The sequence below is a fragment of the Cornus florida genome, unplaced genomic scaffold, assembly GCF_030987335.1.
Source record: "Cornus florida cultivar Cherokee Brave unplaced genomic scaffold, ASM3098733v1 CherokeeBrave_3.0.0_Hap2_Chr02, whole genome shotgun sequence".
Classification (NCBI taxonomy): domain Eukaryota; kingdom Viridiplantae; phylum Streptophyta; class Magnoliopsida; order Cornales; family Cornaceae; genus Cornus; species Cornus florida.
The window spans coordinates 49,089,264-49,161,352 of record NW_026775572.1 but is presented as its reverse complement, the minus strand read 5'-3'; the positions used below and the strand labels follow the sequence as shown (position 1 = coordinate 49,161,352).

General features: G+C 36.8%; 2 protein-coding genes and 1 pseudogene across 2 annotated transcripts; all 3 read right to left on the bottom strand.

Moving 5' to 3' along the window:
- Window positions 1–21,013: 21,013 nt before the first annotated feature.
- On the bottom strand, window positions 21,014–21,703 carry LOC132296210 (zinc finger BED domain-containing protein RICESLEEPER 3-like). The gene has a single exon (XM_059794426.1). The coding sequence runs from the start codon at window positions 21,701–21,703 to the stop codon at window positions 21,014–21,016; it is 690 nt and encodes a 229-aa protein (XP_059650409.1).
- Window positions 21,704–45,502: 23,799 nt separating this feature from the next.
- LOC132297753 (small nucleolar RNA R71) lies at window positions 45,503–45,601 on the bottom strand (annotated as a pseudogene).
- Window positions 45,602–56,874: 11,273 nt separating this feature from the next.
- On the bottom strand, window positions 56,875–57,267 carry LOC132296209 (uncharacterized). The gene has a single exon (XM_059794425.1). It carries the CDS (start codon window positions 57,265–57,267, stop codon window positions 56,875–56,877), a length of 393 nt encoding a protein of 130 aa, XP_059650408.1.
- Between the last annotated feature and the right edge of the window lie 14,822 nt (window positions 57,268–72,089).

The following is a 72,089-nucleotide window of genomic DNA, read 5'->3' as shown; positions in this document are numbered from 1 at the left end:
CATGTCATCTCAAGGAGGGGAATTGAGGTAGATAAGGCAAAAGTTGAGCTTATTTCTGAATTGTCTCCACTTTCAACGGTGAGAGAAGTTCGCTTATTTCTAGGTCATGCCGGCTTCTATCACCGTTTCATCAAAGACTTTAGCAAAATTGCTCGACCCTTGTGCAATTTTCTTGCCAAGGAAACTCCTTTTGTCTTTGATCAAGCATGTTTAGACGCCTTTCATAAATTGCGTGCTTTATTGTCATTTGCCCCTATCATGCAACCTCCCAATTGGACATTACCATTTGAAATTATGTGTGATGCTTCAGATTATGCCATGGGAGCAGTTTTGGGACAAAGAGTAGGAAAGCTTCCATGTTCCATATACTATGCCAGTAAAACTTTCTCGGGAGCACAATTGAACTACTCCACTACTGAGAAAGAGTTACTAGCCGTAGTATATGCCCTTGATAAATTTTGAGGTTATTATCTATTCTGATCATGCTGCCTTGAGACATCTTTTGGCAAAGAAAGAAACAAAACCTAGATTGATTAGATGGATTTTGCTTCTTCAGGAATTCGATTTTGAAATCAAAGACAAAAAAGGCACCGAAAATGTGGTTGCCGATCATCTTTCAAGGTTATTGATAGAACCTTCCCTTAGCCCACCTATTCATAATTCTTTTCTGGATGAACATCACTTTCAAATTTCCAATGGACAAATGCCTTGGTTTGCCGACATTGTGAATTATTTGGCAATTGGCAAGCTTCCAACTTCTTGGTCAAAGAACGAGAAGAATCTGTTGCCTAAGTATAGACTCTAGAGGGGGGTGAATAGAGTCTTTGGCAAACAATGGCCAATTTTTAGTTTTGCAATTCTACTAAGCCCTTCTAACAATTATGTAATGATTAAGATATAAACATGAATAATTACTAGCATAAATGTAAAGGAGATAAGGGAAGAGAGATTGCAAACATTCACACGACGATTTTAGCGAGGTTCGGAAACTCCTACTCCTCGGCTCAAGACCCCTCTTGAGACTTCCCAATCCAATATGGCACCTCCTTATGGGTGGAGAGTAAACCTTGATTAGAAGCAACTCCTTGCTTCTACTTACTAAGAGACAACCTCTCTTAGTCTTCCTTTGGGTCACACCAACCCTTACAAATATGAAACTAGCTTGCTTTTTCTTCCTTGGTCTACACCAGCCCTTACAAATTGAAGATTAAATTTATTACATACAAATATATCTCTCAAAGATTGATATGCAAATATTAGCTCACAACTTTCAGCTCACTCTAAAGTATATATATGAATATATTGAAGCTCAATACTCTATGAATGATATGGGATGAGAGAGTAAGATATAAAAAGAAGAACAAAAGCTCTGTGGATGCTATATAATGTTTCTCAATGGTAGCAATACTAAATCTCGAAGTCCCCAACTCTATTTATAGAGTTTAGATGAGCCAATTCGAAAATATAGTTGTTGTGCACGGGGTTTAAGGCAAAATAGCCGTTCAGATCTAGGAAGGTTCGGTCCTCCGAAACAAAACACATCTGAGGTTCGGTTGACTGAAATGGTTTGAGGTTGACCATTAGCCTTGGTTCAGTAGACCGATGAAAAATTCCCTTAGTTTCGGTCGACTAAAACTCCTTCCTCCTTTGTTCCAAACCATTCTGTGTAAATCGGCTCTGCTGATTCATTTAACTCTTTAGTTTCGGTCGTCTAAAACTCGAGTGGGTTCTTTAATATGCTAGGTTCGATAGACCGAACTAGAATGGCCCTAAATTTTAGTAGACCGAAATGAACCTGTTGCCTCATGAATTGTTCTAAGTTAACAGGTGAGACAATCTGTGTACAAGACATCTGCACATACCTTATTTTCATTGAAAACATTAAAGTAAATGTCTTTACTTTAATTTATATGTCCTTTTACTTTAAGTTTACAATGTAAATAAAGACGTACCCCCCATTTGGATTCAATAAAAAATACTAGAAAATTGAAATCCAACTAAAACAAAATGTAGAAATTCAGTTTTAGTACAAATATGGATTTCCGACAGTTTTGGTAAAAATGAATCCGTATGAAGACCGATGTAGTCTTGGTCAAAAATTCTGATAAAATCAATTTAGGCTAGTTGAAGTATAAAGAGTTATTACCGGGAAAAATTATTTTGAAATAACCATTATTTTAAAAATTCATTTTTCACACTTAGCCAAAAACACAGTTTTTGATGATACGCATTCTAGGGTCCTAATGTCCATTATCTACTCATGGTAATGAAGGCTTCTCATGCCTTAATTGTTTACCAATATGAATTATATGATTGATGTGCATGGTCTTAGAATTTCTAGCACAAGTGATGAGTTCTTTTAAAGCTTATACAAGCTTGAACTAACTCACTCTTTAGCAGTGACTCCATATGTCAATTGTATATGAATGAAGTGCATAGTCTATTGCTAATGGATATAGGAGCATATGAATGATGATATGATATGCATGGTCCTATAGAGATGAAGCTTCAAATGGATTCATAAATAGGATGGTTGACAAGTGTAAGTGTGGGATTAAGCCTAGGAAGGAGCCATGGATTGGTGACAAGTGTAGGTTCACAATTTAGTCTTGCAAATATCTTTGGGCCACTTTGGGATTATGGTTTTAAAGGAGGGTTTTTGTGCAATTGACCATAGATATGTGTGTTAACCATGGTGTAGGATCACATAATGAGTGGAGGATTTCTATTTCCTCCACAAACACATTTTCACATTTCATTTCTTTCTTCCTCACCACAAAACTCTAGCCTCCATGGATGAAGCTTGAAGCTTTTGGCATTGACCTTGATCTTTGAGGCCCTTCCACTTACTTTAGACCATAAAGCTTGGAATACTTTTTGTTCCCCTCATCCTCCTCTTTAAAACCCTTGAAGGATCTAGCCTAACTCCTACTTTTGCTTTGGTATATAGGGACTCAATTCTCTAGTGAGGTATTGATCTATTATTTTGAAGTATTTTTATGTCATTATTGAGTGTTTTACATGCATAGAAGGGAAGGACTTGTATTTTGCCATTAAACTGTTTTAACTTGAAACAAATCTTGTCAAATTAAATATATAACATGAATATATAATCAATTAGCTTCCATTTAGTTTTGGTTTCATGTAATTTCGATTTAAAATGAATTAGTTATGAATTTTTGAAGTTGCAAGCTAGTTGCTGGAAATTTAAACCTTTTCTTATACAATCCGGAAACGAATTTTTATATGGAGCTGTGGTACTTCAATTACCTTGAAATTTTTACTGGAACTTTCCCCATGGATTTTACACTACTCAGAATTTTTTAACAATTTTAAAGCATTTCTAAATTTTTTTAAAAATCCGAGACTATCTGCTGTCCATGTTTTTATTGCAGTTGGAAAATATATTTTTAGATGATTTATTTCACTAACCTTTTGACATTGGATCATGGATTAAATTTCTAGTTTTACACTCTCATATGTTTACTTCCAAAATAAATTAGGTTTGCCCAATTTGGATATCAAATGAATTTTTCATGAATTTTCAAAGTTGGAAGCTACAGGCAGAAAATGTGTTTTCTAAGCAGAATTTGTTTCAAAGTTGTGGGTCAAAACTGTTTCAATTGGGAAAATATTTTGTTAAACTAAATTGATATTATCAAATTACAGTGTTTAAGCTTTCACTGGGCTTTGAATTCATTCAATTTGGATTAGAATTGAATTTTTTATGAATTTCCCAAGTTGAAGGTAACAAGCTGAAATTTCTGTCTTGTGGACCAAAAATTTAGGGCGATTTCATTGCGGTGGTAATTGGGATTTTCATTCCAATTGAGGTAGGAAATGTTTTAGGATTTATATGTGTTGTATTGAGTGTTTCTCATGATTATACAACTTATATGTATGCCTTGTATCAAATTTAGAAAGTTAGTAATTTTTATTTCTTTGTAAAAGATTTAAAATTCTTGATGATTTATAACTTTGATTTGAATTGTGGCATGCTAGAAAATCATTTTTTAATATATTTGTTAACATATATTAAATTGGTATTGATTGAATAAAAATTGCATATTTTATTTAATATTTATCTTTTGTGAAAGATTAAATCCCATGGCTGTACCTTGCATGAAATTGACTTGTGATATGCTTTTAAATTGTGTCTTGGCATGTTGTTTAACATACTTTAATTTGAGAGCATTTGGACAAGTATGAAAATCTAGAGATTTTAATTAAAATGATTAATTAAAATCTAATTAAGGGTTCCATTGGCCTAATTAAGTGTTTAACTTGATATTTGTGATAACTATGACTTATGTTCTAGCATATGTTAATTTGGAACCATTTGATGTTGTTTTAGAACTTAGGGATTTGATTATCATGATTTAATTAAATTCCACTTTATTGTTCTTATGGCCTAATCGAGTTTTGATGTGGTGTATGTAATGACCATGCTATATTATTTATCATGTATTAATTGGAGGCCATTTGATTGAGATTTGAAACCTAAGGAATTTAATTAGTTTATCGATTAAATTTCGTTTCTATGGTATTATTGATTAACTCATGTATTTGACGTTGATAGTATGTTTAAAGCAAGACTTTTGACTTATAATGAATTTATGAGTTTATGTTTTCAATATTGGATTATATTGTTATAGCGTGTAACGAATTGCACTTTGAAGATTCGACATTGTCATCCTATAGTAGTTGTGGATTTACAGCATGTGTTGTGTGGATACAATCTACTTGTGCATGGAAGGTGATTTAGTGCATTATATAAATTACGTGTAAGTTGTGAACTTATTTGATTATTTTGGAGTCTTGGGACATTGTTACTGTGATATGGCTAAAGTTCGGCTTTAGTGCGGGAGGTATAAGTTCTCCCCAATTGAGATAGTGCGCACTAGGGTGGTCTTCCCAGGGGTTAATGCCCGGAATAACCAATTTGTTTTTGGTTTAGTCCGAGACGTGATGTCCAAGTCTTCCACTATTTGTTTTCGCATTCAATTCTAAGTTATCAATCATGTTTATATTGTGACTGTGGTTTTGGCTATTGGCGATTTGATGTTATTAAGTACATCCATACTAAATTGCTATATTTAGTTGATTTAGCATTTAGTTTTTAAGTTGATAACTTTGAGAATCTATATCTAGTTGTTTTGTGTAAGCATGTTTCTATCTGGTTGCTTTGTGTAAGCATGTTTCTAACTAGTTGCTTTGTGTAATATCTTGTTGCTATGTGTAGCATGCTCTTGTGTTGTTGAAATTGCATAAAGGATGTGTTTTATGCTAGAAATGATCTTAGGTAACTAGGATGCTCTCTGAGTCTCACCTTTGACATAGACGTTAGGTGGAATGAACCACAATGATTATATCATGTACACTTGTAAAACGTAGGTCAATGCATGCTCATTTCCTACAAGTAGCTTTATGTTACTCACCCCTATGATACTGGGGCATATTTCAGGTACAGGATACAAGATTGGAGATTGCAATTGCTTGGATGATTTGCTGAGTTGAGCTTCTTTTGAAACATTCTTGTTCACATGCAAGTGTTAGCATGTTCATGATTTGTCTATAAAATGTAATTTTTTTAACTTGGAGGGCTGACATGTCAAATGTTGTAAATGAGTTGTAATAAGGCCATGGGCCATTGTAACATGTTTAAAATACTATTTTACACTTGCGTGTATGTTCACATCATCACACAATAGCATATAATGCAATTTAATCATGCCATAGGGAGTCATTTTGATGCCTTAGGGATGACGTACATCTCTAGTGGTCACTTAGTTTCCTTCGTTTCCGCATTTCGGATCCGTTATCGGGTCATTCTTTTGGCTCATCACAGGACACACTGGGTTGAAAAATCTAGGGTCGTCACAATTGATCTTGCAATGATATTAAAACTTTAGGGTATATGCATACGCTTCTTCCTACGAGTTACTTGATTACTCACCCTAGTGGTTTAGGTTGTTTTTCAGGTAAGGAGACTATGTTCTTGGATGCTCATCATCCTTAAAGGCTTATGAGCAATTTGGAATGTTTTTGTATATTGACATGCAAGTATTTAGTATGCTTTACTTTTGATGCAATATTTTGTATACCATGGGTGTATGGTATTTTAGAAGCCAATGTAGCTTCCTTGATGTGTAATGATACCTAAGTACTTACTTTTGATATTACAAGCATGTATGTAAAGAGGCCAAGGGCCAAGCATGTTTACTTTAGCACTTGTGTTCATTTGGTACCAACTTTTGCTATAAAAATGTACTTTTACCAATTTTGTAGGTTTGGTGTATGAAAATCTTGTAATGAACATGTATGAGGCTAGAAGCCATTGTTTTACATTCAAATATGCATATGAAGTTTATTGACATGTTCACATACTCAAATCTCATTGAAAACTATATTTAAACTTTCATTTTTGATCCATTACATGAGGGGATTCGAAGCATGGGTTGAACCTTTACACACTTGGCACATAGCAGGTTTTATAGTAGGTTTTCAAGGTGTTTCGGTCGATCGACACTTCATTTTGGTCGACCGATGGCTTTTGGTAACATCAATGCATAGTAAACCTTCAATTTCAGTAGCCATTTTTACTATTCAGGATCATTTTGGTCGACCGATGGCCCATTTCAGTCGACCGATGGTTCATTTCGGTCTACCGAACCAACCTCACCTTAAAAATGGGATTTCAGCAAGGTTTTAGTCCAATTCGATCGACCAAAACTCTATTTCGGTTGACCGAAATAGCTTGTTAGCATACAGCTCATTTGTTGTGTTTCAGCACTGAAGTTCCAACTTCAAAAGGTCATAACTCCTTCATTACTAATCCAAATAGGGTGATTCTTAAGCCTAAACTCAAGGATTTTGAGTCATATTTCCAATGGTACCTATGCCATTCTTAAATTCCAATCATAGTGGGAGTTATTCATATTTTAGTGAGGTAGTGTTAGTTTTCGCTTAAACCGGGAAAGGGCATTTTGTGGGATTGTTGTCCAAAGTTCTTAGAACCTCTTGAAATGTAGTGAAATGATTAGATTAGGTTATATTCACCTTGTTTGACTTTTTTAGAGTCAATTTTCTCTTCTCAATTGTGAATTGACCATTTTGCCCTCCATTAACAGATTTTGCCCGTTTGAACTCTAGTTTCCTCTTTCGCTCTCCTTAAGTTTCGTGACATTATGGAATGTCACATTGGTGCCTTAGAGATGATTTATATCTCAAAGGAATATGGTTTTATCTTTTGCTTCCGCATTTTGAATCCGTTATCGGGTTAACTTTCGGGTCATCACTGATGCACCGGGTTGAAAAACATGGGTCACGACAAGTGGTATCAGAGCTCTTAGGTTTGAATACCTTAGGATGACGGGTTTTGGGTGCATATCATGCTTTTGTTGATTTACTTTGATATGTTCACATGCTTTTGATAACATGTTTTGGCTTTATAACATGTTTATGTGTTTCTTGATTATACGTTTGGTAGTATGACATGTCTTTATGCTTATATGCCTATGTGGTTAAGAGCATCTTGTTTGACATGTATGCTTATTTGCTTAAGTGCTTAACTGTTTACACAGCTTTCTTTAATTGCTTTAGTATGACTGTATGTTGCATACATAATGTGAGTTGCACTCGGCCATAATAACTTATGTTCTTGTTGACCTCTTTCCTTATGTTCATTTAGCACTATGGTTGTCACACGTGGAGAGTCCTCGTGTCAGGGCACTAAAGAGTAGGTGGCTGACACCGAGTTCATGAGGGGTCCGGGGAGGCTCAGGATTCCAGTTTGTGGCGTGGATGCTAATCCACCACGGGCACCGACTTACGAAGAGTGGGTTGCTTAGGGAATCAATCAGGGGATCGCTAAATCCTTACAGGAGTTAATACGCAGGCAGGTGGTAGGGATATAGTTTCCTGCACCGGCACCGGCACCGACACCGATAGTCAATGAGGCACTAGAGTACTTTATATGGCTACAAAGGGTTAAGATTGATGCATTTGCAAGGAGTTCAGATCCGCTAGTCTCAGAAGCTTGGTTGGACCTTATAGTTCCCAAGTTGGATAGTATGGCGGTACCTACAGACAAGTTGAGGATTTCTTTGACAGCCTCTATGTTCATGGGAGATGACAGATATTTGGTGGAGGTCTATGACCAATGTCCACAATGTTGAGTTGATGACTTGGAATGAGTTCAGAGATTTGTTCTTCGAGTGCTTCTTTCTTAGGGCTATGAGGCAAGAGATGAGGACATAGTTCGCAGTTCTTTATCAGGGCACTATGAGTGTCATTGAGTATGAGACACGATTTACTTCTCTCTCTCATTATGCCGAGGATATGGTAGCAACAGACGAGTTCAGGGCAATGAAGTTTCAGGATGGACTACATCTTGACATCAGGCCACGGGTCTCAATTCTTGATTTGAGGACTTACAGAGAAGTGGTCCAGATGGCTATGCTAGCTGAAGCAAAGGAACGGGATTAGTTACGAATCAGGGGTTCACATAAGCAGCCTCGCGGAGATAATCCATCATCTTCTGGGAGTCAGTGGAAGAAGGCCAGGGTAGGGAACAATACTCACTCACAGGGGGTATCGCAGTAGAATCGTTCTGCACCCACAGTTCCTGTATCTTTGGGATCAGCCCAGGGAGTGGTTTGTTACCATTGTCAACAGCCGGGGCACATCAAGCCTCGTTGCCCACAACTTCGGGCACAGGCCAGTCAGACTTTAGTTTTTACAAAAACAGGGCAGGGAGCTTGCTTCTATTGCAAGCGACCAGGTCATCTTAAGAAGGATTGTCCAAGGTTGTTGAATAAGTCACGCAGTGGCACAGATTCACAGATGGTACCGACACAGTCTGCCATGGTTCAGTTTAGTTTTAGAGTTCCTTAGGCACCACAGCCAGTGCGCCAGTTAGCACTTATCCAGCCAGGGGTTCTATACCTACTGCTTCTACACATGATTCAGGTTATCAGGGCAGTTCGCAGCAGGGCTCAGGGACTCAGGGATGAGCCTACGCTCTTCCATAGGCGGATACTTTCGCAGGCACCTCTTCAGTTTGAGGAATCTTTTCAGTTTTTAGTTCTTGGGCATGGGTTCTTGTTGACATAGGTGCATCACATTTTTTTATTTCTGCATCATTTGCACATTCATTGGGTCTGGAGGTCACACTTCGGGATAGTCTTCTTTGTGTTGACACACTAGTTGGGGGTCCAGTGTCTTTGGATCGTGTTTGTCGGGGTTGTGCTATTAAGATAGCTGGGCAAACCTTAGAGTTCGATTTCATTGTTCTCGACATGATAGGCTTTGATATCATTCTCGGGATGGATTGGTTGTCATTCTTTCGGGCTACGATCGATTGTTTCCACAGGAGGGTGTCCGTTTGCACTCCCAAGGGAGATTGTTTCCATTTTGTGGGAGATCGGAGTGATTCCCACCCGGCAATGGTTTTCAGTAATGGTGACTGGAGTCGCCACAGATCCTACTTGGCTAGTTTGCTAGTTGATGAAGATAGCAGTTTGGGCCGTGTCCTTCCGGCAGTTGTTGAGGAGTTTGTTGATGTCTTTCTAGAGGAACTGACAAAGTTACCTCCTTTAAGGGAAGTTTTTTTTGCCATTGATGTCATTCCTGGTACAGCACCCATCTCTATGGCACCGTACCTTATGGCACCGACAAAGCTTGATAAGCTGAAAGGTCAGTTGGATGATTTAAAAGCTAAGAGCTTTATTCCTCCTAGTGCTTCACCATGGGGAGCACCGGCTCTTTTGCGAAGAAAAAGGTTGGGTCTTTGAGACTTTGCATCAATTATCCAAGTTGAATCATGCTACGATCAAGAATAGGTATCATTTGCCTAAGATTGATGACTTGTTTGATTAGTTAAAAGGAGCGATAAGCTTTTCGAAGATTGATTTGAGATCAGGTTACTATCAGTTAAGGGTTAAGGATGAGGATATATCCAAGACCACTTTTCGCACACGGTATAGCCATTATAAGTTTCTAGTGATGCCATTTGGTTTGACCAATGCTCCAACAGTTTTTATGGATTTGATGAACCGTGTATTTTGTGAATATCTTGATAGATTTGTGGTGGTGTTCGTTGATGACATTCTGGTATACTCGGCTTTAGTAGAGGAGCATGAGTATCATTTGAGGACAGTGTTGTAAATCCTTAGGGATAATCAGTTGTATGCTAAGTTCGAGAAATGTGAATTTTAGCTACCGGAAGTGAAGTTCCTTGGACACGTCGTGTCAAGGAGCGGTGTTGCAGTGGATCCGTTGAAGATTGAGTTTGTGATGGATTGGGAGCGTCTAAAGACAGTGTTTGAGGTTCGGAGCTTTCTTAGCCTAGCCGGCTATTACAGGAGGTTTGTTTGGGATTTCTCTCATTTAGCGGTACCTATGACTCGACTTACTCGCAAGGGAGTCAAGGTCATATGGAATGAGGCTTGTGATTTTGCTTTTTAGGAGTTGAAGTTCAGATTGACATCGGCTCCGATTTTGATCATACCTGAACATGGTTTGGGTTACGTAATCTATTGTGATACTTCGTGAGAAAGATTGGGCTGCGTCTTGATACAGACAGAGCGGGTGGTTGCTTATGGGTCTCGACAGTTGAAGACTCATGAGTTAAACTATCCGACACATGATTTGGAGTTAGCAGCAGTTATCTTTGCCCTGAAAGGGTGGAGACATTATTTGTATAGGGAGAAGTTCAAGGTTTTCTCCGATCACAAGAGTCTCAAGTATTTCTTCTCTGAGAAGGATTTAAACTTGAGACAGTGCAGATGGGTTAATTTTATAGAGGACTACGACTTTGAGTTACAGTATCATCTAGGAAAGGCCAATGTGGTGGCCGATACATTGAGTAGGAAGTCACGAGGTACTCTTGCAAGTATTTCCATTCACAGGTGGAAGATGCTAGAAGAGCTTGCAAATCTTGGTTTACAGTTGTATGAGGATGTTTCACCTGCTATTTTGTTTAGCCTTGTGGCTCAACCGGCTCTTATTAGCAAAGTTATTGAGGCACAATAGGAGGATGGGGAGATGAAGTCCATCCACGATCGAATTACAGGTGGCGAGAATGTAGAGGGTTGGACCTTACATTCAGATGTGGTCTTAGGTATAAGGGGATGATGTTTGTTCCCTTGTCTTGTCGTGAAGACGTTCTTTAGGATTTTCACCATTCTCTACTCGCAGTTCATCCAGGTGGTACGAAGATGTATCACAATCGGTGATGACAGTTTTGGTGGAAAGGCATGAAACAGGATGTTTCTCTGTTCGTGGCTAAATGCCTTACTTATCAGCAAGTGATGGTAGAGCATCAGAGACCGGCAGGGTTATTGCAACTACTACCAGTGGAAGAGTGGAAGTGGGAGCACATCACTATAGATTTTGTGACGGGACTTCCGAGGTCTCAAGTAAAGAATGATGCCGTTTGGGTCATACTTGACAGGTTGACTAAGATGGCTCACTTCTTGCCCATGGCAGTGACAGACAGTGCAGAGAGACTAAGTGGACTGAATATGAGGCATATTGTCAGGCCACGGGGTTCCTGTATCTATTATTTCGAATAGGGATCCGCGGTTCATGTCTCACTTTTGGTAGAGTTTTCAGGAGGCTTTTGACACGGGGCTTCATTTTAACACAGCATTCCATCCTCAGACTGATGGTCAGTCGGAACGCACCTTATAGATATTAGAGGATATGCTACGGGCTTGTATTTTAGATTTTGGATTTTGGAGGTAGTTGGGGGGACCACTTACCTTTGGTTGAGTTTGCCTACAACAATAGTTACCAGACCATTATTGGTATGGCACCTTTTGAGGCGTTGTATGGCAGACCTTGCAAATCTCCAGTTTGTTGGACCAAGGTCGGTGATACAGTTGCCTTGGGTCCCGACATTGTCATCGAGACTACAGAGAAAATTAAGTTGATTCGACAGGGGTTGGCTACAGGTCAGAGCAGGCAGAAGAGTTACGCTGACAAGAGGAGGAGATCCTTGTCTTTTGAGGTAGGGGACCACGTCTTTCTCAAGATTTCTCTATGGAAGGGACTTCTGAGATTTCGACAGACGGGCAAGTTGTCTCCTAGGTTCATTGGACCATTTCAGATTTTGGAACTTGTCGGTGAAGTTGCTTATCGTTTGGCATTGCCGCCAGACCTGGATAGGGTTTATGACGTCTTTTATGTATCTTTGTTGAAGAAGTATGAGCCGAATCCATCGCATATTTTACAGTGGACAGATGTTGTTGTTGATGAGGATGTGACCTACGAGGAGGGTCCAATCTAGATTCATGATTCACGGGAGTAGGTTTTGCAGACCAAGACTATTCCATTGGTTTAGGTCTTGTGGAGACATCTTGGCGTTGAGGAAGCAACCTAGGAGCTCGAACAGGAGGTTCGCTCTCGGTATCCCCATTTCTTTTCTCTTTCAGGTACGACTTGATTTCAGGGACGAAATCCTTTTTAAGGAGGGTAGGTTGTAATGACCCGGTCTTTTTCCTCCTTTTCCTTTTTCGGCGATTTTCTTTTTTCGTCTTTTTCCTATTTTGTCTTTTCCCCGTTTATCATTTTTCCTTGTATAACCTCACTTTTTGTGCTCGAATTTGATTCTGGTTTTGTACGCATTCATGATATTTGATTTCCATGACATTTGTATTTTTACTTTTGTAGAAAATACATTCTAGTTGCTTACTTTTTCATAAAAGGCATGGATGCATACTTTATTGTAATTATTCCTTATTTTGGGGTTTTTATGCAATTACATAAAGTAATTATTTTTCGTCTTGGGGACCATTTTGTAATTTATTTTAGAAAATATTTTCAAAAAGGACCTTTTTGCAATTTTTAGAAAATGTGACAAGTGTCACATTCTCATGGTGCCACTTGTTGGCAAAGGGGTGGAGTGACTTGGATGTATAATCTCTTGAAAAATGGAGGGTAGAGATTCACCCACTTGTTGGCCTAGGATTGGAGCACTTGTTGGCTTAGATGGTTGACAAGTGTAGGCTTAAGATTAAGCCTAAGAAGGAGCCTTGGATTTGTAACAAGTGTAGGATCACAATTAAGTCTTGCATTGTGTGTGTGTGAGAGGTAGTGTAAGAACACATAGTGAGTGGAGGAATACTAGACCCTCCACTTACCATTTTCACTTTATCCTCTTCATTTTTACTTGTTTGCTAAGAACCCTAACCTAGCCACCATTGGAGAAAAGCTTGGTTAATAGCTTTGACTCCATTTTTGGCTTCCTTTCATTCACCCTAGACTTAAAATCTTAGAACACAAAAGTTTCCTCTTGCTCTCCTCTTCATTAACCCTAAACTTGTTTTTCATTTTGAGCTTGGTTGCTTGGATTATAGAGATTCAATTCTCTATTGAGATAGGGGTGGTAGTATATTTATATTTTAAGTATTTTATAATCCTTGGGGTTTAATATATATTGTGTACATGCTTTTAATATCATAGATTTGCATATTATAGGAGACCCTTACTTCTTGACTTAGGGTTTATTGATTTAAGCATGTATGATATGTATAAAACATGTGTAGAAGGATTATATAATTTAGTAGTATGCTAAATTCTAGTATTTTCACATGTGTAGTGATATAGAACTCTTGTAAAATTATTAATGTTATATACAATTCTTATTGACTTGAATTGCTATATTTATGGTGGTGATAATTCTATGATCTTGTTGATGACAATTGTGATTATTTTAGAAGCTTAATACTATAATGTTGTAATCTAATATATATAGATTATTGTTGAGACATGATTTAAATTGATAGGTTGGTGGTATTGTATTGTACAAAATATCATAATGAGGACTTGTCATTTGGAATGTCATTTTAGACTTGGAACCCTAAGACATGGTTTGTGTGGTTTCAAAATATTTGTGCATGGAAGGTGGTTTATATGCCTTAATTATAGTGTTTGAGTTTTGAACTTGATTGTGATTTTAGATTATCTTGGGACATTATTACAAGTGATATGGCTAGAGTTTGGCTCTAATGCGGGAGGTATGAGTTCTCCCCAATTGAGATAGTGTGCACTAGGGTGGTCTTCCCAGCGGGTTAATGCCCGGAATAACCATTTTGATCTTGGTTTAGTCCAAGACGTGATGTCCAAGTATTCCACTAATTGATTTCGCATTAAATTCCAGGTTGACAACCAATGCTTAATTGTAACTTGTGATTTTTGTTATTGGCGAATTGATGTTGTTAAGTACATTGATATTGATATATGTTGCTAAGAGACATTTAAGTTAGCTTAAGATAATCCCTTAGAACACCTTGAATATAGACGTTAAGTGGAATGCTCCCTTGTATTCGTCTATATTGATCTTGCAATGATATTGAAACTTTAAGGTATACACATATGCTTCTTTCTACGAGTGACTTGATTACTCATTCTAGTGGTTTGCGTTGTTTTTCAGGTAAGGAGACTATGTTCTTGAATGCTCATCATCCTTAGAGGCTTATGAGCAATTTGAAACATTTTTGTATATTGACATGCAAGTGTTTAGCATGCTTTACTTTTGATGCCATATTTTGTATACCATGGGTGTATGGTATTTTAGAAGCCAATGTAGCTTCCTTGATGTGTAATGATACCTAAGTACTTACTTTTGATATTACAAGTATGTATGTAAAGAGGCCAAGGGCCAAGCATGTTTACTTTAGCACTTGTGTTCATTTGGTACCAACTTTTGCTATAAAAATGTACTTTTACTAATTTTGGAGGTTTGGTATATGAAAATCTTGTAATGAACATGTATGAGGCTAGGAGCCATTGTTTTACATTCAAATATGCATATAAAGTTTGTTGACATGTTCACATACTCAAATCTCATTGAAAACCATATTTAAACTTTCATTTTTGATCCATTACATAAGGGGATTTGAAGCATGGGTTGAACCTTTACATACTTGGCACATAGCAGGTCTTATAGTAGGTTTTTGAGGTGTTTCGGTCAACCGACACTTCATTTCGGTCGACCGATGGCTTTTGGTAACATCAATGCACAGTAAATCTTCACTTCCAGTAGCCATTTTTACTGTTCAGGACCATTTCGGTCGACCGATGGTTCATTTCAATCTACCGAACCAACCTCACCTTAAAAATGGGATTTCAGCAAGGTTTCAGTCCAGTTCGGCTGACCGAAACTCTATTTCGGTCGACCGAAATAGCTTGTTAGCATACAGCTCATTTGTTGTGTTTCAACACTAAAGTTCCAACTTCAAAAGGTCATAACTCCTTTATTACTAATCCAAATAGGGTGATTCTTGCGTCTAAACTGAAGGATTTTGAGTCTGCTTTCCAATAGTACCTATGCCATTCTCAGATTCCAATCACAGTGGGAGGTATTCATGTTTTAGTGAGGTAGTATCAGTTTTCGCTTAAACCGGGAAAGGGCATTTTGTGGGTTTCTTGTCCAAAGTTCTTAGAACCTCTTGGAATGTTGTGAAATGATTCGATTAAGTTGTATTCACCTTGTTTAGAGTCAATTTTCTCTTCTCAATTGTGAATTGACCATTTTGCCCTCCATTTTATCTTTTGCCCGTTTTAACTCTAGTTTCCTCTTTCGCTCTCCTTAAGTTCCGTGACATCATGGAATGTCACATTGGTGCCTTAGAGATGATTTATATATCAAAGGATTATGGTTTTATCTTTTGCTTCCGCATTTCAAATCCGTTATCGGATTAACTTTCGGGTCCTCAATGACGCACCGGGTTGAAAAACATGGGTCACGACACAATCTCAGCCGTGCTGGCCTCGTTCGCTTGACGAAGCATTTCAAATTGGTGCAAGAAATCTTCTCGCATCTTTTGCATCAGATCCATCTGCTGATCAGCTGCTGCTGCGGATCCCCCAATTGACATTCCAGATCGTAGTAGCATAAAAGATTTGAATCAATTGTGGGAGTATATTTCTATACATTTCCCATAGACAGCGCCAAGGTGTAGGTGCAAGATTTCTCCTAGTAAAAAAAAAAATAAAGAAATAATACAACTCACTCAAGAAAAATAAACATTAACAAGAACTATTGAGAGAAAAACGTATATTGCTTGATGATCTTTATTGGAGGTCTAGGCCTCTATTTATATACAAAAAGATGGTGGAATTATGTTAGGACTCGCCTTACTTGTCCTCCAATTCATTCCATATACATCATTATTTACAAATAAAGTTATTTCCTTTTCATAATTCCTTCCATGCTAGACTTTCCTTTCATAAAGTTTTCCTTCTATGATGAATCCTTTGATTAGCAGGACTTATTCATTCTCAAATAATTTAGACCGGATACATCTTGGGCCAGCTGAGTTTGAGTAATGGGCTGGACGACTAGTACCATCGATCTTGGTCTAAAGGTCGACTCAATTTGGGTTGGACCCAGATTGGGCTTCTGTAACTGGGGCTCGACCCGGATTGGGCTCTCGCAATATATCACATGATTGAAAATATAAATTCGTAATGTGATGACGTGGAAGACTCTCACTGAAGGGGGATTTTTCCCTCCACAAGTTGCATTGTAATCCATGAAAATATTAATTTAAAGTTTTATTTTTTTGGGTCTAATGATAGTTAATTCTTTTTATTATTGTTCAAGGCGGGATCTCCTTATTTATTTATTATGGTTCAAAATTTTGTAATCAAGTTGCATTTAAATCTAATCAAGTTTCATACAATGAAATTGCATATACTCAATGAAAATATTATTTTATTTTTGTGTGTATTGTAAGGCTAAATTTTTATTTAATAATTATTCAAGGCCTCACATTTCTAAAATATTTTCTAACTCCGCCACTGATTAATAGAATAATCATGTGACAACCTTTAATTAAAGAATCTTCAAGGTTATACCCTTCAAAAATAAAATAAAAAATATTTTATATTATAGCTGACCATGGTCAAACTATTAGTAACTCTATGCAAGATAATTTATCAATTTTTAATGAAAATCATATATGCATGACATATATATATATATATATATATATATATATATATATATATATATATATATGTTGATAAAATATATGTTTTATGTGACATTTAAGATATAGCCATCCTTATACTAATATGCTATGAGATAATTAACAATATGTTAAGAAATGATTAATTAAATACACAACTATATATTTAATTAAATATGCAAAATAAAGCAATAAATTAATAAATAAAGAATATGGACCGAGGCTAGTATTAAATACTATGTCCTTAAGACAGATTTACCCTGCTATAGTGCTAACGGACTCAGTGCCATCTATCTTCCAGGATACAACGGTCTATATCCACCAATAGTAGCACTACAAACTCTTGGATACGGCGAACCTCCTCCGTGTAATACTCTCTCTAACTCAAAAATACCTCTAAATATATATAAATGTTAAATTTGATGCATTCCGAACCAAATGGTTCGGACCAATCTTAATATGGTTCGATAAAATTGAATTAAGGTCTAAGTGACTCGGACCATTTGACCTATGGTTTAAACCCACTTGGGTTGGGTTCAAGTCTAGAGAGGAAGAGAGAATAAAATAAACTGAATTATGGTAGCTTAGTGGGATAGTTATAGACTTAGAGATATCTTTTGGTGTATGAGTATGTCTGTTTGGGATACCTCTTGGAGTATGGGTGTCTGTTTGGAAAGAACATATCCTTTCATAGTTTAGTCACCAACAATTCAACCAATTCTTAACTGTCAACAACGTTACGTTCGTTGAATGTTTTGTAACCCAAAACTCACAAATATGATCATGATTCAATGTGACTATTAATTCTCAACCATGCTACCCTGACTTTCCAACCCATCCTTAACCATGTTGAATCACGTGTAAAGGATTTGTTGTAATTTGAAAACTCTGTGTGTTACAGAAACACTCTACATCAATAACTATATTCATGGGTTATTAATATCGCAAAAGATACGGTGGCACCACTCCAGACTCCTTGATTAACAGCGTCCCTTCACACCAATATATATATCTCCAATAAAATTCTTAGGTTGATTGTCAATTTTATTGGATTTTGTGGTTCATTACGACCCGCTTGTAAGCCATAGTGAACTGAAAATCAAATTGACAACTTCCAAAAAAAAAAAAAATCCAATAAAATTGACAATCAACCTAGGATCTTGATGTTAAGTCGTTTGACTGCTTATTATTGAGTCGATTAAGGAAAATGGGTTGCCGAAAATATAGTTACGCCACTTGAATTAAAATATCATTGTGGTAATTTATTAAGGCACAAGTTATATATATATATAAAGAATAATAATAATATAGCTATCAATTAGTCAAGGGCAGAAAATAAAAATGTTTATTTTATGAGAGAAAACTACAACAGAAGATAACTCTTCTAGATTTGTAAGAAAATAACTCTTCTGGAAACTATTATATAAATTGAAGAAAATTAATTAATGAAGAAGCTAATAAGCTATATATCCTACGCGCACAAAGTTCTTCAAGGAAATTTTAGTTTTCGATCTTCACATTTCTTTGCACATCACGTTTTGTAATAACTTAATTTCATGCACTTTAGGTGCCAAGAGTTTTTTTTTTTCCTTTGCTTTGAGAGTCTAATTTAAATATATATATTTTTGAATGGTAATGACATAATTTTCTTAGCCTACTACTTAAGTTCAAGTATTACTCTCGTGCATTACCACTTTTATGGGTAAATGTACTATTCTTTGTCGCGGACGTACAATTTTTTGTGCAAATCGTGTATAGAAAGTGGCATCTAATGACATGGTTCGCACAAAAAATGGTACCTACTTATATAAGAGTGGTACCTTCGTGCACAAAACTAATACTTATATGCATAAAATTGATACATAAAAATATTAAGGGCAATTTGAACAAATAGTAATGATAGTTACATCGAAGCCATGCACCGATTTGTTGGACAGAATAATGTGACAGTCCAGCTGGAAGAGAACGTGATTTAACATGGATTTTTACTAATCTAATTATTCACTTTTAACTGTTCACCATCCCATCACTAATTTCATAAACCTCTCCGTTGTCTCTAATTTCTCACGAAGATAGTGTCCTTTTTTCTTTTTCTTTTTTTTTTTTTCGTTCGTTGCAATCTGCAACAACTCCAACTGTTTTGATGACCTACAACAAGCTTTTGACGATTTATAGAGTACCTCTGGTAAATCAAATATATATATATATATATATATATATATATATATCAATCTCCTTGTATATGTATATGTTGCTGTAAATTTTTTATTTACCAGAGGTACTCAATAGTTCCAAATCATTAAAAAGCTGCAAATCGTCAAAAACTTGTTGTAAATTGTCAAAACATTTGGAGTTGTTGCAAATCATGTCGAATCGGAAGGAAAAAAAAAAAAAATTTAGGATGATGAGAGAAACTTCGTCTAAGAAATTGGGATGAGAAAGAAAACATAATGCTGATGTGTATGGGTTGCAAATAAAAATGTGGACAATATACACGTGGCAATATATTAGTGGCCGGTATCATAAATGAGTTGGTGGGTACTGAACCACCGAATAATTTCTCCATATATGCAGAGAAAGCCACACACATGAACGCTACTTTTCTCTCTCTCTATATATTATATATATATATATATATAGACACAAATATATGTTCTGTAAACCGATTAATTCCTTTCTTCATCTCTAAGAGAAAGAAATTAAAAGGGTTATAATCATTGTCGATTTTAATTGATAAACTCAAAAGTACTTGTTGCTTTCCAAGTCAACAATAATAAAATCTTAAAAGATCTCACTTTGGTTCGTGATTATTTTTAATTTATAAACTCAAAAGTACTTTTTGGTTCGGGATTATTTTTAATTTATAATTAGGTAAAAGTCGAATAGACAATAGGTTCATTGCATCGAAAAGTTATTGATAGAACTTCTTGGTTTTTAAATTTATTGATGTAATTTCTTGCTTCATGGATTTAATTTTTCTTGGGAGTACTTACAATTGTTAGGAAAAACACCAAGATGATTAACGACAAATAAAATAAGTGTAAGAAAAATGAAAAGATTAGTGGCACCAAGATTTAACCTATAGAAACTCAAGAACAAAAATAGTAATCAAGGTTTATTTCAATAAATGTCAATTACATTTTCTTTTGGACAATAATTTTAAGAGGAAATAGTTTAACGGATAAATAAAAAATTTATCTATTGACATTGAATAAGATCAAAATTTTGACATTATTTTATGCATTAAAAATAAAAAAAATTTAACTAGAATTCTTCATTAGATTGACTATTAAATTGATAATAAATCATTGTCTTATTTTTTTCTTTTATCTATGCAAAAATAAGGAGTCAGTTCTTTATTTAAAGACAAACGTTTGCGCATGAAAGTCACTTCCTTCGAGTTTCATGTTTACAATATATATATATATATATATATATATATATATATATACACATTTACTTCATGCACCGAGTCAATGACACAACAGATCACATATATTTATGTACATGTACGTCAACTTAGGACAAATCACGGGGGTCAACAATGCCTTGCAAACTTATGTATGTATATATATTTGTATAATGTACACAAATGACAGTTGCAAATAGGATGGAGCCGGGGCCCCACCCCGTGCCGCCCCGCCCCGTTTATATGTATATATATTTAAGATGTGTGCACATCTCATGCGAAGAACCTTCCCCTCAAATAAGAGTGTACTTGAATCAATCTTGTCTAAGAGACTACCAATCATGCCATCATTTGTGGTGCAATTATCTAAGGTAATGGTACTCAACTTTCTCTCAATGTTCCAATCTAACATGGTATTAATAAACACTTCAGTAAGAATTTCCTTATTATGTGGAGCATGCACATATGTAAACCTAAACATAGTAAAATAAAAAAATATGCATAATTAATAAACAAATAATACATACTCGCATTTGTTTGCACATAAACTAAGTATACAATATATTTCTAATAGATAGAAATAATGCATATAATAAATTTGCCTCAAAATTCTTTGTTGCAATTTTCATGAATCATCAATAAAGTGAGATGTTACCGCCATAAAATCTTTCTTTGAGTGATTACAAGTCCACATATCTGAAGTAATGGCAACTCTACCATTAAGCTCCTCCATAAATTTGCTTGTTTTAACCTTCTCAGAATCATATATCTTTAAAATATCACCCTTAATTGTGTTTCGGAAAACCATATTAAAAAAAGGTTGAAGACTACTATTAACAAACTTTCGAAAACGAGAATGGTTAATCATGGAGAGTGGATACTCATGTACTATGATCATGCAAGCAAGCTCATGTCGTGAGACATTTTGATCAAATACAAAATTACGGTATTCCACTTGTGCTTCACTAGTGCCTTGATTCTTTGTAATATTGGATTGCAAAACAAATTGTCTCAAGTCACCATTTTTCTTTCGTTTCTTGCAAATTTTTATATGGTCATGCAAGCTCATGGTTCCATAATTACTTGGTGCTTTTAACCTTGCCTTACAATGGTTGCAAATACCATATTGCACACCATTAATTGTTTTCGTTGAAAAATCATTCCAAACTACTGATGTCACTTTTCTTTTTCTCTCTGAAGAAATAATTGTCTTATCGAGGGTTCCTAGTGAAGTAGGAACCATAGCTGATGATGAAATAACATTTGTTAAAGGATCTACAACATTATTTTGAGGTTGGAATTCTCCATCTGACATCTTTAAAGTTACTATGCTAAAGATAAAAATAAAAAGCAACAATCAATCAAACTTTTTTATTCCAAAGATGAAGCTAACAAATACTTTTGAAAGAGCAAATGACCCAAGTTTTTAAGTAATGAAAATCATGAGAAAATACTTGCAAAAGACAACAATTTTGCTAGGTTGGGTTCACTTAAGTGATCAAAACAATTAAATCTGACACAAAAATTTTGCTAAGTTTTTGTTTTGTTTTTTTTTTTTTTTTTTTTCCAGAAAATAAACAGTAATAGATGTTGACCCTTAAAAGTTTCCTTTTACTTTTTCCTTCCTTTATTTTTCTCAGCAACCAAACAGAGGGTACAAGAAAACTTTCAGTAATATTGCAGAACAACAGTCAACACAAGTAATCACCAACTGAAAACAAAGAAGAAAACCCCACAAAATTGAGGTCTAAAAGGTTCAAAACAAACAAAAGTTAACAAATTGCAAGGACTAACAGCGAAAATCCATGAAGAAGAATCAGAAGATCCCGCAGAGAGTAGATCGTTGATGTGAGTCACGCGATGAATCCAATATTAGGAACACAGAAAAGAAAGCTTATGGTTTAAAGAGGAAGTAGGAGATAAATAGTTAAATATAGATTACCAATAGCAAAAGCACATAAGACCCAGTAAATCCGAGAAACAAAGAGATCTCAACACTTAACAGAGTAACTGAAATAACTTACTGGACGTCGGTGAGTCGGTGACTTAAGTGATGATCTGATGACGCCGGTGTTTGAGGGAGGATGACAAATTGATAGAGTGGGTGTCAGGCTGTGGTGGCCTGAGGCTGTGCCGCTGTGATCGCTTGCTCAGTTTCTCTCTCTAAGACTAGAGAGAATGAAACGAAGTGACTAGAGTTAGGGTTAGACAAAATGTTCATATACATACTAAATCTAATTTAGTAATAATATATTATATGTAAGGGTATATTAGTAATTTCACATTTAATCGGGGCGGGGCGGAGCGGGGCAGGTTTACCACATCCCCGCCCCCGGTGGGTTTTCATTATTTATCCTCATCCCCATCCCCGTTTACCTAAAAGGATCCCCATCCCCGCTATAAGGGGGCGGGGCGTGTAATGACTCGGTCATTTCCTTCCTTTCCTTTTCCCTCAGAATTTTTTTCGTTGAAATTTCTTTTTTGAGTTCAGTTTTTCGTTACTTAGTGTCGTCTCGAGTGCTCGAAAATGGTTTCTGAGACTCTTTCCTTTGGATTGACAACTTCCTTTGAGTACCGAGTCATTTCCACAATTTTCGTTTTTCGACACTATTCACTTTTTTGTCCTTATTCCTATTTCATCCTTTTCCCTATTTCGTCTTTTTCCCGTTTGTCACTTTGTTGACAAAACCTCACTTCTTGTACTGGGAGTTGGTTTTTGACTTCACGTATCTTTATTGTGAGTGGTTTCCACGAAATATGTATCTTTACTTTTACAGGAAAGTACTTTGTTTGCTCCTGGTGTCCATAGGGGCATGGATGCATAATTTTTTGAAATTAATTTCTTTTCTTGGGGTGTTTTTCATAAATATCTTTTAAAGATATTTTATTTTAGGGGTATCTAAGAAAACATCTTTTGGAAGATATTTTCATTCTGGGGTAGTTTTGCAGTTAACCCTTTTTGTGGGGGCTATTGTGGAATTAATGAAAGTTGTTGCAAATTATCTTGTTTTGAGCCTGGATCCTCGTACGGGATTCATTTTCACTTTTCATTGGGTCGTAAACTCTTAGAAGTCCCTTCTGGTCGATGTTTTTCAGTTTCAGGGTTTTTGGCTCCGGTTTGCGCCAAACTTGTTTGGGGCATAACTTTCAGCTTGGGACTCGGTTTTTGACGCCGTTTATTCCGTTTTTCTTATTTCTCATTTTGAATCTTTTTCGTTCACAAAGTTTCATCATTTCCGTTCGGGGCACTTTTTGAGATTTCTATAAAAGGGGGATGAGATATTTTATTTTTTCATCTTCCCCATTCTCTTACACAACCTGAAGCTTCCATGGCAGCCCAAGGGAGGTTGCCACCTTCTCTCTCCTCATTTGAACTTCATTTCTTTATCAGAACATAGTATGGCCTTTGCGTTTTGTGTTCGTATTGACTACGCGCTTCTTTCACCCTTATTAGAACCCGTTTTTGACCAAATTTTGAGTTCGGGTTTGAAGTCAAGTTGTGATTTTGAAGGGGCTTCTTGTGGGTTCATGTAGATCGTGTTGTCCTCGACAAAACCCTTCGGTATCGTCGGATTCGGAGAACTTTTTTTTTTTGTGGGCTTTTGAGATTTTCATCTCAAATTGAGGTAGGGGATATCTTAGGTTTATGTTATTGTTGTATTAATTGTTTTATAAGCATATACAACTTGTGAGCATTCCTTATTCAAGTTTTTAGAATTTAATTTATTTATTTTCTTTGTTTAGGATTTAATTCTAATGATGATATATAATTTAGAATTAAATTGTGGCATGCTAGTAAATTAGGCCTTGGTGAGTTGTGTAACATATATTAAATTTGGAGCATTTGAGTAAGAATTGAAAAACTTATTTAATATTTATCTTTTGTGAAAGATTAATTCACATAGTTGTATCAAGTGTGAAACCAACTTGTAATATGATATTAAAGTAGGCCTTAGTGAGTTCTTTAACATATATTAAATTGAGGACATTTAGATATGTTTGAAAATCTAGAGAAAAATTAATTAATGAGCTTAATTAATTTTATTTTAAGTGTGTTGGTCACTCAAATTGATATTAGAGGAAATAGGTTGATAATTCCTCGAAATGTAGTCTGTTTAATCACCTTGTGAGCATGTTACTAATTTGATATAGAATTAGTACTTGAGACCTTTTGAAATGGTAATTGGACTTAGCATAATATAGAATATCATTGACTTGCATAACTTGTTTAGATATATCTTGTGTAGGTGTATAGCTTGTTAGAATATTACAATTGTTTACCTTGGAAGCTAGTTATTAAATTGGGACTTATTTAGTACTTGTGGCTTAGTGTGGTAATGTGGTTCAATTGTTGTAAAATATTCTTGTTTTGGTGTATAAATTGCATATTGGAGGCTTGACATGTCATATGCTATATAGACTTGAATTATAGGACATGGTTTGTGTGGATTCAACCTTATTTGTGCATGGAAGATGGTTTTATGCATTAGTGGATTTGGTATAAGTTTACCCTAACTTATTGATTTTTGTACAAGTTTTGGACTTATTGAATTTGGAAAGCTTGTAAGGACATATTTCACGTGATGGCTAAGGTTTGGCTCTAGTACGGAGACAAGAGTCTTCTAAGTCATAAGTGTGCACTAGGTAGTACCTTGTGGGTCGTAATTGCCCAGAATAACTTATGCATGTGCGCACTAGGCAGTGCCTTATGGGTCCCAGAAACACTTGCTTGGTCTAGTGACCACATGTCCTAGTCTTTCTACTTTGATTTCGCATTCAATTTCAAGTTGTTAATCATGGATTACTTGTAACTTGAGAATTGGTGCTTGCCTATGTATTTTGATCTCATTTAGTATACTTAAAACTGTATACTTGAACTAGTATCCTTGTTGGCGTATCTAAACTCTATCTAGTGTATTTACGCTTAGTATGCTTGTCTTGTGTGTGCGGATTTCATTTTTGTATACTTGTGCTATGTATACTTGTCTTGTGCGTATGTGTTTAGCTTAGTATACTTGTGTTTGTATACTTGATTTATGAGTACTCTATACATATATCTTATACCTGTGTATGCATGCTAGATATTGCTTATCCTGTTTAACATGATTTAGTATACTTGGGAGCATGTGTACTTGAATGTCGTGTATCATGTTTGAATACGGTTTAGTGTACTTTGGCATGTATACTTGTATGCCGTAGTTTATTTCAATTACATGAGTAGTTTAGGATGCTTCCTGAGTCTCATTTTGATATAGACGTTAGGTGGCATGAGCCCTTTTAACATGTTTCACCATAAGGTGATCTTATTGTAAAATGCTAGGTCGATGCATGCTCATCTCCTACAAGTAGCTTTATGTTACTCACCCGCGTAGTGGGGACATTTTTCAGGTACAGGAATCAAGATTCGAGATTCTCATATTGCTTGGATGATTTGTAGCTTTGAAGGTTTCAATTCTTGTAAAAGTTGGCTTGAAATGCCACTTGTAGCCTTATATGTCAAAATGTGTATATTTGATTTCAATTATATAATGTGTACATAAATACACTATATGCAATGTATTTAACATGTATGAGAAGAGGCCAGAGGCCAATGACATGTATCTTGTATTCTATGCAACTTTAACTTTATGAAATATTATGAAAATATTAAAAAATGCTACGTCATTGCTTCATAACTTTTGCATTGGGTGTGGGAATTCCATTCTTATTCTTTCATAGGGTCTTATAAATCATGTTTGAAGTGTGGCCAAGGGCCAAACGGTAATTTGAAATCATTTGATAATTTTGGTTTTCAAATTTCTCTTTTCTTGTTCATTTTTGCCTTTTTGCCCGTTGGGTGGTCGAATTTTGTATTGGTGGTATTTTTAAGCCATGGACCATTGTAGCGCATCCAAATAGGTAAGTTACGTTTGCGTGCATGGTCGTTTCCAGGCAAACCTTCTTCTTTGGTGAAATGAGCCTCCTATGGACTCATTTTGAAATTTTGTTGCATAATCTGATCTAAGGGCATTCTAGACCTTTCACATCAGTTTCAATTTCTTCTTTAAACATGGTTGAATAGAAAATGTGATTTTAGGGGGGGTTTCTTCTTCATGTTTTTCCAGAAAATGTCATCTTGGTACCGGAAATCCCTCGTGAAGTTTCAGCTTCCAGTTTGCATTTTAACAACTTTTTGGCCTTCATGACTAGATTTCATGGAGGGGCATTTTGGGCATTTTATAGTGAGTTTTTTTTTTTGAATTCTTGCGAGTCACGTAGAAAACTCAATTTTAGGGGGTGTTTCTTCTTCGTGTTTTTCCAGAAAAACTCGTCTTGACCTCCGTTTCAAGCCTCAGTTCTGGAAAACCTGCTTTGGACCCTTACTGTTAGCATGGGCATGCCATTGGGCGCCGGGTGCCCATGGGGCATGTCATGGCCTTCGTTGGGCCGCCGCAACATCAAAACTTCAAACACTCGTTTCTGCCTCGTCCAGAATCCAAATTGAGTGAACTTCTTTTTGAACTTGATTAATTTTTTGTTGTCTTTCCAACGGTGTGCCCGGTTACACCCGGATCTTCTTGGATAATTACCAGTTTACCCTTTTAGCCTTAAATGCTCGTTTTTCTTCGTCATTCCGTTTCTCCTTCATCCGGACTCCGAATCATGCGATTCTTGAGTTCATCTTGATTAGTTTTTCGTTATCTTTCCAGCATTGTGCTCGGTGGCACCCGAGTCCACAGTTTTCATAAATGACTATTTTGCCCTTGAGGGCTTATTTGTCATATTTTTGATCTTTTGTTTCCGCATCAATTCTCATTGAGTTCCATGACCTCATAGGTCACTTTGACTTCTTAAAGTCTTGTTTTCTATTTTCGCTTCCACAATTCGAATCCGTTATCAGGTCAATCTTCGGTTCAGCACAGGACGCACTGGCTTGAAAAACCAGGGCCGTCACAGGTGGTATCAGAGCTCCTAGGTTTGAAAACCTTAGGATGACGGGTTTTGGGTGCATATCATACTTGTGTTGCCATGATCTATGTGTTTAGTGGCTTCTTGGTATCATGTTTACGTGCTTATGTGGACGTATGTTTAGAAGTTTACTTAACTGTCTTAGCATGATATATATATACTTGTTGCTTTAGCATATAGTATATATTCGTGGGTCTTAGCATGTTATATGTGCTTGTTGTCAGGGTACATTGTATATGCTTATTTGTTTCAGCATGTTGATTTACGTTTGTCTGCTCAGTATGTGGGTTATGCTTTTTTGCCTTAGCGTGTTAAATGTGCTTGTTATTCTTAGCATGATTGTATGATGCTTACATTGATATGCCTTATGTGATTATATTCTACTTATGTGAGTACGTAGTCTATTGTTATATTACGTGGCAACTACTTATTTTATGTCTTGTTTAGGCATTGTGGGTTGTCCTAGCTTGGTTGGTTGAGATTGATGCTAGAGCATCATCTCTTGGAGTTTCGTGGTGACCTTGATGACGTCATTAGGGTCTTGTTTCTAAAGCCACGGGAAGACGAGTCGGATTGACTCGAGTCCTTCCTTGGGGATTGGGAGATTCGTTTTTGTGAGCCTCAATGGTGAGGTCCTCGCGTTTCTTCTTCTTAGAGTGATGGTTAGAGATTTGATAGGTGCGTTAACCTAGGATTCTTCTTGTCTTGCCTTGGATAGCTCTTACGAGCTAAGGTTGGGGTGTGAGTGGTTACGCGTAATTAATTGCATTGGTGCAATTAATTATTCTCCCTCGTCCTTCGAGACTTGGGATTTTGTATGGATAGGATCCTGTAGAGTTCTCATCGAACTCATTGGCACCTTGAGTTGAGTTCTCTTGTTGGTGTCTCGTAATGGTTAGTATTGGGACTATCTATTACACCGTTGTTTGTTTTGTGTGGCGTTAGGATTCCACCTTGTGTTTGGGCTAGTCTTGGGAAAGACTTATAGACTCTTTGTTTCGGGAACCTTAGTGTTCATTCTAGGAGATGATTCATTTCCTCACGGGGAGAGATCAGACTCATCCGGGTTTTTGGGATTCACTTTCCGTGAGTTTGTCCTTCTGAGAGGCATTTTATCCCTTCTTGCTTGTGATTTTGTAGGATTGTTATTTGCATAGTGATTCCTACATGTTTATATGCCTTGTTGTTTTGAACATGCCTTAGAAACATAGATATAGATGATGTGTAGCGTGTCTATTAGCGTTAGGGGATGTGACTATTTGGTGGTTATGTGATGATATAGATGATGTGTTTTTCATTTACTATATCTGCTTGTCATGCTAGCGTCATAGGTGATATGTAGCGTGTCTCTGATGCTTGACCCCTATGTGATAGGTAGCATATTTGATTGCCCTTGTACACTATGCGTTTAGTTGTATGGTGCGATATTGTTTCTGTGAAATTGTTCGTGGAATTTCATTTACGTTTAGTATACTTGTACCTAGCATGCTTGCGCATTGTTTATTTCAGTTCGTTTTGGGTATAGTATACTTGAGCCTGTATACTTGTCTAGCATGGATTTAATACTGCTTAGTATACTTGCGAATGTATACTTGTACATATATATATATATATAGCATTTCTATTTTGATATTTCTTAGTATACTTGTGAGTGTATACTTGCATATGTATATATATGTTTCATAACTAATTGCTTTATTAGTTTATTCCTTTTTATCATTCCGCACTGTGCTTGGGGTTGTATGACCTTGGTTGTCGGGATTGTGTGTGTGAGCTTGATCCAATATCTTGATTCCTAGGCGTAGCCTTATAGTAGGTCACTTTAGGATGACGTGGAAGATTTTGGGTGCATTGTTTTGTTAGGAGTCGTTGTGACTAGGGCGATGATGATGTTGTTTGATTTGTAAAGTCCGATCCATTGGCTTGAAGGCATAGACTTGTCAGGCTTTGGATTCGTGACTGGTGTGGTTGACAACAGTGTTTTGAGACTTGTGGTTGTCAGTTTTTTCAGTATTTAGGATTTAAGGCCTTAAGCGTAGCGGTGCCTATGACATTGTTGTCAGGGTTTTGGATTGGCCAAAATGGTCCGACCGGACATTTTGGACCATATTGCAACTCTCACAGAATGCCTGGTTTCTGTGGTGCTTTTGGTAATGATTGTTTGACATTGATGTCATTTGTATCGATAGGTTTCACAGGTGAGCTCGTTGGGGGCAGGTGATGAATTAGGGCTTTATACTGTCATGCTACCATACAGGTTGTGTATGGGCGAGTGCTAGTTGCCATCGATGTTACCTTGCATTACCTAGCTAGTAATGTGAGTGTGGGCGGGCACTTAACGCTGTGGATGCTACCACACCTTGAGTACGTTGTGGGCAGGTTTTAGTCAGTATTCGTGCTGCCATGTTGCTTCTGGTTGTGTTCTTTGTTTAGTTATGTAGTTTCCTTGATCTCTTTTGGGTGGTTGACATTGGGTTAGTATGTCTATTCGTTGGAGAGGTGCCTCACTATTCGCGGTTTTGTGTCTCTTCGTTGATTTTGAGACCTTTGGAGTTGTCCTTAGGTACTTTATGATCTGTTCTTTCGTGTGACCTTGTGTACGATCCTTCTTTGGTTCTTCTGGGAATGTTCCTAATTTCGGGGACGAAATCTCTTTAAGGAGGGTAGGTTGTAATGACCCAGTCATTTCCTTCATTTCCTTTTTCCTCAGAATTTTACGGATGAATTTTTTTCGTTGAAATTTCTTTTCTGAGTTCAGTTTCTCGTCACTTAATTGTAACAACCCACTCCACCACATGGTATGATATTGTCCGCTTTGGGCCTGAGCCCGCACGGTTTTGCTCTTGAACTTCACCCCAAAAGGCCTCATACTAATTGGAGGTGACACACTTACATATAAGCACTTCACCTTTCCTCCACCCAGACGATGTGGGACTGTGCACCCGTAACTCGCCAGTGTGGTAGCCTGACAGTGTCTCTTGCACCCGCCCACAAGGTTGTCACAATCCACCCCCCTTGTAGGCCCGATGTCCCCGTCGGCACACTTCCGGCTGGGTCAGGCTCTGATACCAACTGTGATACCCCTCGGATCCGAGACATTGGTTGATCAGGCCCATACCCAAACCCGAGGGAATTCAAACAATTAAAGTATTTTAAAACGAACACAGATGAAAAAAAATGAAATAAGAATAACTATTAAAAGCTGAACAGAATACTAATATAAAATCCTCAATAGCCTGATAAAACTTAATAAAATCCAACTTCCAAAACTTCCATGAATTACAACTCGGGAATCCATCTAGTGGACCCCTAAATAAAAATCTCAACTGAAACGTAAACAACTGACATAAAACCAAATACTAAAATATGGAAGGACATCCTACGTCGTCGGTGGAATAAATGATAATCCCTGCACAGCACGATCAAGCCTAAGACTGGAACCGTCCGATACCTGAAAAATAAGAATGGGTCAGGCCCATGAACAAGTTCTAATCTAACTGCAATCCATACAGTGACCCGATACGCAGATACACCTAAATACCTCACAATATCTATCTAGTCCATACATAAATATATCCACACTAGAGGACCTTCATTGGACTATAATGGGGTCTCAACTTGAGTAGAAGGCAACATGCAAAAACGCACCCAAAGGTGGGCATGAATACCTAGACCTAACAGGGTACACCTCAACCATCATATCCAGCTATGCATCCCAATGCATATACGCTCCCTAACCAACAACTCTGAGACTCATGCCCATATCGTGGTGCCATAACATATATATAAAGTCCGTCTAACCCAAGGTATGCCATTTTATTGTTTATTGAATTGACATAAGAATTTTATTCCAGTTTAGTCATTCAACTTAATCAGTCGATCTGACTTAAACACAACCAACATTTAATCCAGGTAGTCATTCAACTTAATCAGTCGATCCGACTACACACAAACACAATTAATCCAGATAGTCTTTCAACTTAATCAGTCGATCTGACTAAACAAGGTTTAGGATTCAATATTTTACAATCCATCCCTTTCATCCAATAGGTTAGGTATTAGCATTTTGAGCTAAATCGTCCCTAGTGTGCCACCGTCCCGTACCGGTGCATACAATCTTCCATAACCATATAATTGACAGAATATATTAATTCAGCAATTAAAATTCCACGTATATATAATCCAAAACCAATATCCAAGTAATTGCAGGAAAACAGTTAAAGTTCCAGCAATTAAACCAAGCATTAAACCATATAATTGCAGATTGTGATTTCATAACTCAACAATTAACATCCAGATATGCATAGATCAAATCTAATATATCATTGACTCTATCACGTATTTAAAATCAATTCTATAATCATATTATAGTCCAGTAAATTGTTAAAATTAATTTAAGCAATTTATTTCCTTCCATCCGGTAACAGCGTACTGAGTTGTATACTTGTACTCTGTTTTATCTTTAGCACAGAGCCCTAGCCTATCCATAAGTCTAATTCATCAATTAAAAGACTTCTCTGTGTATCTAAAATTTAATTTAGAATCCTATTTTAGCACCATTAATTAGCAAATTAGAACTAGACAATAAATTACCTTCCAGCCGTTAACCGCACGCAAAGTGGTTAATTTGCGCACTGTTAATTCCATTAATAAAAAGAGGGTATTTTATGCAATCCAAGACTTTGATTTCACGTTAAAGTATTTGTTTAAAACCCCCATTAAAGTTTCAAAACTTTTCCTGAACCCCAAGTGCCCAAACAGGAGCTGAAAACCCATTGAACGCAACAACTGGAAAGAGCCTGCTCTTTTAAAACATTGAGCAGGCTCCAAAATGGAGTTGAGCCGACTCCTTTAAACCATGGAGCCAGCTCCATTGGGTTAGAGCCGGCTCTATGTAACCTAGAGCCGGCTCCATTGTAGGAGGGAGATGGCTCCTTCTCCACGGAGCCGGCTCTCTCCCTCTGTGAGAGCCCTTTCCCCCGTCTGAAGTTTCTGTAACCTTCTGCCTCGTCTCCGGCCAGTTACAACCTGTCTAATTGGGTTTAAAATTTTCTTAGGAGTCCTAATTATCTTCAGTATAGTCCCCAAGATGTACTTATAGAAATTAAAAACAAATACAGAGTCTACAAGTTATACAGATTCCTCATGCTTTAAAAACATAACTAAAACAAATATGGACGAACCATCAATAACAGATTTCCAACACATCTAGGTTATCAACATAGCATCTAAGATACATGTAAAACTCAGTCCAGTATAGTCCCAAGATGTGTTTACAGAAGTTACAAACAAATTACAAATCAACAAGTTCCACAGACCACGCATGCTTATAACACAAGTACTGTAATGAACTTTCAGAAACCCATCATCGAATTAATTCACGGCAAAGATTAGGTTAATTTGACATATAAAACATGCTTGATTCAATTATTATTCCATTAAAACCCTAGAGTATATCTAGGTGCACAGAACACAAGCCAAAGGGAAGGAGAAAGAGAAGAATTTGCCTGTTCAGCCCTTGCTTGTTTCGGCAACACAACCCTCTATCCAACCTTCTTCTGGTTCTAGGTAGTCCACCACCACTACACCTCCTTGGCCCTCCCTATTCTTCCCTTGACAAACCTTACAATGCTCTGTCCTTACAAAATCCCTCTCTGTTTTCACTCTGTAACTTTGAGACGTGACAGAGCTTTTGGTAATTTTAAAACCCTAGGCTAAGACACAACAGAGTATTTATAGGCTTACCATTAAAACCCTAATCCGTGTATAATTATAGACAGAGCCCTAATGTAGTCGGCCCATAACAACACCTACGTTTTAAAACAGTGTCGACTACATACATGAATTCCATTATACAATTAAAACTATACCCTAATTTAATAACTAAAATCTTTAACTTAACTTCCTTAAATAAATAAAAGCCAAATAAAGATGCAACTAAATAATTAAAGACAGAAAATACATATCATAAAAAAAAATTTACCAAATAAATCAACTAAAATAACAAAATCCAATTAGGTCAAATAAATCAAACAAAATAACAATTAAACAATTAATTTAATAAAAATCCACACAAATAATTTAAATTAACAGCAATCAATCAATTAATCAAATAAAACAAAATTTAAACAATTAATTAAATTAAAATACTATTTAAACAATTAATTTAAATTCCCGGATTGTCCTTTTAAAATTAGTGGTATTACATTAGTGTTGTCTCGAGTGCTCGGAAATGATTTTTGAGACTCTTTCCTTTGGATTGACAACTTCCTTTGAGGACCGAGTCATTTCCACAATTTTCATTTTTCGACACTATTCACTTTTTTGTCCTTATTCCTATTTCATCATTTTTCCTATTTCGTCTTTTCCCCGTTTGTCACTTTGTTTGCAAAACCTCAATTCTTGTACTCAAAGTTGGTTTTTAACTTCACGTATCTTTATTGTGAGTGGTTTTCACGAAATACGCATCTTTACTTTTGCAGGAAAGTACTCTGGTTGCTCCCGGTGTCCATAGGGGCATGGATGCATAATTCTTTGAAATTAATTTCTTTTCTTGGGGTGTTTTTCTTAAATATCTTTTGAAGATATTTCTTTTCAGGGGGTATCTAAGAAAATATCTTTTGGAAGATGTTTTCATTTTGGGGTAGTTTTGCAGTTAACCCTTTTTGTGGGGGCCATTGTGTAATTAATGAAAGTTGTTTCAAATTATCTTGTTTTGAGCCTGGATCCTCGTACGGGATTCATTTTCACTTTTCATCGGGTCGTAAACTCTTAGAAGTCCCTTCTGGTCGATGTTTTTCAGTTTCCAGGTTTCTGGTCCCAGTTCGCGCTAAACTTGTTTGGGGCATAACTTTCTGGTCGAGACTCAGTTTTTGACGCCATTTCTTCCGTTATTCTTATTTTCTCATTTTGAATCTTTTTCGTTCATAGAGTTTCATCATTTGAGCTTGTATGCTCAAATTTCACTTTTCCGGACCTGGCGGGGCCCGTTCGGGGCACTTTTTGAGATTTCTATAAAAGGGGGATGAGATATTTATTTTTTCATCTTCCCCACTCTCTTGCATGACCTGAAGCTTCCATGGCAGCCTAAGGGAGGCTGCCACCTTCTCTCTCCTCATTTGAACTTCATTTCTTTGTCAGAACATAGTAGGGCCATTGCGTTTTGTGTTCGTGTTGACTATGTGCTTCTTTCACCCTTATTAGAACCCATTTTTGGCCAAATTTTGAGTTCCAGTTTGAAGTCAAGTTGTGATTTTGATGGGGCTTCTGGTGGGTTCATGTAGATCGTGTTTTCCCTAACAAAACCCTTCGGTATCGTCGGATTCGGAGCACTTTTTTTTCAGTGGGCTTTTGAGATTTTCAACTCAAATTGAGGTAGGGGATGTCTTAGGTTTATATTATTGTTGTATTGATTGTTTTATAAGTATATACAACTTGTGAGCATGCCTTGTTCAAGTTTTTAGAATTTAATATATTTATTTTCTTTGTTTAGGATTTAATTATAATGATGATATATAGTTTAGAATTAAATTGTGGCATGCTAGTAAATTAGGCCTTGGTGAGTTGTGTAACATATATTAAATTTGGAGCATTTGAGTAAGAATTGCGAAACTTATTTAATATTTATCTTTTGTGAAAGATTAATTCACATAGTTGTATCAAGTACGAAACCAACTTGTAATGTGATATTAAAGTAGGCCTTGGTGAGTTCTTTAACATATATTAAATTAAGGACATTTGGATATGTTTGAAAATCTAGAGAAAAATTAATTAATGAGCTTAATTAATTTTATTTTAAGTGTGTTGGTCACTCAAATTGATATCGGAGGAAATACGTTGATAATCCCTTGAAATGTAGTCTGTTTAATCACCTTGTAAGCATGTTACTAATTTGATGTAGAATTAGTACTTGAGACCTCTTGAAATGGTAATTGGACTTAGCATGATATAGAATATCATTGACTTGCGTAACTTGTTTAGATATATCTTGTGTAGGTGTATAACTTGTTAGAATATTACAATTGTTTACCTTGGAAGCTAGTTACTAAATTGGGACTTATTTAGTACTTGTGGCTTAGTGTGGTAATGTGGTTCAATTGTTATAAAATATTCTTGTTTTGGTGTATAAATTGCATATTGGAGGCTTGACATGTCACATGCTATCTAGACTTGAATTATAGGACATGGTTTGTATGGATTCAACCTTATTTGTGCATGGAAGATGGTTTTATGCATTAGTGGATTTGGTATAAGTTTGGTCTAACTTATTGATTTTTGTATAAATTTTGGACTTATTGATTTTGGAAAGCTTGTAAGGACATATTTCACGTGATGGCTAGGGTTTAGCTCTAGTATAGAGATAAGAGTCTTCTAAGTCATAAGTGCGCACTAGGTAGTACCTTGTGGGTCGTAATTGCCCAGAATAACTTATGCATGTGCGCATTAGGTAGTGCCTTGTGGGTCTTAATTACCCGGAAACACTTGCTTGGTCAAATGACCACATGTCCTAGTCTTTCTACTTTGATTTCCCATTCAATTTCAAGTTGTTAATCATGGATTACTTGTAACTTGAGAATTGGTGCTTGCCTATGTATTTTGATCTCATTTAGTATACTTTAAATTGTATACTTGAACTTGTATCTTTGTTGGTGTATCTAAACTCAATCTAGTGTATTTACGCTTAGTATGCTTGTCTTATGTGTGCGGATTTCATTTTTGTACACTTGTGCCGTGTATACTTGTCTTGTGCGTATGTGTTTAGCTTAGTATACTTGTGTTTTTATACTTCATTTATGAGTACTCTATACATATATCTTATACTTGTGTAAGTATGCTATATATTGTTTATCCCGTTTAATATGATTTAGTATACTTGTGAGCATGTGTACTTGAATGTCGTGAATCATGTTTTAATACGGTTTAGTGTACTTTGGCATGTATACTTGTATGCCGTAGTTCATTTCAATTGCATGAGTAGCTTAGGATGTTTCCTTAGTCTCATTTTGATATAGACGTTAGGTGGCATGAGCCCTTTTAACATGTTTCACCATAAGGTGATCTTATTGTAAAATGCTAGGTCGATGCATGCTCATCTCATACGAGTAGCTTTATATTACTCACCCACGTAGTGGGGACATTTTTCAGGTACAGGAATCAAGATTCGAGATTCTCATATTGATTGGATGATTTGTAGCCTTGAAGGTTTCAATTCTTATAAAAGTTTGCTTGAAATGCCACTTGTAGCCTTATATGTCAAAATGTGTATATTTGATTCCAATTATGTAATGTGTAGATAAGTACACTCTATGCAATGTATTTGACATGTATGAGATAAGGCTTGAGGCCAATGACATGTATCTTGTATTCTATGCAACTTTAACTTTATGAAATATTATGAAAATATTGAAAAATGCTACGTCATTGCTTCATAACTTTTGCATCGGGTGTGGAAATTCCATTCTTATTCTTTCATAGGGTCTTATAAATTATGTTTGAAGTGTGGCCAATGGCCAAATGGTAATTTGAAATCATTTGATAATTTTGGTTTTCAAATTTCTCTTTTCTTGTTCATTTTTGCCTTTTTGCCCATTGGGGGGTTGAATTTTGTATCGGTGGTATTTTTAAGCCGTGGACCATTGTAGCACATCCAAATAGGTAAGTTACGTTTGCGTGCATGGTCGTTTCCGGGCAAACCTTCTTCTTTGGTGAAATGAGCCTCCTATGGACTCATTTTGAAATTTTGTTGCACAATCTAATCTAAGGGCATTCTAAACCTTTCACACCAGTTTCAATTTCTTCTTTAAACATGGTTGAATAGAAAATGTGATTTTAGGGGGGGTTTTTTCTTCATGTTTTTCCAGAAAATGTCGTCTTGGTACCGAAAATCCCTCGTGAAGTTTCAGCTTCCAGTTTGCATTTTAGCAGCTTTTTGGCCTTCATGACCAGATTTCATGGAGGGGCCTTTTGGACATTTTACAGTGAGTTTTTTTTTGGAATTCTCGCGTAAGTCACGTAGAAAACTCAATTTTAGGGGGATTTCTTATTCGTGTTTTTCCAGAAAAACTCGTCTTGACCTCCGTTTCAAGCCTCAGTTATGGAAAACCTGCTTTGGACCCTTGCTGTCAGCATGGGCATGCCATTGGGCGCCGGGCGTGCATGGGGCATGTCATGGCCTTCGTCGGGCCACTTCGACATCAAAACTTCATACACTCGTTTCTCCCTCGTCCGGACTCCAAATCGAGTGAACTTTTTTTTGAATTTAATTAATTTTTCGCTGTCTTTCCAGTAGTGTGCTCGGTTGGACCCTGATCTTTCTAGATAATTACCAGTTTACCCTTTTAGCCTTAAGTGCTCGTTTTTCTTCATCATACCGTTTCTCCTTCGTTTGAACTCTGAATCATGCGATTCTTGAGTCCATCTTGATTAGTTTTTAGTTATCCTTCCAGTGGTATGCTCGGTGGCACCCGAGTCTGCAGTTTTCTGTAATGACTATTTAGCCACTGAGGGCTTATTTGTCATATTTTTGATCTTTTGCTTCCGCATCAGTTCTCATTGAGTTCTACGACCTCATGGAAGGTCACTTTGACTTCTTTAAGTCTTGTTTTCTGTTTTCACTTCCGTAATTCGGATCCGTTATCGGGTCAATCTTCGGTTCATCACAGGACGCACTGGCTTGAAAAACCAGGGCCGTCACAGGGGGGGCCCCGGGGGATGTGGAATTTACCATCCCTAGATAGAAAGTTTCTGGATTTTTTTTAATTAGTTTTAAAATTTGGACCGATTACATAAATATTGCTTGGATGTTACTCGTTTGGTATATTTAGCGTGAGAAGTTAACAATATATGTGTGTCGTGACCTTTAATATTATAATGTCTAGAATACAAAATGTCATTGTCTCTTTAATATTTTAAGTCTAAAATAGAGAATCTTCTTGTTTACACCCTTATTTTCCACTTTCCAGTAAGAGATTACCTTGGACGATTTCAATGGGAAGGTACTACCACATTCCAGTGGAAAGTCTTGGGACACATGATAGCCAAGGAAGCAAGCGGTTACAAGTGGTTACATGCAAAGTCATGAGACACATGGCAGCCTAGGAAGTGATTGGTTACAAGTGGTTACATGCAAAGTCATGGGACACATGGCAGCCTAGGAAGTAACCGGTTACAAGTGGTTACATGTAAAGTCATGGGACACATGGCAGCCTAGGAAGTGAGCGATTACAAGCGGTTACATGCAAAGTCATGAGACACATAGCTGCCTAGGAAGTTGGTTGATTCCAATGGAAAGTTACTACGATGTTCCAGTGGAAAGTCTTGGGACACATGGTAGCTAAAGCAGCAAGCGGTTACATGCAAAGTCATGGGAGACATGGCAGCCTAGGAAGTGAGTGGTTACAAGTGGTTATATGAAAAGTCATGTGACACATCCTAGGAAGTGAGCGGTTACAAGTGGTTACATGCAAAGTCATGGACACATGGCAGCCTAGGAAGCTGGTCGGTCCAACGGAAAGGTACTACGACGTTCTAGTGGAAAGTTTTGGGACACATGGCAGTCAAGGAAGCAAGCGGTTATATGCAAGCTACTATTACTAAATTCTATAAATAGGGCATGATATTATAACTTAGAAAGCCTGATCAACGCCAAATCAAACACGCACTTCAATATAATCTTTACTTTACATTGCAATGCACTTTTAATATGCTTAGTCTTAGTCCTGTACTTTACTTCTCATTAGATAATTTCACAGTCTTTTCAATTACTTTCTCAAGTAGTTCGTTCCTTCCTAGACAGTTAACTATCTAGATATCCTTTATCAAAGGCAAAAAGAACCCCGAGGTGTTCATTCCAGACCTCTTCACAATCGCCTGGTCTCACAATCTTCCTTCTAGAATATTGTTTGGATTTCTCTTTGGAACTACTACAGTTCCTGGCACGCCCATCCGGTTCCATTGGAACCGGCCACTTTTTCAAAGCCAAACACTTCTAAGAGATTTTTATTTACATTATATATAAGCAACTTGTACGTGGTTTCTTACTAACCCCAATTTCCAATTGTCAACCTTCAAATTTTACATTACATCATATAGGAGGAAAAGGCTTAGAATTTACATACCAATCTCTAAGGTCAATGCTTTTGAACCATTCCAATTTTAGAAAATAAATAAATAAAAATAATAATAATAAAACAAAAGAAAAAATATTGGTCCCTCTTCTTGGAAGAACAGGTTGAGAGTTTGGAGAAAATTTGTAGATTTAGTGAGTAGTTTGCCCATGTACAATTTCCTTTAATATAATAAACCTGAAACGGAGAATCTTCCAAGGCATTTGCTTCTATGATCACTAACACGGTTCCCTAACGCAGTTCTTTTTATTTTATGGGCTTGGATCTTTTTCACATAAATATTTTTAAGTTATTTTATGTTGAATTCTCTTCAGATTGACACGTGACATTTAAAATTTATCTACTGCTTGTGTTAAACCATGCCAACTAATTTAAAGAAAGTTTGAAAAGATCGTTTCCTCTCTCTCCTCTTATTCATTCTCACAATTGAGAAAATATTTCACGCCAAAAATAAATGTTCTTTCCCACGATTTTTGGCGCCTAGAAGCTCTGGTTCACTCTCTCTTTTTTGAGATCTAAATTGCAAAATTTCTCTCTTTTATCATTCTCTTTTTATGAAATATAAATTGCAATATTTCTCTCTGTTTTTAAAATTCAAATTTCAAAATCTCTCTCTTTTTTGAAATTTAAACTGCAAAATCCATTATAGATGCTTAAATATTTCCCCAATCTTTTTTCATCTCTTTCTTTCGCACTCTCCCTTTTGCATTTGCTGCCGCTTCTGTGACTTAAGTGTGAATTAGTCAGTTTATTGTGATTGAACATTATCACCAACATAACACTGTCAATTGTATGTTACAAATCAATTCCAAAGCTTTTCTAGCTTGTATAAAGATTTCTGTAAAATTAAGAGACCAAGAAAAAAAAAAAAAAAAATTTCAATAATCACCACAGTAAATATAGATTCTATAAATTAAGAGACAAATGAGAAAAAATACTCAAAATAATATGTTAATCAATGAGTAATTTAAGAAAGATAAATAGTTAACAAAAATTTAAAAAGGAAAGAAAAATGAGAGGATTTTGAAAGGGAAAAAAAATTAGAGTTTGATTTAAAAAGAAAATTTTGAATTTTTTTAAAGGAAATTAAACGAATTTAAAGAGTAAAAAATAGAAAAAATACAAAATTTAAGAGATAATTTTAGAAAATAAAATTTTTAGGAGGGGCATTATATGAATTTTTTCATATATATATGTAAAAATATATAAATTTAGTATATATATTATAGTAAGTGAGGCCACGGAATGAGGGCACGTGTCCCCTGGACATATACGGGCTCCCCCACTATTTGTATAATGTACACACATGACAACTGCAAAGCACTGTTTTCTTTTTTGGTTTTTGTTTTAGTTAACTCGGGGTGTCTGGGAAGACACGAACCTTTAGGGCCTTTTAACAACCCGATTAATTCACAAGGACCCGAAAGGTCACCTCCCCACCCGGGCAGGGTAAGTTACTGCAGGAACAGTCGAGGCTAGCCACAAAGAACATCCAGTGGGACTCGAACTCCAGACCTTGGACTTGCTAAGCTCCAAATTTCAGCGAGTAAACCGCTGGCCATATCCAAAGTGGATACTGCAAAGCATTGTTGACCCCCATGATTTGTTCTAAAACTATGTATGCACATAACAATTGCAAAGCATTTGTTTTTGTATATATAATTATATTTAAATATATATAAAGATTATATAGACAATCAAATTATACAATTTTGGGATATTATATCCTAATCTTCTACCCATTAGATGTAGTAATAAAACCCACCTTGTGAATAATTCAACCATTGAAAAATTAAGAAATTACTTAAATTATTTTAAAATTTTCTACTTAAAATTTTTATTTAAACAATTAATTTAAAAATTAAAGTTAAATTTATACAAATTTAATGGAAAATATGTAATCAAATTAGTATGAAATTTTTTTCATAAGAAAAATAAATTAAGTGTAGTTCAATAAAAAAGACATTATGGTCATTTAATGAAAAATAGTATAGACATTCGGTCATTTTATAACAAAATTAATATAATAGTTCAAAGAAAATATTATATACAAAATACACTTGTGTTATCTGCAAATTTGGACATTATTCAAAAGTTTACAATTCCTTTGCTATTTTACAATTCTTGATCCTTGTGAACTCTTGTTACTTGAGAGCACATAATAGATATGCCTAGCTCTTCCATCATTTGCTAAAGAAACTTTATCTTCTACAAAGGGGTTGGTTGGATTGAGAACTACAAAACCATAGATGGTTACATGCCATACCTTATAGGACTGAGGCATGAGAAAAGCTTCCATCCTAGTTTTTCATGAATCATAATTTGACCCATAAAAAATAGGTGCTTTGTTTGTAACTTGACCTTATTCCATTTCATAAGATCTTCTATAGGTTGGTTAAAACCTTAAAAAGTAGACCAAAGCTCTGATACAATTGAGGAATCAAGAAGGGGGTGAATTGGTTCTTCTTTAAACTTCTTCTATTTAGCTTGCTCAATATCAAGGGATACAAGGCAGTAGGTTGAAAACTTTAAATCAAGTAACCAATTACACACATTATTTACAAGGAAAACCCTCTCAATAGGGAAACACCTTGGTTCTTGGCCACAACCAATAAAGCTCCACTAGTTGTATGCAAGTAGTTAGACGTTCAACTATCTCACACTCTGCACACACCTTTGTACAAGTTGAAACACTAGTTTTTCATAGCCTCTACACACACTAGCTCAACACAGTGCTCATTAGCATTGCCCTTATCCTAAGCAAATCCTGCTTGGACCTTATAAGCTCTCATAGCTCATGAAATACAATATAAATGATGAATATCAACAATATTCAAGCATACATAAAATATAAGAATGGTTGTGCAACTCAAAATTATTAAAAAACTTTAATAAGCTTTATTCTATAGTTAAACAGGTCGTGAGGGTAAAATGGAAATTCAGCAATGATGAGCGCTGAAAAGTGCATATTTAAACCCCTTAAGCTTAGGCATTCTAGTACCTTTATCTATCTTACTTTACCGTTTTAGATTGATTTCGTATTATTTCCATTTTCAGGCACTTATCTCGAAAATAAGCTAACTCAGCCAAATAAAAGCTTAATTGAAGCAATTCTGGGATGAATCAAAAAAAGGAGCCAAATGGAAGCAAAAGAAAGAAAAAGGTGGAAATTAACATCTTCGATCGATCTCAGATCAAAGTTCGATCGATCTAACATGATCGATCTCAGCACTTCAAGATGGATCAGAGCCATGATGACATTTTCAAAGATTTCAAAAGTTTGATCGATCCAACATCATTCTTCGATCGATCGAATCGCTTTGTCCTTATCCAAATGATTGATCTTATCTAGTTGTACCACCCTACCAACCACTTTTGTCCTTTTTCCCAAAAATATCTCAGATTTGTCTTTATCCAAAAAGCGCCACCAATGAAGATCGATCCAGCCTAAGTTCGATGGATCTCAGTAATGTTCGATCGATCCAAGTCCAAGGTTCGATCGATCAAACTTCCTCTGGTGCAAAAAAGTTAAATTTCCAGCTCATTGAAAGTTGACCTTTATCCAATCATTAGGGAATATTGTAGGCACGACCCCAGCTCATTTTGGGTGTCATTTGACCTACCTATATAAGGATAAGGATTGTTTTTTACAAAGGGAGAGCCAATATCATATCATATCATCTCTTGGAGAGCAAGCTTAGAGGAGGAGGAGGAGGCTAGAGACACCATTGGAGACTCTTCACCATCCAAGTTGCAAATCTCTACAATGGAGTTAGCCCTTGAGGGTTGGAGAAACATCACCATGAGTGGCTAGACATCCTCTTGGGGCTAGAGTTAGCTCCAAACATGCTTTCTATATCTTAATCTTGTGTATTATTAATGGATTAGTGTTGTAATTAATGTTTTGACACTTTGATATATATAGATTTTGATTGTTCAATGATTTATGTGGTTAAATGCTTTCAATTGATCATTTCATTCTATCCATATGTCTATGTATGTTAGAATAGATGTTCATGTGTTTGTCTCTAGATGTTCATGTGTTTGTCTCTAGATTTTGTGTTATTGATGCTTGTCTATGTGTATTGATGCTATAGATTTAGGGATTGTCAAAACATAGTGCTTAATGGAATGCTCTTTAACATTCTTGATAGTTCATACTTATTCCTTGATGGATTGTGCCTCTCCCCTAGTTTATTTTCATGCTAGTAGTGTAAATGTAGTGTAGTTGTAGTGTAATGTTAAATGGGAGGACAATCCATGCTTGTAGTTTGATGATCCAAGCTTTTGAATGCAAGTAGCATATGTCTCTAACCTTATGTTGTATTTGGATTGTGAGCTTAAAGAAATGATTAATGACTTGTTTTGATCTATTGTGCCTTTCACATGTTGTTTAGATAATACATGCTTAACTAGTCATCCTTACTTGTTGAATCAACCAAATACAGACACACACACCAATATTTCAACACACCATTTGCCCTCATTAGTCACTTATTAATGGTATGGAAATGCATTGCTTGGTGGTGATCTCTAAACCCCAAGACTCTTCTCTCTCTCAGTTGCTCTTAGTTACATTCTTTTGTTATCACTTAGTTTAATTTAGTTACTCTCTAATCTAATCAACCAACTAACCAATTGTTTGATCACTCGACCTACTAGCCCTAATAGCGATTCCATAACCTTGTTCGACCCTCACAATCCCTTGGGACGATCCCTACTCACCCTAGCTATATTTATAGTGAAAGGTAGTAGTGGCTTCTATAAATGTAAAACTTGGCTCTCGCCTTAATACACACTCTTTAAGCTTATGGTAGGACGGCGACCAACCCAATAAGCACCACCAAGTTTTTGGCGCCGTTGCCTGGGATTAATTTGATTTGGCAACGTCGAAATTGTGGAATCAATTAGGATTAGTACTCTTTTGATCGTGTCTTTACTTTATTTTTATTTTTCTTTTTGGTTACTTATTGTGTTGTTCTTACTTGACTAGGTGCATTGTTGGAGAGGAAGCAAGCAAAGGAGCATTCAAGCAAAGCAAAGAAAGTAAAAAGCTTAAAATTAAAAAAATTTGCTAAGCTAAGCTTTAAATTTGGAGTTGAAGTGCTAATGGACCTTTGTGAGACTTCTTTTCTCAATCCCTTTGACAAATCGTGAGCCCGCGTAGAGGCATTCTTATTTGTTCTTTGCATCATTGTTGTTAAAGCATGGGAGTATGAATTAAGTGTTTGTGGAAGAAGTCTAATTGTATTGTTGTGAAGACATAGTGTTTGTCATTCTTTGTGCTTGTTATGTTTTGCATTGTGCATGCATGGTCGTCGTTCATTGAGACCCACTCTTGTCCCTTTAGATTTGCATCTTGAATCCATCGTTAGAAATCCTAGGGGAAGAGGAAGTTCAAATAGATACAATCTATCAATGGATGACCATAATGATGATCATGTTGAGGACCTTGGTCACATAGACCAACAAGGTATCCTTCATCCTAATGTACACAATGAGAACATACAAGTACCATTAGGCATGCCTAGGCCATACATTCACCAACGACCACAACAATAAGGCCAAGCTCCATATGGAATGCCAATGCCAATGTATACTCCACAACCTCCCATCATCAATCAAGGAATTCAAAACCAAGGTGTTTATGTTGCACCTCAAGTAACTAATCCACCTCTTGCTTTAAGAGACCATTATGTGCTTAATGAGTATAATGCACCTACATGCATCCAATTGCCTCCATTTAGAGCACATCATTATGAAATTAAGCCACAAACCATTCAAATGCTTCCTAACTATCATGGACTTCCAAGTGAAGAACCTTACAAGCATTTAGATGAGTTTCTTGAAGTATGTTCCACCGTAAAATATGCGGACATGCCGGAAGAGGTCTTAAGACTCAAACTTTTTCCATTCACCTTAAAAGACAAGGCAAAGTATTGGTTTAACAATCTTAGGCCTTTTTCAATAACTTCTTGGGCAGAAATGCAACAAGAGTTCTTAAAGAAGTACTATCCGGTTTCTAAAACTAATGCTATGAGAACCTCAATTCGAGAATTTTCACATGGGGATAGAGAAATGTTTCATGAAGCATGGGAACGCTTCAATGAATTGCTTAAGAAATGTCCACATCATGACATGCCCAAATGGCAATTAGTTTAATATTTCTTTGAGAGCTTACCGGACAATTACAAAGGCATGGTTGATGCTTCCATGGGTGGCTCATACATTGATAGGCATAAGGATGACATGTGGCGTCTTTATGAAAGCATGAGTGAAAATTCTTTGTATAGAACATTAGCATCCAAGAATGGTAGAAATTCACAAGGTAGAAAGAGTGTTGGCTTACATCAAGTCGACCATTCAAATGAAATAGCCGCCGAAATGAAGTCTTTATCTCAAAGGTTTGATCAATTTTTGATTAACCAAAACTTGGCGAACTAAGTATCTTCTTTTCCTAACCATTCTCATCGTGCATCAAATGAAACATGTATGACTTGTTCTAGTGTTCTTCATTCTACTTCTCATTGTCCTCACGGGCAAGTGCAAAATGAACCTAATGAACAAGTCAATGCAGCTTTTGTAAACTAAGGGAACTATCCTTATGGTACTTATTATAATCCAAGTTGGAAGAATCATCCGAATTTCTCTTGGAAAAACCAAGGAGAGGGCTCAAACCCTTCCCAAGGCGGTTTTCAAGGGAAGTACATTCCACCTCCACTTCAAAACCAAGGATCCCAAGGCTATAGACCTTATCAATCACAAGGGAATCAATTTGCCAATTCTCATTTTCCCAACCAATCTTATTCCCAAGGAAATACTAGAAGTCCCGCCTTTGAAGAAAAAGTTTTAAATGCTTTGGGCACTTTAGAGGCTAACACACAATTGCTCCATTCTCACTCTCAATCTATTACGAAGCTATAAACCCAAGTAGGACAAATAACAAGCAATCTCAATACAAGAGAGAAGGGAAAGATGCCTATTAATGCCCCATCTAAGCAACAATGTGTTGTGGAAACCCATTCTTCATCAGAAGGCCACACCATTGAACATGTTAATGCAGTGACTACCTTGCGGAGTAGTAGGATTGTGGACAATCAAGTTGAAATGTCCAATGAAGAGAGTGAACTGGTGCAACCTCAAGTTGTCACCCGTCCCGTTTCACATCCCATTCCTCTTTCACTGCATATACATGATCTTGTGAATGAGAAAGTCTTGAAAAATGTGTTTGAAAAAGAAGTTTTGAAAAATGATGTTGAAAAAGTTTTGCTGAAAAATACTTTGAAACAAAGTGATTTGAAAACTTCTTGTGTTGAAGAGAGTTCAAAAGGAAATTCTAAAAAAGTGTTTGAACCAAAAGTTCCATTTCCGGATGCCTTAAAAGGATCCATTTCAAAAGACAAGCAAAAGGCAAAAACCAATGAAATTATGGAAATGTTTAGGCAAGTAAAAGTTAATCTTCCACTTTTGGATGCAATCAAGCAAATTCCGGCTTATGCCAAATTCTTGAAAGACTTGTGCACCCAAAAGCGGAAGAACAAGAGCCAAGCGCCAAGAAAAGTGGTTTTGACCGAGCAAGTAAGCTCAATTTTGCAACATAATACTTTGCCAAAGTTTAAGGACCTCGGTTCACCTACTACTTCATGCATCATTGGTGATCATATCATTAATCAGGCGCTTCTTGACTTAGGAGCAAGTGTTAACCTTCTTCCATAATCGGTTTATGTCAAATTGGACCTAGGTGAATTAAAACCGACGTCGGTAATTTTGTAACTTGCCGACCGATCTATCAAGAGGCCTAGGGGTGTCATTGAGGATGTTTTGATTAAAATTGATAAATTCTTCTTCCCGGTTGATTTCGTTGTCATAGACACGGAACCAGTCCCCAATCTTAAGAGCTAAATTCCCGTTATCCTTGGCCGTCCTGTCTTGGCAACCGCTAATGCCAACATCAATTGTAGGATGGGGATAATAAAGATCTCATTTGGCCACATCAAGGTGAAGTTGAATATCTTCAATCCCACACCCAATTCATTTGACAAATATGAAAGAGATGTTAATGTTGTAGATAAATGTCATGATCTTCAATGTCAAGGAAGTGAGCTTTTGTGTAAGACCAAAACTTCCAAAGGATCATCTTTAACCTTGCATTCTAAAAGTCTTATTTCAAATTCTTGCTTTGAAAGGGCATGGAAGCCCAAAGGTTGTGATTGCATAGACAAAGGATCAAAAGTTTCTTTTGAGCTTAATCCAACAAGTTCTTCAAAGAACCATTTGTTGGGTGGAGTTCAAAGCATCTATTACCCCAACAAGGAGGGGATGCATTATAAGATCTTTGATCTAGGCTAGAAGAGCCCAATGTCTTGCTAGAGACGTTAAAGACTAGCAAAAACATTTCGTAAGGTGTTAAAACCCTATTCCTCCCTCATTTCTACTGAAATTTCATTTCTTGCGAAATCTAGATACTTGTTTTTGGTTCATATGCATTAATAGGAACTGTGATTAGGATTACATGAATTTTTGTATTGTGATTGAGCATTTTGTATAAGTTCGATCGATCTCAAATGAGAGTTCGATCGATCGAACTTCCACCTACATCCAACACTTAAAAAAAATTTCGACTTGCATCCACCTGTATCCAAATCACCTCTCTGTCCCATCACTTAGAAAAATTTCTAATTCTCAGATCGATCAGAAGACCTTAGATCGATCCAACTTCAAAGTTTGATCAATCTCATGATCCAACACTTAGAAAAATTTTGAGCCTGCATCAACCTGCATATTCAGTTCTTTATCTCATCGATCGAAAACATTCCAAGATCGATCTGAACTTCTTCGATCGATCCAACATCAAAGTTCGGTCGATCTTCAAGTTCCAACACTTAGCCAATTTTCTGAGCCATAAACCTGCATATTTTTGCCCTCTGCTTGATTGATCGAACTCTTGTTCTAATCGATCTCAGTTCTTCATTTCTTTATTTTGACTTTATTTTGACTTTTCAAATTTCAAAAATCCAAGAATATTTTCATTTTTATTTTATTTTCATTTCATTTTATTTTGTTTTTCAAAAAGTTTTCGAAAATACAAAAATATTTTAGTTTATTTAGTTTTTAATTATTATTGCTTATTCAATTAAAAAAAAATCCAAAAATATTTTATTCTATTTTATTTTATTTTATTTTACAATTTTCAATTTTAATTCTAATTTTTAATTTTAGTTTTTCATTTTTCAAAAATTTCAAAAAAAAAAAAAAAAAAAAAATACTTTGAGGAGAGTTCATCAAAGTTCTATCGATCTGAAATCTCAGTTCGATCGATCGACTAATAGGGAAATGTTTTTAAAAATAAAACCGAGAGTTGTGAGATCGATTACAAAGATCGATCTAACAACTCCCTACCCTAACCCTTGTTTCTCTCATCATCGCCGTGAACCCCAATCAGCCTTTCCATTTTTGGCGAGCCTCCGGCGAGTTCCAACCTTTGATTTTCCCTCTCTCCTCTCGGATTTGCATCACCATCTTCATCTCCTCTTTCCTCGCGACTAGAGGTGAGATCCGAACCACATTTTGTCATTTCAAGCTTTAATTTGATAATATATGTTGCCTACATGCTAGATCTAGGATAAATAATGATGAAATCCACCATTGATGAGCTTAAAGCATGTTTGTATATATATGTATATATATGTGTATATATATTTTTATATTTTTGATTTTCGAATTGATTATGGGAGTATAGGCCTTGTTTGGGTGATGGTAATTGATGATTTGTTGTGTTGATGGGCCCATGACCATGTCGTGAAGGCCCCGTGCCATCCACGTCACAGATCTGTGACTTTTTAGTTTTCACCTTCACATAGTTCGATCGATCGAACTTCAATCTCAGATCGATCTTGAGAGATCGATCAAACTCATACCTCAGATCGATCGAAGTTTTGAGATCAATCTCAAACCTTTTTATGATCGATAGAACTTCATAGATCTCATACACACACTTCATTCATCATGCATTATGTTCATGCTATCTCATATATGCCCAATGCCTGTGACATTCCATATTGGATGCATTTCATACTTACATTGTTTAGCATGTTTCATATCCTATCACTTGCATAGATTCATGTCATCTATATGATTTGTCTATCTTATTTGACATATATGTTTCTATTTTGTGGTTTTAATTCTTAATTCTGGTACTAACTCCCCTTGTAAGTTTTTAAATTATTTTTCAGGCTATGACTAAGCTTAAGATTGTTGCTAAGAGGCAACACAGGCCTCAGAGACATATCAAACCATGGATAGAAGAGCCAGCAGAGCCCTCTCATGCACTTGAAGAGCCAGTACAGCCTACTCCACCTCAGTCACCTGCTCATGAGGCTGAGGATGCTCATATTCCATCCACCTCTGTAGCTCAGCCTGCATTTACACCATCACCATCTCCACCACATGCTAGAGCTGAACATTCACCAGTACCATCTCCACCAAGCCAGCCAACTCAGCCAGCTCAAGAGCGTGATAGGCCCGCGCCTAGATATGCGCATATGGCAGTAGACCATGAGTCGGTGTTCGACATAACCTTTTTCTCCAGATCGGTGCTGACTCGATCAGCCTACCACGACATCATTCAGAGGGGCCTTGTAGCTATTCTTGCCCCAGTTACAGAGCCAGTCCACCCGCGACTGGTATGGTTGTTCTTCCAGAACCTCCGACCATCCCCGCGTACCACAGTAGAGCTGGTCACTACCATAAATGGCCATCAGATCACTATCACTGTGGACTCGCTAGCACACTCTTTCCATTGTCCACACAGATGCCTTCCGGAGCTAGAAGAGCTATATTCGAGGCTATACAGGCTTTCTTATGCCGACATGGCAGTATTTCTTACAAGTCACCATGCCGATGGTGAGACTTTCGCCACCCGCATATTCCTTCCAGATGACCTATAGTTCTTCGATTCTGTTCTTTTTCAGAATATATATATGGCCGGGCATAAGATCCAGCAGAGAGGAGACTATCTGATAGCCCTCTACGCATTCTACATAGGCCACTGGGTATCTATTCCCGCGCTCATCTGGAGCGTGATGAGGAAGCTATTTGACGAGTATATCAACAAGGAGAAGCCCGGACGGGCTAAGTCTCTCCCATTTGGCCACCTTATCACCTAGATTTTGATCGACCAGTGTTACCCTATTCATCTTCGGGAGCACCCTAAGAGAGGTTCCTGTCACTTCTTGAAGAAGGACTGGGACAAGAGCTACAATGCCATCATTACTAGACTGCAGGACCACACAGTAGTGGCTGCAGAGGAGCTAGAAGCTGAGGAGGCAGAGGCAGCAGCTGAGGCAGCAGCAGCAGATCCTGCAGCGGACGATGTACCAGTCGGTCCAGCTGCCGAGCATATAGATATTGATTTGGAATGACCTGCAGATGACACAGAGTAGTACTCTCCAACTTGGTTGCCCAATCACGAGCAGGAGCAGACTCAGGATTTTCATTCTTCTGACTCTTCTATACCAGAGGCTCCAGATCAGACCCCCGGCTTTGGAGTATGCCTGCAAACTCTTGAGGATGTTGTTGTTGCTATACGAGCTGATCTTACAGCCGCCAGAGCTGATTTTGCTATCTTCTGTACGGATGTTGCAACTATGTTCCGAGATCTATCCAGAGATATCTGCGGAACTCGACCTACCTGTCCTGCCTCATCTTCCTGAGATTCCAGTTCTTTATCTTTTCATGATCCTTCTCTACTATTAATACTTTACTTTTGTCACTGTATAGTACTATTATTTTTACAGCCGGTCTATCGGCTTAGATCTTTTGATGTTCCAGTACTTTATTTTCTATTTATGCATATTTTTATTATGGATGTCATATATTATATTCTCATACCTGTATGTTTGACTCCATCAGGTGCATCACAGTGACTTCAGTGAGAGAGTGCTACCTGATTTTCAGGACCACCCTTATACCTCTCTCATATCTTTATCTGTTTATCCCATTTACACTTGCATGTCCACTGTGCACTAATTATCCCATTTTGTTATCTGATGTGTTTATCCAAGTGCCATCTTTTCAGGACCACAGTTCATCCTAAGTTTGGGGGGGCTATGCCACCCACTTTAGATACTTCAGTCCCGATCATTCTATGCCTTAGTTGCACTGGTATACTCTTTCCTTTGTCCTCTTGCACATTGAGGACATTGTGCTATTTAAGTTTGGGGGGAATGGTGCTTTGTAGTGTTAGCTTTAAATTTCAAGATTTTGAGCATGACTTGTGTAATTGAGGGATTTTTCTATGATTGGTCCATATCTAGTGATGATTTTGATCTTTTGAGGACTATATTGCTTAAAATTTAAAAATCGTTTGACTTGAGAGTCCAATACTCCTTGTATGCCTTGTGGAAGTCATTTAGGAGTAAATTTTTCGAAAGATTGATATCTTGCTTGCACTTATGGTCCACATCATCTTGATTTTGTGATTATTTTGAGATTCACTCTAGTATTCTACACTAGCACAGGCGCACACTAGCATTCATTTGTGGGGTATATGCTTTGTTGATTATTTAATTGGTTATATCCCAATTGAGCTAGTAGTGCATTGAAAGCTTTCTTTCTTGATAAAGGTGGATGACAACCCCTTTTCACTAAGTAGCCGGGATTCTCGCCTCATTAAGCACAGAACTTCTCGTGCCGAAAGGTGGAGGGCCCAAACTCTAGGTTCATAATTGAACTTGCTTATAAAAAAAATAAAAATAAATAAAAAATAAAAAAGAAGAAGAAAAAGTTGCAAAAGCAATAAAAAATGTGAGAAGTGGGAAATGATTAGATGGTTGTTGTCCTGATTTGTAGCCTAATTGATTTGAGCTTGTAAGTCCGTAGGGGTATTTGAATGCCTAATGCCCTAAAGCTGTCTGGTTTGGGAGTCATTGACCTAACGCTCGATCTCATGAATCGCTAGAAAGCTTAATAGATCAACACATTGCACCATGCTTCCATCTTTGATCCTATAAAAAAAAAAAAAAAATCGAGTGAAAAGAATAAGCGCACCCAGAACAATAAAGCTTTAATAAAAGGTCCACTTTTTGTCTTGATGATCGGTACTAGATTTGTGTGCTAGTTTGAGGGTAGGGATGTGATTAATTCTTTAGTTGGCTAAGATAGCAACACATTTGATGCCGGTTCACTCAAAAGGATTCTAGAGTTGTTTTGATTTGCATGATTATTTTCTTGATGTGTGGAGGACCATACTTGCTTGCTTGATGTTGAGATTTTAGGAGATTGCTTGGAAATGTTTGAAAAATTGCATACTTGAGGTAGTTTTCTCCCAATACTTGTTTGCAATATTGGTACCTCTTTTGAAAGAATGAGCTTAATGTTTGTGGGTACCATTTCTGGAAACCCTCACGAGACTTCACTCATCCACTAGGGGTAACCTAGGAGTTTAAAAGGCTTGTTGCATGTGCTAAGTGCAATCGTGTTCCCTACGAAAGTGGCGTTATCTATTTATTGTTTTCTAGTTCATAGTTGTATAGTTGTTCATTTCATTCCTTTACTTTCTAGTTCATTGTTAGGGACTAGCAATATTTAAGTTTGGGGGTGTGATGAGAGCTGAAAAGTGCGTATTTAAACCCCTTAAGCTTGGGCATTCTAGTACCTTTATCTATCTTACTTTAGTGTTTTAGATTGATTTCGTATTATTTCCATTTTTAGGTACTTATCCCGAAAATAAGTGAACTCAGCCAAATAAGAGCTTAATTGAAGCAATTTTGGGATGAATCAAAGAAAGGAGCCAAGTGGAAGCAAAAGGAAGAAAAAGGTGGAAATCAACATCTTCGATCGATCTCAGATCAAAGTTCGATTGATTCAATATGATCGATCTCAGTACTTCAAGATGGATCAGAGCCATGATGACATTTTCAGAGATCTCAAAAGTTCGATTGATCCAACATCATTCTTTGATCGATCGAACTACTTTGTCCTTATCCAAATGATTGATCTTATTTAGTTGTACCACCCTACCAACCACTTTTATCCTTTTCCCAAAAATATCTTCAAAATATCTCAAATTTGTCTTTATCCAAAAAGCGCCACCAATGAAGATCGATCCAGCCTAAGTTCGATGGATCTTTGCAATGTTCGATCGATCTAAGTCCCAGGTTCGATCAATTGAACTTCCTCCAGTGCGAAAAAGTTAAATTTTTAGCTTATTAAAAGTTGTCCTTTATCCGATCATTAGGAAATATTGTGGGCACCACCCCAGCTCATTTTGGGTGTCATTTGACCTACCTATATAAGGATAAGGATTGCTTTTCACAAAGGGAGAGCTAATATCATATCATATCATCTCTTGGAGAGCAAGCTTAGTGGAGGAGGAGGCTAGAGACACCATTGGAGACTCTTCATCATCAAGGAGCAAATCTCTACCATGGAGTTAGCCCTTGAGGGTTGGAGAAACATCACCATGAGTGGCTAGACATCCTCTTAGGGCTAGAGTTAGCCCTAAGCATGCTTTCTATATCTTAATCTTGTGTATTATTGAGGAATTAGTGTTGTAATTAATGTTTTGACACTTTGATATATATAGATCTTGATTATTTAATGATTTATGTGGTTAAATGCTTTCAATTGATCATTTCATTCTATCCATATGTCTATGTATGTTAAAATAGATGTTCATGTGCTTGTCTCTAGATTTTGTATTATTGATGCATGTCTATGTGTATTGATGCTATAGATTTAGAGATTGTAAAAACATAGTGCTTAATGGAATGCTCTTGTGATTTTCTTGATGGTTCATGCTTATTCCTTGATGGATTGTGCCTCTCCCCTAGTTTATTTTCATGCTAGTAGTGTAGATGTAGTGTAGTTGTAGTGTAGTGTTAAATGGGAGGACAATTCATACTTGTTGTTTGATGATCAATGCTTTTGAATGCAAGTAGCATATGTTTCTAACCTTGTGTTGTATTTGGATTGTGAACTTAATGAAAGGATTAATGACTTGTTTTGATCTATTGTGCCTTTCACATGTTGTTTAGACAATATATGCTTCATTGCTTAGATATATTGTGCCTTTCACATGATGTTTAGACAATACATGTTTAACTAGTCATCCTTGCTTGTTGAATCAACCAAACACACACACACACACCAATATTGTAACACACCATTTGCCCTCATTAGTTACTTGTCAATGGTATGGAAATGCATTGCTTGGTGGTGATCTCTAAACCCCAAGACTCTTCTCTCTCTTATTTGCTCTTAGTTGCATTCTTTTGTTATCACTTAGTTTAATTTAGTTGCTCTCTAGTCTAATCAACCAACCAACCAATTGTTTGATCACTCGACCTACTAGTCCTAATAGTGATTTCATAACCTTGTTTGACCCTCACAATCCCTTGGGACGATCCCTACTCGCCCTAGCTATATTTATAGTGAAAGGTAGTAGTGGCTTCTATAAATGTAAAACTTGGCCCTCGCCTTAATACACACTCTTTAAGCTTGTGGTAGGACGGCGACCAACCCAATAAGCACTAAGCAATAGCGCAAACCTTTTTAGGGTTTCAATAATCATATATCAACTGCATACACAAGCTAGAATGAAGAGATCAACAAGTATACCAAGTTAATACAATTTTAGTCTTTACATCAACTTCAAACCCTAACCCTTGAGGTTCACAAGGTCAAATGGAACTTAGGCCATTTCTCATGATGAATCTCAACTTTTACAGCCCCAAATCAACAATATAAAGATGCTCAGATGATAAGAGTGCAACTCACAGTAACATATATCACATATAAGCTCATGACAGCAATAAGGCCTTGTTTGTGATTTGAGATATAAAATATAACTACAGCAAGAGTATAAGCAATAAAATAGTTTCTACAGTTGTTAGATGGTAAAACAATCTTACCTACACCTTTGAAAAACCTTGAGAATGCCTCTGGCCAAATTCAAGCCTCAAACCAGCAAAAGAGCACCAAAAACCCTTCAGCAACTTCTTGGATCTTTATTTCCAAATGGACACTCACATGGCATGGATTTCTTGATGGATTCACACTTCAATAGCATATAGAAATTCCATGGTAAAAGATGGCTCGAGTGAATATTGCTGCAATACTCTTAGGCCTATTTTGGTGTGATTGAATGGGCTAGAATGGAATCACGTACCATTCCACTTTCTGATTCCCTTTCTCTTGTTTGGTGTGCCATATTAAAAGTGGAATGGTCATTCCTTGGAATGCTCATTCCAGCTTTTAGATAGAATGAACATTCCTCTTCTGGACTTGTGGAATGGTCATTCCATTCCCACTAAATTAAAATAATAAAATGCATGGACAAAAAAATCCATAAGCATTATTTTCATACAGATCTGGTCTGGCTGACTCTCTCTCTATCTCCCCTTTCTCACTATATGACCGTACACCCTCTCTCTCTCTCTCTTCTTTCTCTCTTCACACTGCACTATATATCATGGATATATATATATATATATATATATATATATATATATATATATATAGCTCTCTATTTTGCAGTTTGTCCTTTTGAAGTGAACTAGCATCCAATTATGTGTTTTACCCTTTTGTCCTTATATTACACATCACAATAGTTTCAACTCATTAATATTCCCTTCCAAGTTAAAGTACCCAAGGCATGAATTCATAACTTTACTTATGCATGCGAATTTTTCATCTTTCTTTCTTTCATCTTCTTCTTCTTATTTTTCTTCTTCTTCTTCTTCTTCTTCTTCTTCTTTTTTTTTCTTTTTTCTTTTTTTTTTTTTTTTGGAAGATGGCAAGCTGTGCAATGTTTAAATCCCTTAAGCTTTCTAGATGACACATGTAATGAGCTTTAGGCTAATGACTCCCAACCAGACTGTTTTAGGGCATTAGGTGTAAAGATACCCCAAAAAGCTTATTAACTTAAGTCAACTAGGCTGCGAACCTAAACCACCACTTTCATTTTTTCCTAACCCTCCACTTTTTGATGCGAACACTCACTACTTATAGAGGCAAGAGGCCTGGTTACTTTGTGAAAGGTATTAAATGCATATTTCTCTATCATCATGCCAAAGACATCTACTTTTCAAGGTCTACTAACTCGTATCCAACACATGTAACATTGGAATATATTACCTCACTTGTTTCGAGGTGGAGTACAATTTCTGCAAAAGCGGTTATGGAAAACAATCGAAAACCATATCAGACAAATATAGTACCCCCAAACAAAATATAACCATATTCAAATACTAAACAGTTACGAAGCTAACGAGTAGGAGTGAGATACAACTGGTTAAGACTCAAAAATCAATCCAAGGTAACTGAATAGACACAACTGGCTGGGTTGCCTCCCAGGAGCGCTAAGTTTAACGTCTTCAACCAGACATAATGGGGGAAATGCCCTCAAAAGAGATTAGTCTGAATAGACTGGATAGACGAGGAAAATTTCCTCAATGTCGTGAGCCTCAAACTTAAGGAAAGGTTTTAAACGATGAGCATTAACTTTAAATAGGTTTTCAGTTTTGAGATCTTGTACCTCAATGGCACCATGACTAGCAACATGGTGTACATAATATGGACCAGACCATCGTGACCTCAACTTCCCAGGAAACAATACAAGACTGGACTTATACAAAAGAACCTTTTGGCCTTGGAAAAACTCCTTTCTTAAAATTTGTTTGTCATGTTCCAATGTAGTCTTAGCTTTATAAATCCTCGAACTCTCATAGGCATCATTTTTGAGTTCTTCCAACTCTTTAAGTTGAAGTGTCCTACGCTCACTGACTTGATCATAATCAAAGTTCATGGCCTTGATGGCTCAATAAGCATAATGTTCCAGTTCGACAAGCAAGTAACAGGCTTTGCCATTGACCAATCGGTATGAAGACATTCCTATAGGGGTCTTATAAGCAGTACGATAGGCCCACAAAGCATCATGAAGGCGGAGACTCCAATCCTTTCTTATGGGTTTAACCATTTTCTCTAAGATATGCTTGATCTCCCTATTGGATACCTCAGCCTGACCATTGGTTTGTGGGTGGTAAGATAGGGCTACCTTATGGGTGATCCCATATTTGGATATTAGGCTAGCAAAGACTTTGTTGCAGAAATGTGAACCATTATCACTTATTATGGCTTGAGGTGTATCGAAGCGAGACAAAATGAAGTCTTTCAAGAATTTCACCACAACCCTATGGTCGGCTATCTTGGTGGCTAAGGCTTCTACCCATTTGGACACATAATCAACGGCCAGGATGTAGGTATACCCACATGAAGAGATAAAGGGTCCCATGAAGTCAATACCCCAAACATCAAAGAATTCAACCACTAGTATGGATTGTTGAGGCCATTCATTCCTTTTGGTAATTTAACCTAAGAGTTGGCATCTAGGACATGCTACACAGTAGGTATGGGTGTCCTTAAAAAGGGTGGGCCGATAAAAGCTTGATTGTAAGATTTTTGCAGCGGTCCGTTTAGAGCTAAAATAGCCACCACAAGCCTGATCATGACAGAATGAAATGATGGACTCTTGGTCTACCTCGAGGACACACCTACGGATGATTTGATCTTGACAATACTTAAACAGGTAGGGGTCATCCCAAAAATATTCCTTAACCATAACTAGGAATTTATCTCTCTTTTGCTTGGACCAAGTAGAAGGGGTTTGACTTGTGACAATGTAATTGACAATATCGGCATACCATGGTGCAGGAGATATCGTAAAAAGTTACTCATCAGGGAGATAATCAGAGATAGGAAGAGAATTGCTAATCGAATCAACAACTAGACGAGACAAATGATCAGCGACTACATCGCAGAGCCTTTCTTATCACGGATTTCAAGGTCAAATTCCTGAAGGAGTAAGATCCATCGTATGAACCTAGGTTTAACATCTTTCTTGGAGAGAAGATGCCTCAACGCAGCATGATCGATATAAATAATGTGTAATGACCCGGATTTTCACGAATATTTTTTTTCCGTTGTCTTTCCTTTCTGAGTTCAGTTCCTCTTCCCTTAGTGTCGTCTCGAGTGCTTTGGAATGAAATCTGAGACTCTTTTATGTGGATTGACAACTTCCTTTGAGGACCGAGTCGTTTCCACATTTTTCATTTTTTCGACACTATTCACTTTTCGTCATTTTCCCTATTTCGTCCTTTTCCCTATTTTGTCTTTTCCCCGTTTGACACTTTGTTGGTATAACCACACTTCTTGTGTTCGAAGTTGGTTTTTGACTTCATGTATCTCCATCTTAAGTGGTTTCCACGAAATACGTATCTTTACTTTTGCAAGAAAGTACTCTGATTGCTCCCGGTGTCCATAGGGGCATGGATGCAAAGCTTTTTGAAATTATTTTATTTTCTTGGGGTGTTTTTCGTAAATATCTTTTGAAGATATTTTATTTCAGGGGTTTTTAAGAAAATATTTTTGGAAGATATTTTCATTCTGGGCCATTAGTGCAATTTTCACTTTTTGGAGGGGCCATTGTGCAATTAATGAAAGTTATTACTAAATGCCTTGTTTTGAGCCTGGATTCTCGTACGGGATTCATTTTCACTTTTCATCAAGTCGTGTACTCTTAGAAATTCCTTCTGGCCATTGTTTTCCAGTTTCAGGGTTTTTGGGCCCAATTAGCGCCAAACTTGTTTGGGGCATAAATTTATGCTCGGGACTTGGTTTTTGACGTTATTTCTTCCGTTGTTCATAATTTCTCATTTTGAATCTTTTTCGTTCATAGAGTTTTGTCATTTGAGTGCGTCTGCTCAAATTTTACTTTTTCAGACCCGGCGGGGCCCGTTCGGGGCACTTTTTGAGATTTCTATAAAAGGGGGGTGAGATATTTTATTTTTTCATCTTCCCCACTCTCTTGCATGACCTGAAGCTTCCATGGCAGCCCAAGGGAGGCTGCCACCTTCTCTCTCCTCTTTTGAGCTTTATTCCTTCGTCAGAACATAGAAGGGCATTTGCGTTTAGTGTTCGTATTGACTACGTGCTTCTTTCACCCTTATTGGAACCCATTTCTGATCATTCTTTGAGTTTGGGTTTGAAGTCAAGTTATGATTTTGATGGGGCTTCCTTGGGGGTTATGTGCACGGTGTAGTCCCCGACAAAACCCAGAAGTTTCGTCAGATTCGGAACGGTTTCCATTTGGTGGCTTTTGAGATTTTCATCTCAAAATTAGGTAGGGGATGTTCTAGGCTTTTATGTGTGTTGTATTGAGTGTTTAGCATGATTATACAACTTAATTGCATGCGTTGTATCAATTCTAAAAAATTAGTATTAATTATTTCTTTGTATGAAATTTAATTCACAAGGATGTGTATAACTTAGAATGGAATTGTGGCATGCTAAAAAAGCATGTTTTAATATGTTTGTTAACATATATTAAATTGGGATTAATTGAATAAGAATTGCACTTTTATTTAATATTTATCTTTGGTGAAAGATTAAATCCCATGGCCATACTTTTCATGAAATGAACTTGTAGTATGTTTTTAAATTAAGTCTTAACATGTTTGTTAACATACTTTAATTTGAGAGTATTTGGACAAGTATGAAAATCTAGAGATTTTAAATTAAATGATTAATTAAAATCTATTTAATGGTTCCCTTGGCCCAATTAAGTTTTTTTACTTGATAATCATGATGACTAGGACTTGTGTACTAGTATATGTTAAATTGGGACTATTTGAAGTTGCTTTGAAATTTAGAAGTTTAATTATCATGATATAATTAAATTCTACCTTGTTGTGCCATTGGCCTAATTGAGATTTTAGTATATGTATGTATATACTATGCTATATTGTATAATATGCATTGATTAGGGGCCATTTGATTGAGATTTGAAAGCTAGGGAATTTAATTAGTTTATTTGATTAAATTCCGTTTCTATTGCTTTAATGATTAAATCCTGAAATTGGCATTGATAGTATGTTTGAAGCATGATTTTAGATTTGTAATAGATTTATAAATTATGTTTTCAATATCGGATTATATTGTTATAGCGTGTAACGAATCGCGCTCTGAAGATTCGACAATGTCATCCTATAGTTGTTGTAGATTTAGAGCAAGTGTTGTGTGGTTACAACCTACTTGTGCATGAAGGTAGTTTCGTGTATTGTTTAATACGTATATAAGTTGTTAACTTATTTATTTTGGAGTTGCTTGGGACATTATTAAGCTGTGATGGCTAGGGTTTGGCTCTAGTACGGGGACAAGAGTCCTCTAAGTCAAAAGTTCGCGCGTTGGGTAGGTTGCCTGGGGGTTAGTAGCTCCAAATTAGCCCTATAAAGTTCACGCGTTGGGTAGGCTGCCTGGGGGTTAGTAGCTCCAAATTTGCCTTGTCTCGGCGGAAATCCGAGTTGTGATGTCCAAGTCTTCCACTATTTGATTTCGCATTCAATTCCAAGTTGACAACCAATGTTTAATTGTGACTTGTGGTTTTGGTAATTGGCGATTTGATGTTGTTAAGTACATCCATACTAAATTGATATATTTAGTTGATTTCACACTTTTAGATTGCTAGTTGATAACCTAGAGAATCTATGTCTTGATGTGTGGTATTAGATATTCTAATTATGCTAAATTGTTATATTTAGTTGATGTTGCATTTTAGACTTCAAGTTGATAACCTTGAGAACCACTATGTTGTTGCTTTGTGTAAGCATGCTCCTATGTTGTTGCTTTGTGTAAGCATGACCCTATGTTGTTAAAATTGCATGAATGAGGTGATTGGTGCTAGAAATGATCTTAGGTAGTTAGGATGCTCCCTGAGTCTCACCTTGACATAGACGTTAGGTGGAATGAACCACAATAATTAAATCATGCAACTTGTAAAACTTTAGGTCGATGCATGCTCATTTCCTTCGAGTAGCTTTATGTTACTCACCCCTATGATACTGGGGCATATTTCAGGTACAGGATACAATATTGGAGATTGCAATTGCTTGGGTGATTTGCTGAGTTAAGCTTCTTTAGAAGCATTCTTGTTCACATGCAAGTGTTAGCATGTTCATGATTTGTCTATGAAATATAATTTTTATAACTTGGAGGTTTGACATGTTAAATATTGTAAATGTATTGTAATGAGGCCATAGGCCTTTGTAGCACATCTATTTTATCATATTACATACACTTGCATGCTCACTTTGGCAAACAATACCTTCCTTGATGAAACAAAAACCTAAAGTTGTAAACTTGGAGGTTTGACATGTTAAATATTGTAAATGTATTGTAATGAGGCCATAGGCCTTTGTAGCACATCTATTTTATCATATTACATACACTTGCATGCTCACTTTGGCAAACAATACCTTCCTTGATGAAACAAAAACCTAAAGTTGTATATTTTTTAGTTTGACCCTATTCTGTTACAGGGCCATTTCGGATATTTCACACTGATTTTTTTCATTTTTCCTTGTGAGTCACGTAGAAAACTTGATTTTGAGGGGGGTTTCTTTTTTGTGTTTTTCCAAAAAACATCATCTTGGCCCTCAAAAATCCATATTTTTTCAGAAAATCCTTGCTGCCAGGTTTTGCAAATTTTTAGTACAAATGTAGTTGGTACTATTCATTGACTTTTTTTTGAAAATCGTCACGACCGATCCGAAACTTCCGGAGGTCTTGTGGGTGCATTTTAAGATTGTTTTTTCAATTTAGGCAATTTAAAAACCTCCCGAAGCCCTATTTCCAAAACTTGGGCAGTAGCTCGGATTAGTTTTTTTTCCTCTTGACTTGATTTTCTTGGGGGCATTCTGAGCTTTTTACAATGCATTTTTTTTGTTTCCATTTGTGATCAAGGTAGGAAACTTGATTTTAGGGGGGGTTTTTTCTTTGATTTTTTCCAAAAAAGTCCGTTTAGATGCCCGTTTTTACTCTCAGTTGTAGTAGTGGTGGGTTGTCCTCGTCGGGCCGCCACGACATCATTTTTGTTTTTGACCTTTCTCCCCCGTCCGAACTCCAAATTGAGTAAAATTTTTTTTGAACTTGAATAATTTGTCATTGTCTTTCCAGCGGTGTGCTCGATAGTACCTGAATCCATTTTTTGCAAAATGACCATTTTGCCCCTAGGTTTTTTTTGTCCGTTTTTGAAACGACACTTCTGCATTTGTTTCCTTTGGGTTCTGTGACCTCATTGAGGGTCACATTGGTGTCTTAGAGACGCATTGTATCTCTAGAAACCGTTTTCACCTTTCGCTTGCGCATTTCGGATCCATTATCAGGTCATCTTTTGGTCATCACTGACGTACCGGGTTTACCAAACTTGGGCAGTCACATAATGACCTTAGATCCTATCAAATAAGAGCGAAATTTGTCAAAGGAGAACACTACCACCAACAATTATTTCTCAGTGGTTGAGTAGTTGAATTGGGCATCATTCAAGGTCTTACTAGTATAGTAGATGACATAGGGTGCTTTATCAACTCTTTGCCCTAAAACAGCCCCGACTACATAATCTGACGCATCACACATGATCTCAAAAGGTAGGTTCCAATCAGGTGGTCAGATTATGGGTGCAATAGTGAGGGTGGATTTTAATTGCTTAAAAGTAGAATGACAAGCATTAGTAAACTCAAATGGGGCATCCTGAGCTAGAAGATGGGTTAAAGGCCGTGCTATCATACTGAAGTCTTTGATGAAACGTCGATAGAAACTAGCATGACCTAGGAAAGCTCGAATATCGCGTACAGTTTTAGGAACGGGTAAATTGGAGATGAGATCAATTTTGGCTTTATCTACCTCAATTCCGGCACTAGAGATGGTATGACCTAGGAAAATTCCTTTTTAAACCATGAAATGACTTTTTTCCCAATTAAGAACGAGGTTAGTATCACGACAACACTGAAGCATAAGAGTAAGATGGTGCAGACATTGTTCAAATGATGAGCCAAAAATAGACAAGTTATATATGAAAATTTCTAGAAACTTATCACCCATGTCACTAAAGATACTCATCATGCACCGCTGGAATGTAGTGGGTGCATTACATAAGCCAAATGGCGTACGATGATAAGCAAATATACAAAATGGGCAGGTAAAAGTGGTCTTGTGTTGGTCATCAGGTGATGAGCGCTGAAAAGTGCGTATTTAAACCCCTTAAGCTTAGGCATTCTAGTACCTTTATCTATCTTACTTTACCGTTTTAGATTAATTTCGTATTATTTCCATTTTCAAGCACTTATTCTAAAAATAAGCTAACTCAGCTAAATAAGAGCTTAATTGAAGCAATTCTAGAATTAAACAAAGAAAGGAGCAAAGTGGAGAAAGAAAGAAGCAAATGAAGCCAAAGGTGGGAAGCAGCAAAGTTCAATTGATCCAACTTCAAGGTTCGATCGACCGAACACTAATCGATCTCAGCATTTCAAGATAGATCTAAACCTTAACCCAAAGCAGATAGCAGCAAAGTTTGATTGATCCAACACCACCTTTCGATCGATCGAACACTTTTATCCTTATTCAAATGATTGATCTTATCTAGTTGTACCACCCTACCAACCACTTTTGTCCTTTTCCCAAAAATATCTTTAAAATATCTCAAATTTGTCTTTTCCCAAAAAGCTCAACCAGTTGGATCGATCTAGCCCAAGTTCGATGGATCTCAGCCAAGTTCGATCGATCCAAGTCCAAGGTTCAATTGACCGAACTTCCTCTAGTGTGAAAAAGTTAAATTTCCAGCTCATTGAAAGTTGTCCTTTATCCAATCATTAGGGAATAATGTGTGCACGACTCCAGCTCATTTTGGGTGTCATTTAACATACCTATATAAGGATAAGGATTGCTTGTTACAAAAGGAGGCTAATATCATTTTTCATATCATCTCTTAGAGAGCAAGCTTAGAGAAGGAGGAGGCTAGAGACACCATTGGAGTTCTTCATCAACAAGGAGCAAATCTCTTCCATGGAGTTAGCCCTTGAGGGTTGGAGCAACATCACCATGAGTGGCTAGACATCCTCTTTGGGGCTAGAGTTAGCCCCAAGCATGCTTTCTATATCTTAATCTTGTGTATTATTGAGGGATTAGTGTTGTAATTAAAGTTTTGACACCTTGATATATATAGATCTTGATTGTTCAATGATTTATGTGATTTAATGCTTCCAATTGATCAGTTCATCCTATCCATATGTCTATGTTTGCTAGAATAGATGTTCATGTGTTTGTCTCTATTTCTTGTGTTATTGATGCATGTCTATATGTATTAATGCTATAGATCTAGAGATTGTCAAAACATTGTGCTTAAAAGAATGCTCTTGTGATTTTCTAGGTGGTCCATGCTCATTTCTTGATGGATTGTGCCTCTCCCTTAGCCTAATTAGTTTAATTTCATGTCATTAGCTTAATTGTAGTGTAGTGGTAGTATAGTTGTTAGATGAGAGGACAATCCATGCTAGTTATTTGATATTCCATACTTTTGAATGCAAGTAGCATATGTCTCTAACCTTGTGGTGTATTTGGTTTGTGAGCTTAATAAAAGAATTAATGGCTTACTAGATATGTTGTGCTTTTCATATGCAATTTAGACAATATATACTTAATTGCTAGATATATTGTGTTTTTCACATGTTGATTAGACAATGTATGCTTAATTTGTCACTCTTGCTAATTGAATCAACCAAATAGACACACATATCAATATTGTAACACACATTACCCTCATTAGTCACTAGCTAAAGGTGTAGAAAAGCATGGCTTGGAGGTGATCTCTAAACCCCAAGATTTCTCTCTCTTACTTACTCTTATTTGCATTCAATTATTTAGTTTAATTTGCTCTCTAGTTTAATTAACCAACCAACTATTTGTTTGATCACTCGACCTACAAACCCTAATTGCGATTCCACAACCAAGTACGACTCCAATCCCTTGGGACGACCCCTACTCGCCCTAGCTATATTTATAGTGAAAGGTAGTAGTGGCTTTTATAAATGTAAAACTCTTAGCCCTTACCTTAATGTACACTCTTTAAACTTGATGGTATAGGACGACGAGAACACCATAGTTTTTGGCGTCGTTGCCGGGGATTAGGAAACGTCGTATTTGTGGAATTCATTAGGAATTAGTACTCTTTTGATCGTGTCTTTACTTTGTTTTTATTTTTCTTTAGATTACTTATTGTTCTTGTTTATCTTTGACAATGAGCATTGAGCTAGGAGGCAAGCAAATGAGCCATCAAACAAAGGAGCTAAGCAAGCAAGGAAAAGTGCTAAAAATTTAAAAAAATTGCTAAGCTAAGCTTTAAATTTGAAGTTGAAGTGCTAAAGGACCTTTGTGAGACTTTCTTACTCAATCCCTTAGTTAAATCGTCGGCCCGCGTGGAGGCTAGTTTTTAAATTCTTAGATAAATTGTGAGCCCGCGTGGAGGCAAGTTACTTTTCTTTGCATTGTTATCAAAGCATGGGAGTGTGGGAACATTGTATGTGAAGGAAGTTTGTTGATTGTTGATTTGTTGCGAAGGAGGAGTGCTTGCTTATTTTGTTGTGATTTGTGTGTCGCTTGTAGTCAGGAATAGACCTTCTCATATCATACATTCTAGGCATTCACATGGAAAATCTAGAGGGTAATCTTGGCTACTTAGGCCCATGCTTCATGCAAAACCTACCTCTTAATCAACATGACCCTTGAGTTCAAGCTCCAATTCCTCCAATGGTCCTTCGTGATCATTATAATCTTCATGCATACCATGCACCTACTTGCATTGTGTTGCCTAATTTTGAGGCTAATCAATATGAAATCAAGCCCAAGACCATTCAAACGTGTCCACTCTTTTATGGCTTGGATGAAGAGGAGCCATATAGGCATCTTAATGAATTTCTTGAACTATGTTCCATCGTGAGGTACATGGATGTCCTAGAGGAAGTTCTTAAATTACTCCTCTTCCCTTTCACACTTAAAAATAAAACAAAGCATTGGTTCAATACTTTAGGGGTAAATTCAATAACATCTTGGGCACAAATGCAAAATGAGTTTTTAAAAAAAATTTACCCCATAAGTTTGACCAATGTAATGTGCGCTTCAATTAGAGAATTTTCTCAAAGGGAAGGAGAGTTATTGCATGAGGTTTGGGAGAGATTGAATGACTTGCTAAGAAAGTGTCCACACTATGGTATTCCAAAATGGCAAGTTATCCAATACTTCTATAAAAGCCTATCCGACATGCAAAAGGACATAGTTGATACCTCATGTGGAGGTTCATATTTTGGAAAACATGAAGATAACATTTAGCACCTTTTTGAAAAAATGAGTGAAAACTCTTTGCACAAATATTACACTTCTCGGCTTGATCATGGTTTTAATAAAAAGGAGAAAAGTGTAACAGAGTGTCAAATTGAAAGTTAAAGGGAAATCGTAGCCGAGGTTAAAACTCTTTCTCAAAAACTTGATCAATTCTTGTTGAATCAAAAACCGACTATCAATTCATCTCCTTTTCATCATACAACTCATCTTTATGAGCCTTGCATGACATGTTCAAGTGTTTTGCATACTACTTTCAATTGTCCCCATGGACATGTTGTTAATGAACACTTTGAACAAGTTAATGCTACATTTGCTCACCCTTATTCAAATGCATCTGTTCCATTGTGGAATGAAAGCTTAAACCCTTATCAAGCTAAATTTTTTAAAAGAAAATACATTCCACCTCATAAAAGAAATGGAGGTTCTCAAGAGTTTGTTTCCCCCTCTTTCTATCATCAAAGAATGCATGACCTCTCACATCCTCAAATGTATGATTCCCAAGTTGGCTTCCATTATCCTTAAGCACTTTCTAGTAATTCTACATTTGAAGATAAGGTTTTGATGGCCTTGGGTAGCTTAGAAAAGGATACCAACTTGTTGCATTCCTACTCTCAATCTATATCAAAGCTTGAATCCTAAATTGGGACCATAGCTAATGCATTGAATGCAAGAGAAATTGGGAAATTACCTAGTCAACCCAAGAGGAATCCAAAGGCCCAATTTTGTGTGGAAGCAAACCCTACATCGGGGTGTTTTTCCTAAGCTCAAGCGCAAGCCATCACCACCTTGAGAAGTGGTAAGCAAGTGGCCAATAGGGTTAAACTACCAAAGGAAGATAGTGAACCGGTGCAACCTAAAGTTGTCACCCATCTAATTCCAAATTCCACTCCTACTCCTTTGAATGAAATCGTTCCTAACCAGAATTCTCAATCTTCTCCATTATCCTCTCAAATTACAAAGTCTTGTGAGTTAAAAGCTCCATTCCCTTATGCTTTAAAAGAAACTTCACCTTATGGGAGGCAAGAAGGGAAAACACATGACATGATGGAAGTTTTTAAGCAAGTCAACATCAATCTTCCTCTTTTGGATGCCATTAAGCAAATTCCGCCTTATGCAAAATTCTTGAAAGATCTTTGCACACAAAAGAGGAAGAGCAAGGGACCAAGCCCTAAAAAAGTGTTCCTCACGGAGCAAGTGAGTTCTATTCTTCAACAAAACACTCCGCTTAAGTTCAAAGATCCCGGTGCTCCGACTATTTCTTGTGTAATTGAACTCATAAAATTCGTAGAGCTCTTCTTGACTTAGGTGCAAGTGTCAATTTGATTCCTTACTACGTATATGTCCAATTAGGGTTGAATGAATTGAAGCCAACCTCGGTGGTGCTTCAAATGGTGGATAGATCCGTCAAAACACCTAGGGGCATGGTTGAGGACATCCTTCTCAAGGTGGATAAATTCTACTTTCCGGTTGATTTCGTAGTTCTTGATACCGAACCGGTTGCTAATCCCTCCAACCACATCCCAATCATCTTGGGAAGACCATTCTTTGCCACCGCAAATGCAACAATTAATTGTAGATTCGGGATTATGGACCTTTCTTTTGGCAATATGATGATCAAACTTAATGTTTTCCATGCAAGTCGACATCCCATAGATGAAGATTAGTGTTGCCTTATTGATGTGTTAGATGAGGTTGTAGAGGAATCGATTCCAACAATGGTAATGAAACAACCAAATGAGGATAGTCTTTTATCGCTTTTATCTGATGATCCTCTTGCTTCTTGTCTTCTTGAGATGTATGGAAGTTGTGGATTTGATGATGAAAAATCAATGAATGAAGTAAGCAATCTCATGGAATCTGTTGCAAGCTTAGATTTTCCATCTTGGAAAACTATAATAGAACCTTTTGCACCACTCTCTAGCACTCCACTGGTCTCATCTTTAGTCTCCCCACCAATTCTTGAGCTTAAAACTTTACCTTCCAATATCAAGTATGCATTCTTAGGACAAAAAAAAAACTCTTCCAGTTATCATTTCTTCAAGTCTTGAAAAAGACAAAGAAGATGCTCTCTTAAGTGTGCTTAAAGAAAATAAGGAAGCTGTAGGATGGAGTGTGGCGGATCTTAGGGGAATTGACCCTTCTATTTGTATGCATCGCATACTTATGGAAGATGATGCAAAACCCTTTAGGGATGCCCACAGGAGACTTAATCCAAACATGAAGGAGGTAGTTGAGAAGGAAATTTTCAAACTCTTAGATGCCAGAATCATTTACCCAATCTCCGACAGCAAATGGGTGAGTCCAACTCAAGTAGTTCCCAAAAAATCGGGGATTAAAGTGGTAGAAAATGCAAAAGGTGAGGAAATCTCTAAGCATACCGCCAATTCATGGCGTGTATGCATTGATTACCGTAAATTGAATGCCGCCATAGAAAGGATCACTTCCTCTTGCCATTCATTGATCAAATTCTTGAGAGATTGGCCGAGCAACAATATTATTGCTTCCTTGATGGCTATTCGAGGTACAATCAAGTAGCCCTTGACCCACTAGACCAAGAGAAAACCATCTTTACATGTCCAGTCGGCACATTTGCTTATAGACGGATGCCTTTTGGTTTGTGCATTGCACCCGCCACATTCCAAAGGTGTATAATGTTAATTTTCTTGGATATGGTGGAAGAGTATCTAGAGGTTTTCATAGATGATTTTTTTATTTTTGGGTCTTCATTTAATGCATGCCTCAAAAATTTAGATCTAGTGCTTAAGAGATGTCGTGAAACCAACCTTGTACTTAGCTGGGAAAAGAGCCATTTCATGGTTCAAAAGGGTATTGTTTTGGGTCACGTTATCTCAAGGAGAGGAATAGAGGTAGATAAAGCGAAGGTTAAGCTTATTTCTGAATTGCCTTCACTTTCAACGGTGAGAGAGGTTCTCTCCTTTAAAGCTCATGCTGGCTTTTACCGCCGTTTTATCAAAGACTTTAGCAAAATTGCTCGACCCTTGTGCAACCTTCTTGCCAAGGAAACTCCTTTTGTCTTTGACCAAGCAAGCCTAGACGCTTTTCATAAATTGCGTGAATTATTATCATCTGCTCCTATCATGCAACCTCCCAATTGGTCATTGCCATTTGAAATCATGTGTAATGCTTCTAATTATGCCATGGGGGTAGTTTTGGGACAAAGAGTGGGTAAGCTTCCTTGTGCCATCTACTACGCAAGTAAAACTTTCTCAGGAGCTCAATTGAATTACTCCACTACCGAGAAAGAATTACTTGCCGTAGTGTATGCTCTTGATAAATTTTGTTCCTATCTCTTAGGGTCCAAGGTTATTATTTATTCTGATCATGCCGCCTTGAGACATCTATTGACAAAAAGGGAAACGAAACCTAGGCTAATTAGATGGATTTTGCTTCTTCAAGAATTCGATTTTGAAATCAAGGACAATAAAGGCACCGAAAATGTGGTTGCCGATCATCTTTCTAGGTTATCGATAGAGCCTTTCCCTAGTCTACCAATCTGTAACTCTTTTTTGGATGAACAACTCTTTCAAGTTTCCAATGGAAAAATGCCTTGGTTTGCCGACATTGTGAATTATTTGGCAGTAGGCAAACTACTAACTTCTTGGTCGAAGAACAAAAAGAATCGTTTCTTTGCCAACATCTGAAATTACTATTGGGAAGACCCTGTCTTATACTAATATTGTCCGGATCAAATTGTGAGAAGATACATTCCGGAGAGTGAAATTCCAAGCGTCCTAGTGTTTTGTCACACTCTTGCATGTGGTGGGCATTTTAGTGCAAAGAAGACCACCTTAAAGGTTTTTCAAAGTGGGCTCTTTTGGACCACTATTCATAGAGATGCCTATAATTTTTGCAAATTATGTGAGAGATGTCAAGAGATGGGGACAATGTTTAGAAGAGATATGATGCCCTTGACCAATATACTTGTTGTTGAGATCTTTGATATATGGGGCATTGATTTTATGGGTCCATTTCCTATGTCCTACGGTTTTCAATACATTCTTCTTGCCGTTGATTATGTTTCCAATTGGGTGGAAGCATGTGCTACCAAAACAAATGACTACTCCATGGTCATTCAATTCATTAAATCCAATATCTTTGCTCGTTTTGGTATGCCAAGGGCTATAATAAGTGATGGAGGAAAACATTTTTGCAATCAATTCTTGAGGCACTTATTTCTTAAGTACTCTGTCACTCATAAGGTAACCACTCCCTACCATCCTTAAACAAGTGGGCAAGTTGAAGTGTCTAACCAGGAAATTAAGCATATTCTTGAGAAAACGGTTAACACCACCCGGAAGGATTGGTCAAGGAAGCTAAATGATGCTTTGTGGGCTTATCGGACGGCATACAAGACTCCCATTAGCATGTCTCCTTATAGGCTTATATATGGAAAGCCTTGCCATCTTCCGGTTGAGCTAGAGCATAAAGCCTTATGGGAAGTTAAAAAGCTCAATTTTTACCTTGATAAAACCGGAGAGAATAGGCTACTTCAATTGAGTGAGTTAGAAGATTTGAGATACAATGCTTATGATAATGCCAAAATCTACAAAGAATGAACCAAAGCCTTTCATGATAAGCATATTGTGAAAAAGTCTTTAGAACCCGATCAGAAAGCTTGGTTTTTCAACTCTAGACTGAAACTCTTTCCTGGGAAATTAAGAACCAAATGGGAGGGTCCTTACGAAATCATCTCTGTTACACCTCATGGAGCGGTTGAAATCAAAAATTTGAAGAAGGGAAATATTTTTAAGGTTAATGGATAGAGGTTGAAACCTTTCATAGAAGGTCAAGTCTTTCAAAGACATTTGGAAGCTGCACATCTAGTTGACCCGGTGTATGAACATATAGAAGATTGCATTGATAAGGGACCAAAAGTTTCGTTTGAACTTAATCCAACAAGTTCTTCAAAGAACCATTTGTTGGGTGGACTTCAAAGCATCTATCACCCCAACAAGGAAGGGATGCATTATAAGATCTTTGATCTGGGCTAAAAGAGCCCAATGTCTTGCTAGAGACGTTAAAAACTAGCAAAAACATTTCGTAGGGTGTCAAAACCCTATTCCTCCCTCATTTCTATCTTAAATTTCATTTCTTGCGAAGTCTAGATACTTGTTTTTGGTTCATATGCATTGATAGGAACTGTGATTAGGATTGCATGAAATTTTGTGTTGTGATTGACCATTTTGCATAAGTTCGATCGATCTCAAATGAGAGTTCGATCGATCGAACTTCCACCTGCATCCAACACTTAGAAAAAAATTTTACCTGCATCCACCTGCATCCAAATCACCTCTCTGTCCCATCGTTCGAACTTATTCTCAGATCGATCAAGAGACCTTCGATCGATCCAACTTCAAAGTTAGATCAATCTCATGATTCAAC

Bases quoted from the DNA above. Each gene is read 5' to 3' on its own strand.
- LOC132296210 (XM_059794426.1), bottom strand. From the start codon at position 21,703: ATGTCAGATGGAGAATTCCAACCTCAAAATAATGTTGTAGATCCTTTA.
- LOC132296209 (XM_059794425.1), bottom strand. From the start codon at position 57,267: ATGAACTTTGATTATGATCAAGTCAGTGAGCGTAGGACACTTCAACTT.